This window comes from Saccoglossus kowalevskii, chromosome 14 (genome assembly GCF_978046115.1).
Source record: "Saccoglossus kowalevskii chromosome 14, keSacKowa6.1, whole genome shotgun sequence".
NCBI classification, from domain to species: Eukaryota; Metazoa; Hemichordata; class Enteropneusta; family Harrimaniidae; genus Saccoglossus; species Saccoglossus kowalevskii.
Window position 1 is genome coordinate 32,303,456 of NC_140654.1, and position 72,089 is coordinate 32,375,544.

The 72,089-nt window shown below is 35.9% G+C and overlaps 2 protein-coding genes across 2 annotated transcripts; both read right to left on the reverse strand.

Annotated features, from left to right (window-relative positions):
• Positions 1 to 15,687: 15,687 nt before the first annotated feature.
• tbr1 (T-brain homeobox protein) lies at positions 15,688 to 23,459 on the reverse strand. The gene is made up of 6 exons (NM_001164990.1): positions 22,781 to 23,459; positions 18,697 to 18,851; positions 18,410 to 18,525; positions 18,078 to 18,224; positions 17,379 to 17,440; positions 15,688 to 16,821 (listed from the first exon to the last, which is right to left on the reverse strand). The coding sequence occupies exons 1-6, from the start codon at positions 23,359 to 23,361 to the stop codon at positions 16,023 to 16,025; spliced, it is 1,860 nt and encodes a 619-aa protein (NP_001158462.1). The 5' UTR covers positions 23,362 to 23,459; the 3' UTR covers positions 15,688 to 16,022.
• A 5,099-nt stretch (positions 23,460 to 28,558) lies between these two features.
• Positions 28,559 to 49,884, reverse strand: LOC100375921 (V-type proton ATPase subunit H-like). Its single transcript, XM_002736340.4, has 11 exons — positions 49,655 to 49,884; positions 44,671 to 44,863; positions 43,508 to 43,621; positions 41,303 to 41,505; positions 40,398 to 40,505; positions 40,045 to 40,129; positions 39,056 to 39,234; positions 37,722 to 37,847; positions 34,105 to 34,206; positions 30,461 to 30,574; positions 28,559 to 29,804 (listed from the first exon to the last, which is right to left on the reverse strand). Exons 1-11 carry the CDS (start codon positions 49,804 to 49,806, stop codon positions 29,768 to 29,770), a joined length of 1,413 nt encoding a protein of 470 aa, XP_002736386.1. The 5' UTR covers positions 49,807 to 49,884; the 3' UTR covers positions 28,559 to 29,767.
• Positions 49,885 to 72,089: the final 22,205 nt, after the last annotated feature.

Here is a 72,089-nt window from a genome sequence, read left to right on the forward strand (position 1 = left end):
CCAATTTACACTCGAACCACATAAACACACTTCCAAATACACCCAATTTACACTCGAACCACATAAACACACTTCCAAATACATCCAATTTACACTCGAACCACATAAACACACTCCCAAATACACCCAATTTACACTCGAACCACATAAACACACTTCCAAATACACTCAATTTACACTCGAACCACATAAACACACTTCCAAATACACCCAATTTACACTCGAACCACATAAACACACTTCCAAATACACTCAATTTACACTCAAACCACATAAACACACTTCCAAATACACCCAATTTACACTCGAACCACATAAACACACTTCCAAATACACTCAATTTACACTCAAACCACATAAACACACTTCCAAATAAACTCAATTTACACTCGAACCACATAAACACACTTCCAAATACACCCAATTTACACTCGAACCACATAAACACACTTCCAAATACACCCAATTTACACCCAAACCACATAAACACACTTCCAAATACACCCAATTTACACCCAAACCACATAAACACACTTCCAAATACATCCAATTTACATTTGAACCACATAAACACACTTCCAAATACACCCAATTTACATTTGAACCACATAAACACACTTCCAAATACACCCAATTTACATTTGGACCACATAAACACACTTCCAAATACACCCAATTTACATTTGAACCACATAAACACACTTCCAAATACATCCAATTTACACTCGAACCACATAAACACACTTCCAAATACATCCAATTTACACTCGAACCACATAAACACACTTCCAAATACACCCAATTTACACTCGAACCACATAAACACACTTCCAAATACACCCAATTTACATTTGAACCACATAAACACACTTCCAAATACACTCAATTTACACTCGAACCACATAAACACACTTCCAAATACACCCAATTTACACTCGAACCACATAAACACACTTCCAAATACACCCAATTTACATTTGAACCACATAAACACACTTCCAAATACACCCAATTTACATTTGAACCACATAAACACACTTCCAAATACATCCAATTTACACTCGAACCACATAAACACACTTCCAAATACACCCAATTTACACTCGAACCACATAAACACACTTCCAAATACACCCAATTTACACTCGAACCACATAAACACACTTCCAAATACACCCAATTTACATTTGAACCACATAAACACACTTCCAAATACACCCAATTTACATTTGAACCACATAAACACACTTCCAAATACATCCAATTTACACTCGAACCACATAAACACACTTCCAAATACACCCAATTTACACTCGAACCACATAAACACACTTCCAAATACACCCAATTTACACTCGAACCACATAAACACACTTCCAAATACACCCAATTTACACTCGAACCACATAAACACACTTCCAAATACACCCAATTTACATTTGAACCACATAAACACACTTCCAAATACACCCAATTTACATTTGAACCACATAAACACACTTCCAAATACACCCAATTTACACTCGAACCACATAAACACACTTCCAAATACATCCAATTTACATTTGAACCACATAAACACACTTCCAAATACACCCAATTTACACCCAAACCACATAAACACACTTCCAAATACACCCAATTTACACTCGAACCACATAAACACACTTCCAAATACACCCAATTTACACTCGAACCACATAAACACACTTCCAAATACACCCAATTTACATTTGAACCACATAAACACACTTCCAAATACACCCAATTTACACTCGAACCACATAAACACACTTCCAAATACATCCAATTTACATTTGAACCACATAAACACACTTCCAAATACATCCAATTTACACTCGAACCACATAAACACACTTCCAAATACACCCAATTTACACTCGAACCACATAAACACACTTCCAAATACACCCAATTTACATTTGAACCACATAAACACACTTCCAAATACACCCAATTTACATTTGAACCACATAAACACACTTCCAAATACACCCAATTTACATTCGAACCACATAAACACACTTCCAAATACACCCAATTTACATTTGAACCACATAAACACACTTCCAAATACACCCAATTTACACTCGAACCACATAAACACACTTCCAAATACACCCAATTTACATTTGAACCACATAAACACACTTCCAAATACACCCAATTTACACTCGAACCACATAAACACACTTCCAAATACATCCAATTTACACTCGAACCACATAAACACACTTCCAAATACACCCAATTTACATTTGAACCACATAAACACACTTCCAAATACACCCAATTTACACTCGAACCACATAAACACACTTCCAAATACACCCAATTTACATTTGAACCACATAAACACACTTCCAAATACACCCAATTTACACTCGAACCACATAAACACACTTCCAAATACACCCAATTTACACCCAAACCACATAAACACACTTCCAAATACACCCAATTTACACTCGAACCACATAAACACACTTCCAAATACATCCAATTTACACTCGAACCACATAAACACACTCCCAAATACATCCAATTTACACTCGAACCACATAAACACACTTCCAAATACATCCAATTTACACTCGAACCACATAAACACACTTCCAAATACACCCAATTTACACTCGAACCACATAAACACACTTCCAAATACACCCAATTTACACTCGAACCACATAAACACACTTCCAAATACATCCAATTTACACTCGAACCACATAAACACACTCCCAAATACACCCAATTTACACTCGAACCACATAAACACACTTCCAAATACACTCAATTTACACTCGAACCACATAAACACACTTCCAAATACACCCAATTTACACTCGAACCACATAAACACACTTCCAAATACACTCAATTTACACTCAAACCACATAAACACACTTCCAAATACACCCAATTTACACTCGAACCACATAAACACACTTCCAAATACACTCAATTTACACTCAAACCACATAAACACACTTCCAAATACACTCAATTTACACTCGAACCACATAAACACACTTCCAAATACACCCAATTTACACTCGAACCACATAAACACACTTCCAAATACACCCAATTTACACCCAAACCACATAAACACACTTCCAAATACACCCAATTTACACCCAAACCACATAAACACACTTCCAAATACATCCAATTTACATTTGAACCACATAAACACACTTCCAAATACACCCAATTTACATTTGAACCACATAAACACACTTCCAAATACACCCAATTTACATTTGAACCACATAAACACACTTCCAAATACACCCAATTTACATTTGAACCACATAAACACACTTCCAAATACATCCAATTTACACTCGAACCACATAAACACACTTCCAAATACATCCAATTTACACTCGAACCACATAAACACACTTCCAAATACACCCAATTTACACTCGAACCACATAAACACACTTCCAAATACACCCAATTTACATTTGAACCACATAAACACACTTCCAAATACACTCAATTTACACTCGAACCACATAAACACACTTCCAAATACACCCAATTTACACTCGAACCACATAAACACACTTCCAAATACACCCAATTTACATTTGAACCACATAAACACACTTCCAAATACACCCAATTTACATTTGAACCACATAAACACACTTCCAAATACATCCAATTTACACTCGAACCACATAAACACACTTCCAAATACACCCAATTTACACTCGAACCACATAAACACACTTCCAAATACACCCAATTTACACTCGAACCACATAAACACACTTCCAAATACACCCAATTTACATTTGAACCACATAAACACACTTCCAAATACACCCAATTTACATTTGAACCACATAAACACACTTCCAAATACATCCAATTTACACTCGAACCACATAAACACACTTCCAAATACACCCAATTTACACTCGAACCACATAAACACACTTCCAAATACACCCAATTTACACTCGAACCACATAAACACACTTCCAAATACACCCAATTTACACTCGAACCACATAAACACACTTCCAAATACACCCAATTTACATTTGAACCACATAAACACACTTCCAAATACACCCAATTTACATTTGAACCACATAAACACACTTCCAAATACACCCAATTTACATTCGAACCACATAAACACACTTCCAAATACATCCAATTTACATTTGAACCACATAAACACACTTCCAAATACACCCAATTTACACCCAAACCACATAAACACACTTCCAAATACACCCAATTTACACTCGAACCACATAAACACACTTCCAAATACACCCAATTTACACTCGAACCACATAAACACACTTCCAAATACACCCAATTTACATTTGAACCACATAAACACACTTCCAAATACACCCAATTTACACTCGAACCACATAAACACACTTCCAAATACATCCAATTTACATTTGAACCACATAAACACACTTCCAAATACATCCAATTTACACTCGAACCACATAAACACACTTCCAAATACACCCAATTTACACTCGAACCACATAAACACACTTCCAAATACACCCAATTTACATTTGAACCACATAAACACACTTCCAAATACACCCAATTTACATTTGAACCACATAAACACACTTCCAAATACACCCAATTTACATTCGAACCACATAAACACACTTCCAAATACACCCAATTTACATTTGAACCACATAAACACACTTCCAAATACACCCAATTTACACTCGAACCACATAAACACACTTCCAAATACACCCAATTTACATTTGAACCACATAAACACACTTCCAAATACATCCAATTTACACTCGAACCACATAAACACACTTCCAAATACACCCAATTTACATTTGAACCACATAAACACACTTCCAAATACACCCAATTTACACTCGAACCACATAAACACACTTCCAAATACACCCAATTTACATTTGAACCACATAAACACACTTCCAAATACACCCAATTTACATTTGAACCACATAAACACACTTCCAAATACACCCAATTTACATTTGAACCACATAAACACACTTCCAAATACACCCAATTTACATTTGAACCACATAAACACACTTCCAAATACACCCAATTTACACTCGAACCACATAAACACACTTCCAAATACACCCAATTTACACTCGAACCACATAAACACACTTCCAAATACACCCAATTTACATTTGAACCACATAAACACACTTCCAAATACACCCAATTTACACTCGAACCACATAAACACACTTCCAAATACATCCAATTTACACTCGAACCACATAAACACACTTCCAAATACACCCAATTTACACTCGAACCACATAAACACACTTCCAAATACACCCAATTTACATTTGAACCACATAAACACACTTCCAAATACACCCAATTTACACTCGAACCACATAAACACACTTCCAAATACACCCAATTTACACTCGAACCACATAAACACACTTCCAAATACACCCAATTTACACTCGAACCACATAAACACACTTCCAAATACACCCAATTTACATTTGAACCACATAAACACACTTCCAAATACACCCAATTTACATTTGAACCACATAAACACACTTCCAAATACACCCAATTTACATTTGAACCACATAAACACACTTCCAAATACACCCAATTTACACTCGAACCACATAAACACACTTCCAAATACACCCAATTTACACCCAAACCACATAAACACACTTCCAAATACATCCAATTTACACTCGAACCACATAAACACACTTCCAAATACACCCAATTTACACTCGAACCACATAAACACACTTCCAAATACATCCAATTTACATTTGAACCACATAAACACACTTCCAAATACACCCAATTTACATTTGAACCACATAAACACACTTCCAAATACACCCAATTTACATTTGAACCACATAAACACACTTCCAAATACACCCAATTTACACTCGAACCACATAAACACACTTCCAAATACACCCAATTTACACTCGAACCACATAAACACACTTCCAAATACACCCAATTTACACTCGAACCACATAAACACACTTCCAAATACACCCAATTTACACTCGAACCACATAAACACACTTCCAAATACACCCAATTTACACTCGAACCACATAAACACACTTCCAAATACACTCAATTTACACTCGAACCACATAAACACACTTCCAAATACATCCAATTTACATTTGAACCACATAAACACACTTCCAAATACACCCAATTTACATTTGAACCACATAAACACACTTCCAAATACACCCAATTTACACTCGAACCACATAAACACACTTCCAAATACACCCAATTTACACCCAAACCACATAAACACACTTCCAAATACACCCAATTTACATTTGAACCACATAAACACACTTCCAAATACACCCAATTTACATTTGAACCACATAAACACACTTCCAAATACACCCAATTTACACTCGAACCACATAAACACACTTCCAAATACACCCAATTTACACTCGAACCACATAAACACACTTCCAAATACACCCAATTTACACTCGAACCACATAAACACACTTCCAAATACACCCAATTTACACTCGAACCACATAAACACACTTCCAAATACACCCAATTTACACTCGAACCACATAAACACACTTCCAAATACACCCAATTTACACTCGAACCACATAAACACACTTCCAAATACACCCAATTTACACTTGAACCACATAAACACACTTCCAAATACACCCAATTTACACTCGAACCACATAAACACACTTCCAAATACACCCAATTTACACTCGAACCACATAAACACACTTCCAAATACACCCAATTTACACTCGAACCACATAAACACACTTCCAAATACACCCAATTTACACTCGAACCACATAAACACACTTCCAAATACACCCAATTTACATTTGAACCACATAAACACACTTCCAAATACACCCAATTTACATTTGAACCACATAAACACACTTCCAAATACACCCAATTTACACTCGAACCACATAAACACACTTCCAAATACATCCAATTTACACTCGAACCACATAAACACACTTCCAAATACACCCAATTTACACTCGAACCACATAAACACACTTCCAAATACACCCAATTTACACTCGAACCACATAAACACACTTCCAAATACACCCAATTTACACTCGAACCACATAAACACACTTCCAAATACACCCAATTTACACTCGAACCACATAAACACACTTCCAAATACACCCAATTTACACTCGAACCACATAAACACACTTCCAAATACATCCAATTTACACTCGAACCACATAAACACACTTCCAAATACACCCAATTTACACTCGAACCACATAAACACACTTCCAAATACACCCAATTTACACTCGAACCACATAAACACACTTCCAAATACACCCAATTTACATTTGAACCACATAAACACACTTCCAAATACATCCAATTTACACTCGAACCACATAAACACACTTCCAAATACACCCAATTTACACCCAAACCACATAAACACACTTCCAAATACACCCAATTTACACTCGAACCACATAAACACACTTCCAAATACACCCAATTTACACTCGAACCACATAAACACACTTCCAAATACACCCAATTTACACTCGAACCACATAAACACACTTCCAAATACATCCAATTTACACTCGAACCACATAAACACACTTCCAAATACACCCAATTTACACCCAAACCACATAAACACACTTCCAAATACACCCAATTTACACTCGAACCACATAAACACACTTCCAAATACACCCAATTTACACTCGAACCACATAAACACACTTCCAAATACACCCAATTTACATTTGAACCACATAAACACACTTCCAAATACATCCAATTTACACTCGAACCACATAAACACACTTCCAAATACATCCAATTTACACTCGAACCACATAAACACACTTCCAAATACACCCAATTTACACCCAAACCACATAAACACACTTCCAAATACACCCAATTTACACTCGAACCACATAAACACACTTCCAAATACACCCAATTTACACTCGAACCACATAAACACACTTCCAAATACACCCAATTTACACTCGAACCACATAAACACACTTCCAAATACACCCAATTTACACCCAAACCACATAAACACACTTCCAAATACACCCAATTTACATTTGAACCACATAAACACACTTCCAAATACACCCAATTTACACTCGAACCACATAAACACACTTCCAAATACACCCAATTTACACTCGAACCACATAAACACACTTCCAAATACATCCAATTTACACTCGAACCACATAAACACACTTCCAAATACACCCAATTTACATTTGAACCACATAAACACACTTCCAAATACACCCAATTTACACTCGAACCACATAAACACACTTCCAAATACACCCAATTTACACTCGAACCACATAAACACACTTCCAAATACACCCAATTTACACTCGAACCACATAAACACACTTCCAAATACACCCAATTTACACTCGAACCACATAAACACACTTCCAAATACACCCAATTTACACTCGAACCACATAAACACACTTCCAAATACACCCAATTTACATTTGAACCACATAAACACACTTCCAAATACATCCAATTTACACTCGAACCACATAAACACACTTCCAAATACACCCAATTTACACCCAAACCACATAAACACACTTCCAAATACACCCAATTTACACTCGAACCACATAAACACACTTCCAAATACACCCAATTTACACTCGAACCACATAAACACACTTCCAAATACACCCAATTTACACTCGAACCACATAAACACACTTCCAAATACATCCAATTTACACTCGAACCACATAAACACACTTCCAAATACACCCAATTTACACCCAAACCACATAAACACACTTCCAAATACACCCAATTTACATTTGAACCACATAAACACACTTCCAAATACACCCAATTTACACTCGAACCACATAAACACACTTCCAAATACACCCAATTTACACTCGAACCACATAAACACACTTCCAAATACACCCAATTTACACTCGAACCACATAAACACACTTCCAAATACATCCAATTTACACTCGAACCACATAAACACACTTCCAAATACACCCAATTTACATTTGAACCACATAAACACACTTCCAAATACATCCAATTTACACTCGAACCACATAAACACACTTCCAAATACACCCAATTTACACTCGAACCACATAAACACACTTCCAAATACACCCAATTTACACTCGAACCACATAAACACACTTCCAAATACATCCAATTTACACTCGAACCACATAAACACACTCCCAAATACACCCAATTTACACTCGAACCACATAAACACACTTCCAAATACACTCAATTTACACTCGAACCACATAAACACACTTCCAAATACATCCAATTTACACTCGAACCACATAAACACACTTCCAAATACACCCAATTTACATTTGAACCACATAAACACACTTCCAAATACATCCAATTTACACTCGAACCACATAAACACACTTCCAAATACACCCAATTTACACTCGAACCACATAAACACACTTCCAAATACACCCAATTTACACTCGAACCACATAAACACACTTCCAAATACATCCAATTTACACTCGAACCACATAAACACACTCCCAAATACACCCAATTTACACTCGAACCACATAAACACACTTCCAAATACACTCAATTTACACTCGAACCACATAAACACACTTCCAAATACACCCAATTTACACTCGAACCACATAAACACACTTCCAAATACACCCAATTTACACTCGAACCACATAAACACACTTCCAAATACACCCAATTTACACTCGAACCACATAAACACACTTCCAAATACACTCAATTTACACTCGAACCACATAAACACACTTCCAAATACACTCAATTTACACTCGAACCACATAAACACACTTCCAAATACACTCAATTTACACTCGAACCACATAAACACACTTCCAATTTACACCCAAACCACATAAACACACTTCCAAATACACCCAATTTACACTCGAACCACATAAACACACTTCCAAATACACCCAATTTACACTCGAACCACATAAACACACTTCCAATTTACACCCAAACCACATAAACACACTTCCAAATACACCCAATTTACACTCGAACCACATAAACACACTTCCAAATACACCCAATTTACACTCGAACCACATAAACACACTTCCAAATACACCCAATTTACACTCGAACCACATAAACACACTTCCAAATACACTCAATTTACACTCGAACCACATAAACACACTTCCAAATACACCCAATTTACACTCGAACCACATAAACACACTTCCAAATACACTCAATTTACACTCGAACCACATAAACACACTTCCAGGTTATTAATCATATACAGCCAAACATTTCTTACAAATGGGACAAACACTCCAGTTATCACTATTATGAGGCTTTACAGAGTAAACAAATTGCTGTGTTGATTGAAAGGTTTTGTGGAGAGCATTTTGATTGCTCAAAACATTGACTCAGCAAGCTCAATGCTATCAGACATCTACATTAAAGCAGCTGGTAAAAGTCTTCGAAAACATGTAATTAAAAGTAAAAAGAAAAACACCAAAAAAGCCAAACCAAAGTGGAATACTAGAGAAGTTAATGCCTTAAAAAAAGAGGTATACAAAATGTCGATAAACATGAGTACTAACCCTTATAACAAACAACTTAGACAAGAAACTTATAATATGAAGAAAAAATATAGAAATTTGGTAAAAAAGAAGAGAAGGGAATATAAGAGTGACATCTTAAATAAACTTCAAAAACTGGGTGAATCAAACCCCAACAAATATTGGGAGTTAATTAGAGAACTAAAAAATGATAACAAAGACAATAGCTATGAAAATATTGATTGTAATAAACTATTCAACCATTTCAAAGACCTTAATAATGATACAGACAGTCAAGATATTAATACAAACATCAAACATGAGTCTAATATCTTAAATAAATTATCAACAGATTCAAAAGAACTAAATGAACCAATCTCACAACTTGAAATCCAAATAGCTATTAATAACCTTAAAAATGGGAAATCCCCAGGAAAAGATAACATCTCAAATGAGATGATTAAAGCTGGCAGGCACACTCTTATTATACCAGTTCAAAAACTTTTTAATATGATTCTTACAAGTGGATTTTTCCCCACTAACTGGAATACAGGAATAATAACCCCAGTCTTTAAAAAGGGTGATAAATCTGACCCGAGTAACTATAGGGGCATTACACTGTTAAACACCTTGAGCAAATTGTTCACAGCAGTTTTAAAACAAAGACTTATTAAATATATTGATGTAAATAACTTAATTGTTAAGGAACAGATTGGATTCATCCCCAAGTTCAGAACAAGTGATCACATATTTGTTCTGAAACAAATTCTTGCAAAATACCTGGAAAAAGGGAAAAAAGTCTTTGCATGCTTCATTGACTTTAAAAAAGCCTTTGATTCAGTTTGGCATCAAGGCTTGTTTCACAAACTTGCACAAAATGGTATCACAGGAAAATTCTTTACTATCATCAGGTCAATGTATTCAGAATCTCTAAGTTGTGTCAAAACCAAAAATGGCCTCACCAGTGAAGTCCCAGTAAAAAGAGGCATCAGACAGGGCGATGGACTAAGCCCTCTTCTGTTCAACATTTATGTGAATGATATAAAAAATGAAATTGAGCAGTCCAATAATGACCCCCCCCCCCCTCTCTAACAGTCAGTCAGCTATCCTGTATGTTATATGCAGATGACCTGCTTTTGTTGTCTGTTTCTGAATCCGGGCTGCAAAACGCTTTAAACTCATTAGGAACCTACTGCAAAAAATGGAAATTAGAAATTAATACTACAAAATCCAAAATCATGGTATTTAATAAAATGGGTAAACACATCAAAAAACACAAATTTTGCATTGACAAACAAAAACTAGAAAATGTCCCTACATACTCATACCTAGGCATCAAACCGAGTGCTTCAGGTAAATTTTATAAAGCACAGGAAGATCTCGCAAACAGAGCTATGAAAGCATGTTTCAAGTTAAAGCAACAATTATTTTCCGAAACAAACATCCCAATTAAAATATATCTCAAAATGTTTGACTCTGTAATTAAACCAGTGTTGCTGTACTGCTGTGAAATATGGTCAAATGAAAATATTAATATGAAAAATCTGTCCAACTTTAATTTACCTATGGAAAAATTACACAGTAAATTTTGCAAATTTCTGTTAAAAGTTAACTGCAAAGCATCAAATATAGCTTACCTTCTGGAATTAGGAAGATATCCTCTTGCCTTCTCAAGCATTGTACAGACAATAAAATATTGGCTCAGAATTTCTGACAAACCATGTAACACTTTAATCTATGAGGCCTTCAGACTAGGTGAAGATATGGACTCAAATGGGATAAAAAATTGGGTGTCCCACGCTAAAAACATATTTAATATTACAAACATGGACCATATGTTGGATACTGTGACAGCTGATAAAAAACAGACAATCATTACATCCCTTGAGAGCAATCTAAAATCAATGTTCAAAAATCATTTTAAAGAGACACTATATAATGATAACAAAGGTAAAAATCGCAAAAATAAATTAAGAACTTATAGAATGATAAAACATAATTTCGATTTTGAAAAATATCTGGAAGATGTAAAAAACCCATCGCACAGATCTGCTCTAACTAAGCTAAGGATCAATGCGCACACATTGCAGATTGAGGCAGGAAGATACATCAACCAAACAGTAGAAGAGAGAAAATGCCACTGCTGTCAGGAAAAACAAATAGAAGATGAAAGCCATTTTCTATTAAAATGTTCTCTTTATGCTGATTTAAGAAACAAGTTTCTCCATACCACAAAGGTCATTACAACAATTGACAAATCTGATATTGAAAACACTGTAGACATTCTAAAAACAAAAGATAAACAATCACTAATTCATTTGGCAAAATATATCTTTGAGTGCTTCAATTTAAGAAATGACACTCATAAACAAAAAATACCAGCTGCTTTATAATTAATATAACTTATGAAAATACCTTTTCTGTTTTTTGTTTTTTTCTAACCATTTCTTGTTCTCCGTTTTTATTTTATTTTATTTTATTATGTTTTCACTATGTCTTCATTTGTATTTTTCGTCTTGCCATTCTATATGTATTTGAAACTTTATTGTATTTTACAAATCCAGATCCAGAACAGGATATGATTTCAATAAAGGCATTACTTCCAAATACACCCAATTTACACTCGAACCACATAAACACACTTCCAAATACACCCAATTTACACTCGAACCACATAAACACACTTCCAAATACACCCAATTTACACTCGAACCACATAAACACACTTCCAAATACACCCAATTTACACTCGAACCACATAAACACACTTCCAAATACACCCAATTTACACTCGAACCACATAAACACACTTCCAAATACACCCAATTTACACCCAAACCACATAAACACACTCCCAAATACATGTAATTGGGAAATGGCCGAATAAGTGTACGACACTTGTGTATGAGTAGCGCCACCTAGTGTCCAGAGTCACAAATATGCTCCCATAAAGTGTGTTCAAGACTATCACAACTCTGTAATAGAATTTTGTTTGTTTTTTTAAAGGAAACGGGATTATGTAAAAATTAATCTTGACGATGCTCAGAAATTTGCTCAGACGAATGTAAAATAAAACTTTTCATATTTAAATTATCCCTGACACTAGAAGGCGCTACTCAAATACAACCAGTATATCGCCCTCTGTCAACGATGGACATTCGATTAAATATTAGTTTTGCGACTGGCCTACGCGAGTCCACGGGGAGGGGGGGGGGGGGGCATGTGTTCGTATCCAGTCGTATTTCACATATGCTTAAACCGATTAAGTTCAAGACTTATGTACAGGCATTTGTTCCTTGGTCATATTCAAGATAACAGCCATGTTTATGCAAACAAATCCATTAAAATCACGCATGTTCACCATTCCGGAGCCTTATCTCATTCATGTGTGGGTTGATTTGGTTTAAACATACTTTAAACACCATTTGTAATGCACGTCATCATACATTTTGGATCGAATTCAAAATTGCCGACCGGTGGCAATTTGTTCAAAGAGTGCAGTACCCGATTCATATATTGACATATTATAGACATCTTTAATATCTTCAACGAAGGTTATTTCGGCAATGTTTATCGTTGGAAGGCGTGAATAGTTCTGGTATCGAGATTTAGTTTAAAACAATTTGATTTGAAATGTAAACGCAGCGTGCATTTGGGGCCGGCTCAGTGGACAGGGGACTCTGATAATAAATATTACTACCCGAATATGGTCGTTAGGAGGGGAAAATGATCTCCCTGCGCGAGGGCACTAACTCCCATATTCGGGCTATAATATTTGTATTACATGCCTTTAATAATATAAAAAATATAGGGTTTATATCTTAATGTTTAAAGGTAATTCTTATTGGTAAAAAGGTACTTTTTTTCATAAGCAGTAAGTTTTTCATGCAATCGCGTTAATCGATCAGTTTGGCACTGCGGATGGATACGTTTACGCATCCTGTTAACCGACTCCCTTGGCAACCTGCAGACGATATTGGCTGCAGCAGACGAAATGGATATTATGCAGTGGTTGCGGTCGATAGGACAGGGCCAACTGTATGAACTTCTTGGACCAGCACCAGAAAATGAAGTACCAGACGCAAAGTACCAATAAAACCACCGAACGTGATGTCCGTCGCTGTACCGATCGGCGCCTCGAAGACATACCACCGGTCGAGTTTATTGAGCTTCTGGGCAAATCAGCATAAAGGACGGAGACGAATACGAGCCAGCTTCCCTCGCCAACGTGAATTGTAGTTTGGAGCCCCATCTTTGCAATAAGAAGTACTCCACAGGTCTAAATGATAGAGTAGTTCCGGGAATTTTTTTGATCATTGGACCTCTCTGTTGCTATTGACAACGGTCAGTACATGGCTCACTGGACCGCAAAAATCCTGATGTTCTTATTCTAAAGCGAGTTTGATTGGCGGGCGAATGAAGGCATGTAATAACGCACTGTATATAACTGTATTTTTTGAATAAGTTTCATGATAACAGGCAACTTAGATTTAATGGTCTCGAGACAATACCAATGGTAACTTTTAGCATAGCGAGCATTAAATAACTTTCAAGGTAACAATAAATTGTTTATCTTTTTAATGAATTCTCGCTCACCGTGATATTTTTTTATGCAACATACTACGACAAGGGTCTGTATTTGGAAACTATTTGCACATTCGTGAACATCTCGAACTTTACTTCGCAAAGAAGTCCGAGTCAGACGTGGACGCTACTTTTATGAATAAAAACAGTTGTGCATTTCACTGAACAGTCTACCCTTGATAAATATTGCCTGAATTGCTACAAAGTTGTCAGAGAATCAGTTTTAACCAGGCCCCAGGAACCTGCATGTTCAGCCTAAACTCCTCAAACCACTAAAATAATGTTCTTTCAATGGTCCGAGACTGCAGCAAAAAGGAATCGGGATGTATAGCGCCCTCGAGGTTAAAACGTTATGCGAGTCGTATATAAAATCAACTATTGGTCAAAGATCTTAAAACAAAAATATGTTTATTTAATTGAAAACACAATACAATTTTATACATTATAAAACATTTGCAATCCAAAACACACATTTATATATTCGTGTCACAAAAAACAACAACACACTATGATTGGTATAGCCAGCACTTAAAAGGTTTCTACTTACTATTAAGAATAATATTTCTTTTAATCACGACATTAAATTTGCACTTTTTGTATTAAATATACGTCTTACCCGCATTCGATACTGTCATTTCTAAATAAAGCCCTAGACCCGCCCTTATGTAAATACAACTTGGCATTAAATAATAAATAAATGGACAACTTTTCTGTGACACTATTGCTTCAGTATCCACCGTTATAATTTGATATTTGAGGATAATTCCCATAATGCACTTCTGCACCGGGAATGCTGGGATATTCGGCAAAATGAGGATAACCATCCGCACCGTAATAGGTATGTGGGTAGCTGTAAAAGTTGCCATGTGTACGCGCACTGGGATACTGGTCTAAATTAGGTTTCTTCTCTTTCATAGGTTCGCTTGTTTCTTTTTCATCTCGTGGTGAATTCTCTAATATTGGCGACGAATTTGCAGAATTAATTGGTGAAATTTTTTGTCGTTTATTCTGTGGCTCAAAAACTTCCGAATCGCTGGACACGTTAGAGGGGGGCGTGTTGACCCATGCGTCGTGTTCAGTAGTGTTTGGCGATGAACCAGCTGAATAGTGATTGGCTGAGGAGGTTGTGTACGTTGGAACAGTTGAAGCGGTGCATGCATAAGGTTGAGTTGTGGCCAATAGAAGTTGGTTTCCACCGATCCTACCACGAGGTGGCGCTCCTGCTGCATACCCCAGTCTCATTTGTTGCTGTATTTGACTCATGTCGTAATTATGAGGAGTAATGGTGTTTGGAGGAAAGTTCTCAAACTTAATTGGATCCAATTCTCCAGTTATCTTGTCTTTGGAATCATCGTTGTCGAATTGTTGCTGGATTTGTTCTTTAGCAGTTGCTTGGTCGTTGTGTATCGAGTTGAATGAAGACCCTATCGGGAGAGCCGGGCCGACTGGGTACGGACCAGTGGGATTGCTTCGTGACCCTAAAGCTGTCGGCGAGGGCGTAAAGCGCTCCATGCTCCTGTTGAAACTAGAAAGAACAAGTTTTCGAGTCAGTAACTTTACACACACCAGACACGTGTTATACATATATGATCGCTGCATCACAAGAAAGGGTATGCTTTTACTAGACTTCGTGAAATTGTACCCCCCCCCCACTCGACCCTCTTAAACAATATGGGCCATTTGCGATAAAGTCACCAATAACTGCCAAATATGGATAACAAGGGCGAGACTAAAGGCAAACGTGGGCTCTATATCTCGAGTAGAAATATATATCAAAGAAAAATATGATGGTTGTTACAGAGTACACACATCGCAAGTTGTATGTCATCGATAGTGAAATCGACTCAATATTTCTAGAAGCGGCGATAATATAAATTTCATAATATCAAGTGGGCTGATTTAACTTTCACAGAAAACAAACGCATTCTCGTCATTAATGAAAGGTCACGTGATAGAATAGAGTATCTGTATAGTGATGTGTAATAATAATATCTCGCCAAACGTGAAATCCAAATATACATGTACAACTAACTCCAATTATTACCCCCAATTATTTAACAGGAGAAACATGTCTAAACTCACCAATCATAGTTGTCCCGGAATCCTTTAGCAAATGGGTTATGGTCGATCTTCAATTGTGTTATCTAAAAGAAATAAACATTCGTGTGAATCTAATAACGACCGAAAAGGCGTGAACTCGTATGCAATGTTAGCGCGTGATATTCTGCATTTTCGGGTAGACTGGGTTTCTTTGTAAAATGTGTCACAAGCCGGTGTTTTTCTACAACATTGGACGTGTGTTAAAGATGCAATGGACGAAACTATTTTTAGATTGTTTTTCGATACTCCAAATCGGGCTGCGATTTATCATAAATTTGGAATAGTATTCGTCAGATGAATTAATCACTTGTACGCACGCGCAGTAATTGTTATTATACCGAAACGTGTACATGTGCGCAATGAGAATTACATTGTTTCAGTGAACGATTATTCAGGTGTATTACGAGTACAGCATATTAAGGTCACAATAAGTCGTAGTTCAATGCATTCACCAAACAATATTAAAAATTACATTTTCTCGTCCATGGTGCATAATTAACACAAAGAGGCATTGGGCACAGTAATGCATCAAACAAAAAGAAATATGATTTTTTTTTAAGTTTCACATTTTTGTTTCATCAATCATTTCAAGTATGAAACATTAAAATAAATTATTTTGAATGAATGTAAACTGGGATTTCGATCATCTGTGCATTTAATGATCTATACACGTATACTTACGTCTGTGTTCTGGTAGGCAGTGACGGCGAAGAACTGAGTTTCAGGAAAGCTGTGTGTTTGTAAAGTTCTCTGGTCTGGAGGTCTGTTAGGGCTCACTTCGATCACGTGGATTCTGGGTTGGTATTTGTGCATTGAGTTCAACACAATCTAAAGACAAGACCAAAAAAACTATTGAATTTTTGCCAATCAAATGTATTCATTTGTTTTTTTAGTAGTAAGTCTGAGGATATTAACTTAATTAATGTTCGAGAAATAACCCAAATAAAACTGGAAGCAAAACAGTTCTTGCATATTAATGAAATAGTAATTCATTCATGTAGTGTTCAACTTACATGACCATGTTCTTTTCCTTTGTTGTTGGTTAGTTTCAATTTACCAAATACCACTTCTTGTTTCATCCAGTGGGAACCAGTATTAGGAGAGTCAGGGTGGATGTAAATATTGGAACCTGTGAGTGAGGAACACCAATACTATATTTAACGCCATGTTTTTCACAGGCTATTCAAATAACCAATCATCGACTGCGCACGATATTAAGCGTAAACTAGCGGTCGACCAGAGGAAAAATAAATACAATTGTTGAGTATCACGAATTTAGAATAAATTCTATGTAACCTACCAGGATGTACGTGTTCGGCTTGACCACAAGGCACCCATTTACCACTCTGAAATTTCCAGTGGTTTGGATCGGATAGAACCATGTCTACAAACACATTGTAATGAGCTGTTTGGTCCAGTCCAGTGAAACGAAAACTCAAAGTTGGAAACATGCGCCTGAAAATTTCAAAGAATAAAAACAAATGAAAATAAAGTAGCCGTGTAACAAGTCCGATTACAGAATCGTTCGTCCTCTCCCCATGAATACGTGAAGAAGCGTTTAACGTGAAAGCCCATACAGCTGACTGTCAGCAATATCAGAGTACATGTTCTGAGTGTGGTGTATGTAAATCATTGCCGCCCTGGTTACATTATCATACAAACAAGCATTTCGACACCTTTTCGGAAAACTGAGAAGTGCAAGAAATAAATCATGTGAGCATATACTAGTACGAAATTAGGGGTAATTATTCTCTCTATCTAATATATGTTTAGCTGGAAACTTGTGTACAAAATGTATTAGTTTGAAATATGCAATATTCAGCAAGATGGAACAATATACACGATAAATTGTTGTATTGCCATTTCAAATACAGTTCTCCCGAACGAGGGTGTAATGATGTAGATATAGATCAGCATTACAAAAAAAATATGCATTAATTAATAGCTATGACCTCAACTGTGGTAATTGATTCGGTAAGAAATCGATGATTTGTTTTAGCGATTACAAATGCGAACAACTTTACAATGTCTCGCATAACGCACCGTGATAAGTTACTTTTTGATACTTGAGTACAATACGGCACTTTATTGAGTTTAAACAACGTCCATACACGTGTATGTACTTAACGTATTACAAAAGTCACATTAGCAACCACCATGCGATGAACACTTGGCGCTAATGAATTGACCCATTAGACAATCACTCGCAGTAAGGTATAGTCGTGGACGCTATAGTTTCCAATGAAATTCATGAAACAAGATTTAAAGTTGGACAGTTTATACGCGCACGGGCTTTCAATACTATATATCCCATTAACACCCATTTTAATATATATATATATATAAGGTTGATGATATCGTAATACATGTATTGCAATCAAGTGCAATGATAATAAAGGTGAGAAACTGGCAGACTTGAAATCTGGATTACGAATGCTCTCCGGGGTTAAGGCAGACAATGAACGGCTACATTAACGATGAAGTAATTAGTCTACAAGTGGACCGATATCCGTTTCTACTATATTGGATTACTTCTCTGCTGGCGACAACGAGTCAAGTGGACGGATTACAATGGGCGCACGGAAATGTACTGATTCAGTACCTAAACATATTTTATCAATAAAATACAAGCTATTTTAATGAGGGTGATCAAAGACATTGTGCAATCAGTTTATATCATCATTACGTTTAATGTGAGGGATATTTAATTGGGGCTTTTGTTGTCACCCAAGAGAATTGTGAAATTCAAGTTTTTTTATTGAACGTTTAGACAAAGGCGCAGTTGGGAAGCAAAGTTGGTGGCAATGTTTCCTACTTAGAAAAGTGAATGGAAACAAGAGTGTTGCATACGTTTACGCAAGTCTATTTATGGATGGTAACATTGATTGTGGGTTACTGTAGAAACAAACGTCCCTACAATAAAATACTGGCAACGACGTTGCGAAGATGGAGACAATAGAATAGTAATACTTTTTAATCATCTGGACGCAATCAAAAAAGGCAAACTCTATATTAATTTGAAACTTTTTAAAATGCTCTTATATTTCAGTAATTGTAGATTGCGTACACAGAGTTCCAGATACTAATGCATTCGAATATTATTAACGAAAAGATGAGTTATTTTATTGGCTGATATTTACATTGTACTCGCATTCATAGTAGTGTAAGAAACAATTACAATTTACACAGACAAACCCTGGCGTTGTATCACTGTGTTCTGAATCATAATCCCAACCGAGTCCGGGAAATAACATTTCTTATTAATTACCATAAACTTGTCATTTGCGAGTCAATGAACGAAAAAGTCACGATATGTTACCATGACGACGTGTTAGTATGTATAGGTGATTAGTGTGAATTTAATATTGTAACCTTTCAACACAAGTCGAGTGCTCCTTCACAAATGCGTCAAATCATTAGCACAATATTGTCATAGTAGATGTCACGTGATATACGTGGCTACTCGTACATATATATATATATATATCAATTGTACCTCTGAATGTTGTCAAATCTGTACTAACTCACGCCCTCCCTCCCTCCCTCCCTCCCTCTGTCTGTCTTTCCTTCTCTCACGCAAACGACTTATTTGCGCATCTCGGCACTATTTGAACACATTTCAAAATCACAAAACTGGTATACCGTAAACTACTTTATTTTCAATGAAATTTATTGTACACACTGATCGCCACCCCATTCCAGTCGGACAATTTGACATTACCATCTTGCAGCTTCTGTATGATTCAAATTAGACCACCTTGTATTTGGAGGAAAAGCACCATGACGTGATGTAAATGCAGTGTCCAGTCATTGTCACTCAACGATGCGGGGAAGCGGTCAGGGTAATTGTTATATTGTTTAACTTTACAGCGATTGAACTCGTCAAAGTGTATAGAGTGTGTTAATTGCATTTACATGTAGCGAAGAGCTGAAGAGAGAAAGTTTGAGTTTCTTCTCATTGATTTAAAATAATTAAGCCAAAAAAATTCAAAAAAAAAAATTCAATTGACACTATAGAAATTCATACAAGCTCCCAAAGAAAGTACATTTTGTGAGGAGGGTAAAAAAGAATATTCGGTCCTATCTTAAAAATCTTCCCATGAAGAGCCTGAGTTACTTTAGTGAATATATTACATAATATGTGATGTGTAAAACATGGCATAGCAAAATGTAAATTGGGTGGGAAATATTTTGAGAGTGAAAATATTTTTATGTGTACCATCATCTTTAAAAATAACGGACATTTTCAAAACACTGGATGGTACACTATTATACCAACTATTTCACACTAATAGGCACAGCGGTTGAACCCCCATTCAATTGATGAGATGTGGGTACGATGAGGAGTGGGGGAGCTATCGCGAGACTGGTGCAGGTAGTAACAGATTCTGAGAATATGTAAATGTAATTGATTCAGTTGGACGATGATTGAGAAAACTACAAAAACTTGTAAATTAATTTGAGATGAAAAACTAGGGTAAAAGCGATCGCACATTATATAGCATTTGTGGGAAATCATACGATTTTAATTTTGACACCTTAACTTTGTTTGCGAATCAACATGCTATGCTTCTGGCAACATTTTCAGTCAATTTCTGGAAATCTAAACATGAAAAATAAAGATGCCGACTTTTTAAAGTTTTATGGTTTCAATGCCATATTTGGGGGGGGGATATTCGACAAAAAATAGTGCTTCTTATTTGATAAAAATACAGAGAATTTGAAATAGGCAATTCAGCAAAAACTTTTAATGGACGAAAATAGTTCATTGCTTGTTGTGATTTATAAAAAAATGTCTACCAGAGTAATACATACTGTCATACAGACAGACAAAGTGAGTGAAACATATGGTGCCACTAACTAGATGTAACTCGTAGCGATAGGTTATTGCACTATGTCGTTGAAGTCGAGAGGAAGTGGGAGGGGAAACTTTGCCAGCTGTGACAAAGATACACAAATAAGTGGTCGGGAAAGCCCTCTATTGTAGAATATAATTAACAGCATTAATGATGGGTAAACTAGTTTCCAGTTCGGTGATGGTAAATTGTGCGATAATAATGCAATTGAAGTGAATTTTCATAGTTCGTCGCTAGTACTAGTGAGAGAAATTCATAGCTACGCAACATTGCAACAACTCGCGCCAATGAACGAGGCTTTCTGGAAGCGACGCAGGTGTTAATTGTAAAACAAAGAATTTTAGAAAAAGCCCAGTTTAAAAAAAAAATCAAGCTAGCAGACTAGAGAACGTGTCGCATTAAAATGATTAAACAAATGCATATTTGTTTTTCAAAATAGTTTTAGGATAAATGATGTACACGTATTCAAACTACATTTTCACTTTTTTTCAACTGCTGATCGTGAAATAGATAACGAGATACACATACCGTCCTTGCTTCGTTATAATCATTTCCGTGTTGTGTTGGTGGAATTTCAACCAGAGATCTCTGTTACAAAGATACACGCATGCCTTGTTGTACGAGTTTGCCATTGAGTTTGAAGTCGAGGATTGATAACACTGGCTACTGCCGTAACTTCGCTCAAAATTAGCTAGCTGGTTTGAGTAACTTGTAGGTGAAGACGATGGTAGGTTAGCTAAGCCAATGTTCGCTGGTCCTCCTTTTCCTAATATGTAATTACCTGCATTTGGCGCCATTAGAGTAGATGCTACTGGCGGCGATCTCGAAGACTGGGAATGTCTCGAAGTGATGCTGATTTCAGTTTCTTCATCATCGTCGTTACGTATCGTAGTTGTAGCTGTACTGGAGTCTGTCCGGTTACTGTTATCGTTGCTAGCGTCGTTTCTATACGCGGGCAACAAGTTGTTTATGGAAAACCCGGCATCTGTGGGTTCTTCTCCGCTGACGTGAAGTACATTCATTCTGTTTTGTCTGTTGGATGCATGTGGCTGATTGCCCATAGATGCTGCAAATTGGTGATGTTGCGACACTTCATAATGTGCCATCATTCTGTACGGTTAAGCCACTGCGTTTACGAGACTTTCACAAGATCACCCAGGTCTACGGTGAAAGAAGGGAGGGAGGGAGACGTGCAATTCAATCGATTAGCTCAGGACAGTGGACGGACCCCATGTGTTGCAATTACTGAATTGCCATTCAAATTCAAGAATGCATCGCTGCGCCTCATTTGCATTTTCAAAACCCGATTGGTCAAAAGAACAATAGAAACACCAACGTTACCTGTATGCCTTTAACTGACGACCTGTCAATCACACGACAACAAAGCCATGACTTGCTTTCTACGTAGTCGAAAATTAGCAATACACACAATCAATGGATTTATTGTGACACTGTGACAAATGAAAGACCCACGATAGAAATAAACAAAACTCTAATGATTCAAATACAGGTAAATTAGCGATTTCCATCAAAAGACACACTATACAAACAATTTATGCCTATGTCAGTAGAAAACATGTTGGCCCGTCTGTCGTTGGAACGAGCTGCACAAATCCCCGGTAACACTGACAGTGGCAACACTTTAGGAATTATACATCTATCACTATCAGCGATACATGCGACGCGATCACGTCTGAATAGTGTCTAAATACACCCAATATTGCTTATTGGCGGTAGCGTGTGTCCCATTATTCACGACGCATGTGTATTAATAATACAAATTAGAACGATATGATTTGCCAATAATTGCATCATGTCTCAATTAATACGATTGTGTTGACTAATTGGCTATATGCAATTATCAGAATCAACGCGAATGCGACTTTGTATCTACCAAGACTCGCCCAGTTCAGAGAGTATGTAGTATAAAAATGGAATACAATTGAGGAATAAATTTCCGATTACAAGGTTAGGGACTTGACGTAATTAGTAGTTATAATTCAAATAAACATGTTTGCAAAACAAATATAGTACAAGACTGGTTCTCAGATGAACCCGAGACTTTGATTTTATAAAGGCCATTGTTTAGATTAAAACTATAACTTTATCTTTTATCTTATTGCTATATATGTATTTAGCTAACAATGTAATGATATAAATTATAATATTACAGTTACACGCATAAAAATATAGAATAAAATCCTATTATGTTATTAGTCTTCACAATTAGTATTATAAGATAATATGAACAGAATTAGGGGAGCATCGACAGACTCGGAGTGGGATAGGGTTTGCGACATCAGCAAGCAACATCAATGTCAAAGATCTTTAAAATAACTAATAAATTCAAAATATTGAGTTGACGTAAAATGTATGTTATTTAGACCAAATCGACGAAAATACGGCAGTTATCGTGCAATATCACCCCATGGGAGGGAAAGTATGAAGAAAATTGAAAATAAAAATATTCGTCGAAACAACCTTTGAAATTTTACTACACGCTACAAATCCAACTTTGAAATATTCAATTTTTTAATGTCAACATATTCTGGGTTCAAGGACGGTCTAGATTATACCGTACACGAAGTAATAGCCCATCGTTTACGATGTTTACGGTAAATTAGTACCATATGATTTATTTTGGAATTGTTCGAACACATTTCTGCTATAATTACAGAATGTAACGGCCGTGTAAGTTGTATGTGACCACACCCCTCGTGTGACGGAGACATCACGTATCTGTCCCTTGATTTCAATGACTGATAATGAGATGATGACATCGGTATAAAAATTATATGTGTATGTATATACAATGTGAAAGAGCTCGGGAAAGCACGCTGTAATACTAGGTATCACGATGACACAGATCCCAGATTAAAATGCCGTGGCAAATATTCAGTAAGACCAACCCAATAATGTGTTCTCTTCTATTTAAATCTCGCATTGAACGAGACCAGTGTAATTGCGATCGATGCTGAAATCATATGACAGATGTGATGATTAGAAGAAGTGGTATTCATTACATATTTACTAGCATCATTTCCACTGACGCATCAATGACGTCAAGCACTGAATTTGTGTACTTCAGAGTTTTTATCTTACGTTAAATCACGATGCATCATAAGTAAGTTTCTATTATTATAGTTGGTTAATTTACAAAATTATAATTATGTAAACGGACTTATTTATTTATCTCGGGGGGGGGGGTACCTATTTTGAAAAATGATAGAATGTACCACTAGCGTCTTCATACCTCTTCAAGACGGCCAACATTTAGAATATGTTTTTTTTTATATTGGTGACGAATTACTTGCAGTGAACCATACTTTATCAGAAATAACAATTTTTATCTTTATGTTCATAATTTCAGTAACTGATGCTGAGATTGTAGTCCCCATTTCAGACATTTTAGCCCCAAAATAGTCACCGCTTATGTATCTGTACATCTTAGACAGTGCTCTCTTCCCGATAGTACGGATGCACAGGAAATGTTCGCGAACGGTGTGCTTAACTGCTGTATTATTATCAAGATATCAATAATTTTATTAAAGGGCAGTGGTCGTTGCGCAGCGCGTGTTTGAGCTTCGTGTAAACGAACAATGTACTTTAAGCCAAGAGCATCAGGCGAAATTGTTGGATCAGTTTGAGAAAGTTACGTAATATATAACAGCGCCACCACCGACAAAGAGTCACCTCACAATCGCGTGCGCGCTGTGTTTCGCTAAAGGGGAGGTAGGCAAAGGAGCTTGGATTAGTACGATACTGGAAATAATACATGAATATTTTCCTTCTTGGTTAAAATAAGTTATTAGTAACATTGAAGTCATAAATAAAAAACAGTACTGTAGAAATACGCCTGTCTATTTTATAGTCCTTTATATCGGAACACAGACGCGCACGCAATCGTGAAGTGGAAGCGCGCGTAAACGTTGTTCGTCGGTGGCGACGACGTTAAATACTGACAACTTACAGCTTTTTCTATCTATTCTATACGTGTCAAATTGGTGAAGATATAGAATACAGATATAATGGCGCATTATTCAGTTTGTGTGTGTGTATTTATTACGCATATTATTATTTTACTAATAGCTAGTTACCCGTGGAAACCATGGCCTTTAACTAGTACATTCACATTAGTACGAATTATTTATAATTTATAAATATAATATTTATAATTAAAAAATCATGTTAACTCATGATTTCTATATAATTGATTTGAAATATTATTTATTAATAATGAGAAATCTCAGAATTGTTTACATATAATAATTATATGCTTAAATCCATAAAAAACGCTATATATATAAATAAATAAATGCATTATTTACGACATTCGTAGAGAACGGTCGAACACCTAATAACCAAATTCTCCTTATTTTAGAAAAATGAAATTTATGTTTTTTTGAGCAGGTTTAGAATAATCTTTATGAGATTTTGAAGTAAACCAAATTTGCCATGAACATAATTAAAATCTTGTTCCTTTCTTTGCGATTAGGTGCCGTACGCGAGCGCCGGTTCGAGTCACGCACGCAGTACGTACTAGTATTTACTATAATTAGACGTAGTATTTACCTTGCCGTTTATTCGGTGTTATTTGCTTACTTGGCGGGATAAACATGGTTCGAAATCGGAGTTACCCGGTAGTTGGTTGCTAACAACGTATCATTACCTACAGTATCGCAACGACATATCGTTTTTTTTTTATCGCCGTTAAGATTATTTCGCCCGTAATCGTACTAAGTTTAAATATAAATCATAAAAAGTGGCCGTATAGTAGCCATTATTGGAATCTCTGGATTTTACACCCATTATTGAGCAGCCCATATTAGTTGATTCTATTTTTAAATAATTTAACATGATGTGTTTTATAAACGGCAAACTTGCACTATAATGTGAAGAAGAGCACGCTACTACAATGGCAAGAGTATTGGATGAACAATTGCTGGTCTAATGAAGTTTTCTCTCATTATGAAGCCTAGCTATACAAATGTTGCTTAAATTAATTAACATATTATTGGTATTATGAAGAGTGGACAAAGCGTTACACATTCGAAAGAGCAAAGCGCAGTTTGGGAAAAAAACATGTCACCACAGCAAAGTGTGTAATACTGTAGTACTTTATTTCCAGTGTTACTAATAACTTATTTTAAACAAGAAGGAAATATTCATGTATTATTTGTCATCCTCTGTATTATACTAACTCAAGCAATTACGCCTACCATCCTTGTTTTACCCATGTCGATCAGGCGAGACAATCATCGCCCACATAATAACACTCATGAAACTATTGAATATATCCATTTATGGGATAGTTTTGGCCTAAAGTTTAGAAGTCAAATTTGATGATACTTGATCAATACTATATAACCATGCCGGGCCGTGTTGACAGGGCGTTACGTTGTTTGCGATCTATCTTAATATTGATTAAACTATTATGCCAAATGTTATGTTAAACTTTAGCAAACAAATATACATACTTATGAATATTTATTAAGTTGAATATATCCAATGAAATTAGAACTGCACCATACATCATTTCCCAGTAAGCAAATACTACAACATATCACCGTAGGGGGCGCCATATACGCATGATTGATAAACATCGTGAGTAGAGCCAGGAGATATGACATTTTTGGACATTTTTAAGTATTTGCAATATTTTGGGTGTAAAACAGTAAATTTAACATTTTCTTGGTCTGAAATGATTAAAAAATATTCAGGACATTTTGAAAAACATACTAGCAAATTACTGATGTCAGTGATCATCTGAATCACTGGGGAAAATGTAGATTGGCAATTCTGTTTGTGACATAAGTAACAGAACAACTATTTGATTTCTGTTGAACAATCTCAAAATCTAGGCCTGTTAATAAAGTATTACTTTGAAAAATAACTTTCCAGACAAATTTTTATATACCCGGTAGATCACATTAAGTTTGGAGATTGTGCAAATAAAGTAAACTATTATGAAAATTGTGATTCAGCAAGACAGTCACTCTGCTGTTTTTTTTTAACTCTCATGACCTGGGCTGGGCTGGGCTGGTAACTTGCATTTTGAATACACAAAGTTATGTATTATTAGGTAACAACTGGGCCAGAAGATTTAAAGCGAGAGGGTTGTCACCTGCGTATGTGCAGCAATTGAGTCCCAAGCCACTATAACAACACACGCTAAAAAACCAAAGGCTCATGGGTAGATGCTTGTTTGTAAACAATGACATGCTATGGCTATCTGATGCATGCGCAGGTGACAACTGCCCAGACTCTACTGAATGTTATTATAAGGAATTACTTGCGCGTATACTATTACATTCATGTTTTATGATTTATTTACATTCATGTTACAGAAAATGATATTTCACAAGTATAATATTTCTTAATAGTAACTTACAACACATATCCAGGGTACAACAGATTACAGAAATGTCTCTGTAAACAACATAATGTGTTTGCTCTATCAGAAGTGCACCTCTAATAAAAGCACACATCATAATATTATTATCCTACGACTTATTTTTTTAACAATAAACTTAACTTAACTGTCATTTATTTAAGTGTATGCGCTACTAAGAAAGCGAATACAGAATTTATATATCACAACTTGCTACCTACCAAGTAAAAATACATAAAATCTAATTTTTGGACTGGCAAATAAAAGAAAAGAAAAGTTTACTATAACAATTCTCATCACATGTATGTATAACCCTTCATGTCAACAATACAAAATTAGATTGAGGTATAGGTAACATTCAGATATGAACGTAAATTATAATAAGAATTTTACCACAGCAGAACTGTTCACAAACAATAGTACATAGTTAATGGTATTGTACCTTATTCAGAAACTGTGACATCAAATTAAACTGGAGAGCTGGCTTAGCATACACAAGGAATGGAACTCTCATCAACTATGGTTATAACTGCACATGGCAAGTCCAACCTAAGAAGAATGTTAGCTGCTTCTTGGCCGGTAACATCTGAATAACAATTCATTTCAAATCAAGTGACTTTTCACAAAATACACCAGAATCTCTATTTCTCCAAATTGTATTCAAAATTTGTTGGCAATGGAGATTTCACTGAACAATGCACACAAAAAAATGTTGAAAATATTTCTGCTGTGAGAAAATGATACGAGTCTTGGACATCGTTTTCCACCATATTGTATTTGAACAAACATCATAATGGCATGTATGGGTAAAAACATCATGCAAGGACATGTGCAGTTATAACAGCCGTTTCAAAAGTCAAAAAAATTTTGGATAACATGTTTTTTCATTTAGATGTAGTTGTATACATACATACATGTATATGCGGAATTAACTTAAATTGCTCAAAAATTAAACTATTTACAAGGTGTGATCAGAATTCTTATTTAAACTTGAAGTATAAGACTGTCAACAAGAGACAGTATCACAGATCACACTCACATTGGAAAATTCAAAAAATTCAAAATGACGTTTGAATTTTTCTTCTCACTAAACAGAGTAGCACTTGACAGGATTGGCTGTAATACTAGGACTGTGCCTCAAGTTGTTTTCCTAAATATTCCCTACAAAATAAAATAAAAATAGCTATATATTATGTTCATATCAACACATATTAATATTTACTTTTCACTGCTAAAAATATTATGGCATTCAAGAGAATAACATTTCACAAATGTTTTAGACAGTTTGTGACACACAACCCAAAAGTAATTTTCTCTGCTACAAATTTCCACAATATTCACTGACTCATTTGAATTTTCGATTTTGTAAAAATGTGATTTTCACAAAATTAAAGTGGGTGTACAGAAGCTGGCCATATGTGAAACCAGTGACATTGTCACTGCTACAAAACTTTGTGATCTTCTAAGCCTGGTGAAATTGAATAAAAATTGGCTTTCATGAAAATAATAGTTGTCAGTAATTTATGGATAATGCATTGAATAATGGCTGCAAATCTCTCTCTCTCCTAATCTATTAAACAACACTGAATACCAGAAATATAAATAAATTGTAGTTACCAAACCAATTCAGTAAAAGCAAAATTACTAATTACTACCCAGTAATGGTAGTTGTTATACAAAAAAACAAAACACAAATGCTCAAATATATTGATTCTCCTGACAATTCATTCAGAGAATGCAGCAATGATAGTCAATGTACAAACTGACCAATCAACTGACAGTTAACGACAATGTCTGGTTGGGATGCTTTGACTTACCAATTATGTACCATAAGTTTCTGTACAGCTAATAATGCTTCATAACGAACATTGGGGTCATCATGGGTCATGTATGTCATTACTAATTCTTTACCTCCTAGCTGCTCAATATTACTGAATACAAAAACATAACAATAATATTTGAAAGAAAAGATATACCATACATGTATGTATAATTATTGATATCAATTATTTATTTATTTTAAAATCGCATATTTAAAATTTGTATTTGATATATCAGGTAATTGTATTAATTGTAAATTACATTAAAGCTGCAATTTGGTCTGAGTTGATGTACATTGCCAAATATTAAATGTGACTACAACCACTATCTACATTGCAAGCTAAAAACAGGCAACTCTCACTCAGACTGGGTTGCAAACTAAACACACTGGCCACTCTTACTCAGACTGGGTTGCCAACTAAACACTGTCCACTAGCACTCAGACTGGGATTGAAGCTAAACACTAACCTCTCTCACTCGGACTGGGTTTCAGACTAAATACTGGCCACCCTCACTAAGACTGGGTTGCAAACTAAACACTGGCCACTCTTACTCAGACTTGGTTGCAAACTAAACACTGGCCACTCTCATTCAGACTTGGTTGCAAACTAAACACTGTCCACTAGCACTCAGACTGGGTTGTAAGCTAAACACACTGGTCACTCTCACTCGGACTGGGTTGCAAACTAAACACTGGCCAGTCTCATTCAGACTGGGTTGCAAACTAAACACTGGCCACTCTCATTCAGACTGGGTTGCAAACTAAACACTGGCCACTCTCACTCAGACTGGGTTGCAAACTAAACACTGTTCACTAGCACTCAGACTGGGTTGAAACTAAACACTGTCCACTAGCACTCAGACTGGGTTGCAAACTAAACACTGGCCACTCTCATTCAGACTGGGTTGCAAACTAAACACTGGCCACTCTCACTCAGACTGGGTTGCAAACTAAACACTGTCCACTAGCATTCAGACTGGATTGCAAGCTAAACACTGTCCACTAGCACTCAGACTGGGTTGCAAACTAAACACTGTCCACCAGCACTCAGCCTGGGTTGCAAACTAAACACTGTCCACTAGCACTCAGACTGGGTTGCAAACTAAACACTGTCCACTAGCACTCAGACTGGGTTGCAAACTAAACACTGGCCACTCTCACTCAGACTGGGTTGCAAACTAAACACTGGCCACTCTCATTCAGACTGGGTGTCAAACTAAACACTGGCCACTCTCATTCAGACTGGGTTGCAAACTAAACACTGGCCACTCTCACTCAGGCTGGGTTGCAAACTAAACACTGGCCACTCTCATTCAGACTGGGTTGCAAACTAAACACTGGCCACTCTCATTCAGACTGGGTTGCAAACTAAACACTGGCCACTCTCACTCAGGCTGGGTTGCAAACTAAACACTGGCCACTCTCATTCAGACTGGGTTGCAAAACTAAACACTGGCCACTCTCACTCAGACTGGGTTGCAAACTAAACACTGTCCACTAGCACTCAGACTGGGTTGAAACTAAACACTGTCCACTAGCACTCAGACTGGGTTGCAAACTAAACACTGGCCACTCTCACTCAGACTGGGTTGCAAACTAAACACTGGCCACTCTCATTCAGACTGGGTTGCAAACTAAACACTGGCCACTCTCACTCAGACTGGGTTGCAAACTAAACACTGTCCACTAGCACTCAGACTGGGTTGAAACTAAACACTGTCCACTAGCACTCAGACTGGGTTGCAAACTAAACACTGGCCACTCTCATTCAGACTGGGTTGCAAACTAAACACTGGCCACTCTCACTCAGACTGGGTTGCAAACTAAACACTGTCCACTCGCATTCAGACTGGGTTGCAAGCTAAACACACTGGCCATTCTTGCTCAGCCTGGGTTGCAAACTAAACACTGGCCACTCTCACTCAGACTGGGTTGCAAACTAAACACTGGCCACTCTCACTCAGGCTGGGTTGCCAACTAAACACTGTCCACTAGCACTCAGACTAGGTTGCAAACTAAACACTGTCCACTAGCACTCAGACTGGGTTGCAAACTAAACACTGTCCACTAGCACTCAGACTGGGTTGCAAACTAAACACTGTCCACTAGCACTCAGACTGGGTTGCAAACTAAACACTGTCCACTAGCACTCAGACTGGGTTGCAAACTAAACACTGTCCACTAGCACTCAGACTGGGTTGCAAACTAAACACTGTCCACTAGCACTCAGACTGGGTTGCAAACTAAACACTGTCCACTAGCACTCAGACTGGGTTGCAAACTAAACACTGTCCACTAGCACTCAGACTGGGTTGCAAACTAAACACTGTCCACTAGCACTCAGACTGGGTTGGAAACTAAACACTGTCCACTAGCACTCAGGCTGGGTTGCCAACTAAACACTGTCCACTAGCACTCAGACTGGGTTGCAAACAAAACACTGTCCACTAGCACTCAGACTGGGTTGCAAACTAAACACTGTCCACTAGCACTCAGACTGGGTTGCAACCTAAACACTGTCCACTAGCACTCAGACTGGGTTGCAAACTAAACACTGTCCACTAGCACTCAGACTGGGTTGCAAACTAAACACTGTCCACTAGCACTCAGACTGGGTTGCAAACTAAACACTGGCCACTCTCACTCAGACCGGGTTGCAGGCTAAACACTGGCCACTCTCATTCAGGCTGGGTTGCAAACTAAACATTGGCCACTCTCATTCAGACTGGGTTGCAAACTAAACACTGGCCACTCTCATTCAGGCTGGGTTGCCAACTAAACACTGTCCACTAGCACTCAGACTGGGTTGCAAACTAAACACTGTCCACTAGCACTCAGACCGGGTTGCAAACTAAACACTGTCCACTAGCACTCAGACTGGGTTGCAAACTAAACACTGTCCACTAGCACTCAGACTGGGTTGCAAACTAAACACTGTCCACTAGCACTCAGACTGGGTTGGAAACTAAACACTGGCCACTCTCATTCAGACTGGGTTGCAAACTAAACACTGGCCACTCTCACTCAGGCTGGGTTGCAAACTAAACACTGGCCACTCTCATTCAGACTGGGTTGCAAACTAAACACTGGCCACTCTCATTCAGACTGGGTTGCAAACTAAACACTGGCCACTCTCACTCAGGCTGGGTTGCAAACTAAACACTGGCCACTCTCATTCAGACTGGGTTGCAAACTAAACACTGGCCACTCTCACTCAGGCTGGGTTGCAAACTAAACACTGGCCACTCTCATTCAGACTGGGTTGCAAACTAAACACTGGCCACTCTCATTCAGACTGGGTTGCAAACTAAACACTGGCCACTCTCACTCAGGCTGGGTTGCAAACTAAACACTGGCCACTCTCATTCAGACTGGGTTGCAAACTAAACACTGGCCACTCTCATTCAGACTAGGTTGCAAACTAAACACTGGCCACTCTCATTCAGACAGGGTTGCAAACTAAACACTGTCCACTAGCACTCAGACTGGGTTGCAAGCTAAACACTGGCCACTCTCACTCAGACTGGGTTGCAAACTGAACACTAGCCACTCGCAAGCACACATTTTAGAAATCACTAATTAGAGTCACACTAAATATTACTCTACTATAATCAATAGAATTTGCATATGTATACTCACTGTTTCCCCCTTGGATAATGTCTGACATATTCACCAATGTCATGGGCAGCTACAGCTAAAACTAATGGATCTTTTGATGACTCTAATAATCTTATTAATATCCTGAAATGAAATATACAATATTATTGTGAATACTGGTAAAGCCAATTGTTGCAAAATTGTGTATGCAACTTTGTAGTAGCTTTTTTATGGCCAAACTAGTATGTTGTTCCTGTCATATTGTTCAGAACACCAAACAGCCAAATTGCCAGCTCAGCAGCTGACTGGTTTTTTATGTGTTCCTTCAGATCATTACATAATTAGAACAAGTTAAATCAGCATTATGTAATGCACTAAACATACTAGTGACCATGTCCTGATATGTGAGACTGCATCAATACATATATTTTGTTTCATTTGCTATTTTTATATATATGATTGGATGTAATACAATGAAAGACATCTCATATTTATATTCATGTGGCAAAGTTCATTACTATTAGTTTGACGTTTCCTGTTAAGTTTGGTTTGACCCAACTTGTTGCAATTGCATAATGATCACAACACCAGCATAGCAAACTAGTCAGCAGCTTAGCTGTTTCGAAAAATTTGCTAGTGACGGTAATGTAACGGAATTAAAAATATAATTCCAATTAGCGTACAAACTATGTCGCTAAGTTTTACGTAACATGACTAAATATCCATTAACCACAGCCCTCAATATGAATTCAACAGGATATCATGCTATGGTGTTCCATTGGCCCTGAATCTGCATAACAGGTTTACATATATGAATTCAACAGGATATCATGCTATGGTGTTCCATTGGCCCTGAATCTGCATAACAGGTTTACATTAAATCATGCTATGGTGTTCCATTGGCCCTGAATCTGCATAACAGGTTTACATTAAATTCAATATGAAGTAAAATGAAAGTGTAATACTATAAGTCAATCAAAACTAGGATACTTTAAATAAGACAGTAAACTCTATGAGAATCCACAACAAATCAAAACTAGGATACTTTAAATAAGACAGTCAACTCTATGAGAATCCACAACAAATCAAAACTAGGATACTTTAAATAAGACAGTCAACTCTATGAGAATCCACAACAAATTAAAACTAGGATACTTTAAATAAGACAGTAAACTCTATGAGAATCCACAACAAATCAAAACTAGGATACTTTAAATAAGACAGTCAACTCTATGAGAATCCACAACAAATCAAAACTAGGACACTTTAAATAAGACAGTAAACTCTATGAGAATCCACAACAAATCAAAACTAGGATACTTTAAATAAGACAGTCAACTCTATGAGAATCCACAACAAATCAAAACTAGGATACTTTAAATAAGACAGTAAACTCTATGAGAATCCACAACAAATCAAAACTAGGATACTTTAAATAAGACAGTAAACTCTATGAGAATCCACAACAAATCAAAACTAGGATACTTTAAATAAGACAGTAAACTCTATGAGAATCAACAACAAATCAAAACTAGGATACTTTAAATAAGACAGTCAACTCTATGAGAATCCACAACAAATCAGAACTAGGATACTTTAAATAAGACAGTAAACTCTATGAGAATCCACAACAAATCAAAACTAGGATACTTTAAATAAGACAGTAAACTCTATGAGAATCCACAACAAATCAAAACTAGGATACTTTAAATAAGACAGTCAACTCTATGAGAATCCACAACAAATCAAAACTAGGATACTTTAAATAAGACAGTCAACTCTATGAGAATCCACAACAAATCAAAACTAAGATACTTTAAATAAGACAGTCAACTCTATGAGAATCCACAACAAATCAAAACTAAGATACTTTAAATAAGACAGTCAACTCTATGAGAATCCACAACAAATCAAAACTAAGATACTTTAAATAAGACAGTAAACTCTATGAGAATCAACAACAAATCAAAACTAGGATACTTTAAATAAGACAGTCAACTCTATGAGAATCCACAACAAATCAAAACTAAGACACTTTAAATAAGACAGTAAACTCTATGAGAATCCACAACAAATCAGTTTGCTTGAAAAGGTATTTGATGTGACTCACAAAGTACTGTAATTTTAGTGAATAATCCTTGCATGTACCGGATTCTGTCGTAAATTCACCCTGGATTGTTAAACGGCAGTTGGGGTCTTTAAAAAAATATTTCGGCAGTTTTTTATGGTGTTATTTTAATCTTTTCTGATGCCTAAAAGTTTCGCCATAGTCACTGACGGCTATACAAGAGTATTGATGTTTATTGATACTAGCATGAATGGGTAAGCTTCGTTTTGACAATGAGCTGTTATTGCTGTAAACAATGTTAAATTATTCTTCAAATGCTCAGTTTATCTTTTGAAAACAACTAATTTTTTGTTATTTAAAAACAAATCATGCTGCCTTCCCATCAAAATCCAAGCCAAAAGATCGTACAACAACATCGGCAAATCTCTTCTGTGTTCAATAACATTAACATATTTAAATGTACTATGGAAATTTGAACATGTTAGCATCATTCATCGTTTTCATTGGTTAATTAGCGATTTGACCTGTCCGGTCAAAGAACACTGTTTCAAACATAACGAATATTCATTTCTACAGCATCGAGCATTGAAAATGCGACCAGAATCATTCGCTTACGATGAAATAAGAAGAATTTTATTTGCATTTCGTAACAATTGCACGTTATTATAATCATTACTAGGTAATAATCAACAATTGGGAAATGAAGCATGACCGCATTGTGCTACCGTGATCATTTGCTACTAAGCAATGAAGTTGTGTTCGTTTCTATTTGAAACTTCTTTTAAAATATACTTTCACTACTAATAAAATGAAAAAAATATAATTGTATTTTTTGTTGAGAAAGATAAGCTGGGTGACATTGTAATGAAATTTTAGGCGGTCTACTTTTTAATCCAGCAAGTAAAAATGTATAAGATTGTAGATTAGCTTCTGCAATAGTTTCTTCATTTTGGGTTGTCCAACTGCCGGCGTTGAAAGTTGGCATAGGTGGATTTTTCAATGAAAAAGTCCCCAGAAAATGGTTGATTACCATTTTTTGAAGTTTTGAACCCCAAATAAAGGCCCACCAGCGGTGAAATCGTCAAGGGCAATTTTTCGGGTGGACGAATTTACGACAGAATCCGGTACATGCCATATTTGCTTCATTAGTAGCATATACATTTACATAAATATTAAACAGAGGTGTGACAATGAACAAAATGTATGAGATTTTAATGATACAGTATATAACAAATGTGCTACTAATATATGATTTCAATAGAGATGCAATTCTAATAGAGATATGATTTCAATAGAGATGCAATTCTAATAGAGATATGATTTCAATAGAGATGCAATTCTAATAGAGATATGATTTCAATAGAGATGCAATTCTAATAGAGATATGATTTCAATAGAGATGCAATTTTAATAGAGATATGATTTCAATAGAGATGCAATTCTAATAGAGATATGATTTCAATAGAGATGCAATTCTAATAGAGATATGATTTCAATAGAGATGCAATTCTACATGCACAGAATTTAAAACCTTGTTACTATTGGAGGTTGATTGAAATATTGAAACAATTATTTTATAGATGATTCTTACTTTAATAGTTCATAGTTTCTTTCATTCAAACGTGACACATTCTCTCTCCAGAATTTCTCACTTTTATGGACAGGGCTCCATTCTAGTCTACCAGACTTCACTTCAGATGAATATTCATCAAAGGAACTAAAACAGAAAGCAATGTAAATTATGCAATTTGAAAAAAATGACTTGTCCAGCTATCAGTCATCCACAAAAAAAATACTGTTTTGTAAGGTTTCATAATTATTTCTCTACATAATGTGCAATACAGATAGCATTGTTTGTTTGTATATACAAAGTTCAAACACACTCAAATATGACACAAAATAAAATACACATGTGACACAAACAATTCATGCCAGTGACATCAAATTTGAAATTCAAACAATGCAGTACTTGTCCAAGACCGTCAACATTGTCATGTAGTTTTTCTATAAGATAATTAGGAAATAATCACCCCCAGAGGTGAGTATACCACAAGATTTTCACCAGGTTCATATTCACACAAGCGGTATCAAAATCAAGTGGTATATTGGTACTCATCTCTGGGAAGTGGTTATTCTCATCATATTATACAAATTTCATTTTAAAAATAATTTTGTGATACAGAAATAACAAGAACCATGTACAAATGTGATTACAGCACTAAAACGTGCAACTGTGGTAAAATAAAAATGAGCCCTGGAACTAGCAAACAGCAATTAGAGATAAATCGAACAGTAGAGCAAATTAACAGTCATATTTAGCATTGTTATTATTAAATACTTTTTGTGTTTGAAGCATCATTCACTGATATAGGTAAAGTTGTCTCAATCAAAATAATTTCAAAAATATACAGATGTTGGTAAGTGTTGTATGCGTGATTTCATTTTGAGGATAGATGAAAACTACGGGTTCACTAGTGAGCCACGACAGATGGCAATAATTTTTCTGGCATCATTCTTTAAAAATAATGTTTTTTTCATGCTTCTCACTTGAACCTAAAATATCTTTGGGTGGCAATGATCTTCATTCCACATTATATCTGCAGTACAAAATCTTATTTTTGTTGATTTCTGGTGACAGAAATATTTAACCCTACCCTTAACCCTGTACTGAGTATCAGCGACTGACCGAAAAATATGAAATATCGGGTCATGTTTTTTTTCCCCATATACAAGTACCTCGGCTATTTACGATACACTAAGTTTTCACGAGTTAAAAAAAAAAAATCCGACCAATTTTTTAATTTTCCGACTTGAGGGCAACATAATTTTTTTTTTTTTTGGCCTTATTCAAGTGCGGGGCTTTCTTCTAAACATGCTATTGACCAATTAGAAAATCATATTCTGGCAATAATAAGCTGTATTTACCTAAGACCATCAACACTATCATGTAGTTTTTCAATTAGATAATCAATATCTTCTCCAATATCAGTGTCTTCAAATTTTTGTCCTTCCAAAACTTGCAGCTGTTTTAATGCTTTACATTGGATCATGGACAATGCATTTTCTCGTGTCACATCGATATCTTCTGGCTTTTGAATCAGATTCTGTGATAGAAAAAATCAGTTTATTCTCATTTACTGGATACTTCTGGTTGTGAAATACAGTGAATGGCAGAAATCTGTTCCTTAGTTTATACATATTTATAAAACTTTGTAAATACAGATGCCCATCAGTCATTAAAATACATGTAACTGTGATTGTGATGTAGCGCAGTGTCTATGACGCCCAACTTTTTAAAATTAATTAAAAGTGTTTACTGATTCAATGATGTTGAAGTAATTCATAAATATAAATTAAAACTCATGATGATTTGTCAACAGCCATTTTGATTTATAAAAATTGATATTTACAAAATTTTTAAAACATCCCAATGTTGATGCCATCCACAGTACCGGTAGTTAAGGAATAAATTTATTTGATTTTGATATGTTGGCAAACACAGTGACAATAGCAGCCGCACACAATGTAAATAATGTCATTCTGAAACATGATTGCATGCATGTAAACCAGAAATCATAGAGGGCAAATACCTCTAATGTAATGGTTCAAATACAGTATTTGCTGTATTATAACAGTAGATGCATTTTACATAAATGACAGAGATGTGTCCATATTAAAAAAAGTCATATTTGAATGATCCAGCATCCATTGCAAACAACTGTTTGGTAGCTGTGCTTTTATTAGAGAATACAAATTTAACAGAGCAAATACATGTATGGTCTAAAATATTTCTTTCACAATTTCAAATTATTTTCAGGAATTTTTTCCTGCCACCAGTGATAATGAATTTATTCAAATGGCTATACAGACATGTATCGTTACATTTTAAAAAAAACACAAGATTTTACACATACCCTAAATGTAGCAAGAATGATTCTTGTCACCTTCTCTTTAGCAGATTCACCCAATATATCACCTAACACTGGAATTACATTATATCTAGAAATTGAAATTAAGAATATTAAAATGGCGGCAGTCGTCGTGCCACATCCTGTTCAATATGGGACTCACAGTAATGTACACAATGCGTGTAAAATACATTGTTTACATGAAATTTGAACACGTTAATCAATGAGTAATTTATGGTAATACATCACATGACAGCAGTAGCCAATAGCTTTATATCAGAATCATTCACATCTAATAAATTCATGGAGGATATAGTATTTCTCAGACGTTGTAAAACAGAATATCCCATAATACTTACCGATTCATCTGTGTTGCCAAGGAAGGGTTGTATGATACCATCCAGATACAGAATATTAACTGATACTGAATTTGAAATCCACAACGACCGCCCAGAACTGTCAATAACCTGACAAAAAATAGCATGTCATTGTAGTCAGTATTCCATCCATACGCGTATTCATCATTTCTGGACAAGCCTTGTTTCCTCATGATTCTTCTCAGGAGCAAATGTCTGGGCATTTGTTATTGTGAACTTTATTTTTAATTACAAAAATACACACATGTCAAAAAGTGTGAGTAGCTTAGTCACTGGTAGCATAGTGGTTGTCGAGTCGGATTCATGATTGGTAGCCCAAAGTTCAAATCCTACCTTAGGCTGAACATCCCTGGGTGAGTGTGCCACAGACTCAATGGGAAGGCTAATCCACTGGCCGAGATTCATTCACTAACAAATGCGTTTTGGGGGAAACCTTGGTTAAGGTCCGCAGGTGCTTGTGTTTGACTGAGCCTGGTTGAGTAGCTTAGTCCTTGGACTGCAAAGGTCACCACACTCAATGCGTTTGAGAGAGGTTCACTGTTACTGTGTTTATACTTAGTCAGCTGTCTCTCAAATGGCATTACATGAATGCCATTTTTACAATAGTACCATACTGGACTGTGTTAGCGCCCAGGGTTCTCAACTCATGCTTACCCATGCACCCCCTCAGAAAATCGCTTACCCATGCACCCTCCTCAGAAAATCGCTTACCCATGCACCCCCCTCAGAAAATCGCATACCCATGCACCCCCCTCAGAAAATTGCTTACCCATACACCCCCCTCAGAAAATCGCTTACCCATGCACCCCCCTCAGAAAAGAGAGCAAATGACAATTTTAGTTCACAAATATTACTTGAATGAATGCAATCTTTACAATAATACTTACGTTCCTAGGCCACCAGCTTCCATAAATGACTCTCTATATGCATTGTATCTCAGTAACATTTGTAGACATCCGGCCACTGCTTGTAGATACTCATTACCAGGGGCTGTTAACTGATTTTTTATCCATGTGTAGTAGTATGTCAAATCACTGCCAGACATTGTCTCTCGGCCCCAGCACGCTAGTTTAGCAATGACTCTACCAGCCTAGATTTGAAAAACCAAATGACTATGAACAAAATGAATTTAGTCACATCTGACAACAAAATACTCCCTCACATCATGAACTCAGTCACTTCTGACAGCAAAATGTTCAATAACATCAAAAAAGAATTGTATTGAAATCTCATTTACTCAACAAACTAATAGCATTTACAGACTGCAATGCCATATACATGTACCGGATTCTGCCGTAAATTTGCCCTGAGGCCTATTGAAGAGTATTGATGTTCATTGCGACTAGCGTGAATGGATAAGCTTCATTTCGACAATGAGCTGTTATCGCTGTAAACGATGTTAAATTATTCTTCAAATGCTCAGTTTATCTTTTGAAAACAACTTTTTTTGTTATTTAAAAACAAATTATGTTGCTTTCCCATCAAAATCCAAGCCAAAAGATCGTACAACACCATCGGCAAATCTCTTCTGTGGTCAATAACATTAACATATTTAAATGTACTATGGTACTTTAACACGTTTGCATCATCCATCATTTTCATTGGTTAATTAGCGATTTGACCTGTCAGGTCAAAGAACACCGTCCCACGTCAAAACATGGCGAATATTCATTTCTACAGCATCAAGTGTTAAAAATGCGATCGGAATCATTTGCTTATGATGAAATTTATTTGCATTTCATAACAATTCAACAAATTTTTTTTTTTGTTATTATAATCATTACTAGGTAGTAATCAACAATTGTGAAACACAGCATGATCGGATTGCGCTACCGTGATCATTTGCTACTAAGCAATGCAGTTGGGTTCAATTTTATTTTAAACTTCTTTTAGAATATACTTTCGGTACTAATAAAATGAAACAAAATAATTGTATTTGGCGCATGAGGTTCGTTAATGTGATTTTTTTTTGGAGAAAGATGCTTTTTAATCCAGCAAGAACAAGCCATGCATGGCACAGTCCCAGTTAGTTATTAAATTTAAGATATATAGTTATGTTTATAGTAATATAGCTGGAATATAAACATGTCAGGAATATGATTTTTTAACATTAAAATGATTGACATTTGTATCTGATCGTCAAACAAGTACTTGACCATATTGAGAGATATTGCTCTGGAACAGCATTCAAAATCAGCCATTTTGAATACATGTATATATATAACGATGTATAATGAATATATAAAATTTAAATATAACAAGTCAAAGCATTTAAGAGATATGACTCTAGAAGCCCAATCATTAAAACAAAATGGCCGTCAGTCAGCCATTTTGAATCCAATCTGAAAAATAAAATGACGAGCATCAGGAACCCATAATGTCTAATGTATGTACCAAGTTTGAACGAAATCCACCCATAAATGCTTGATATTTAATGATTTTTTAGCACAAAAATTACCAACATTTGGAATAGGAACGTCAAACCAATATATCTGTTTATCTATGACATGATGTATAATGAATATTTAAAATTTGAAAATAATATCAGTCAAAACAAGTCGGAGATATGGGTCTAGAAGCCCATTCATTAAAACAAAATGGCATTTGAATCTTATCTGAAAAACAAAATTATTTGCATCAAGGTCCCATAATGTCTAATGTATATACCAAGTTTGAACAAAACCCATCTGTAAACAGCCGAGAATTGGTTGATTTTTAGGATTTTTTAGCACAAAAATGACCGCCATTCGGCCATCTTGAATCAGATCGTGAAACAAATTGACGTGCATATGTATAATATCATATATGATGTATGTGTGAAGTTTGATTGTGATTAGTCCAGGCATTTCTAAGATACAGGTCCGGACGCACGCACAGACGCACACACGGACACACGGACACACGGAGGTCAAAACATAAGTCCCCGTTTTCGGACTGCGTCGGAACGGGGACTAAAAAAATGTATAAAATTTTAAATTAGCTTCTGCAATAGTTTCTTTTGTTTTGGGTGGTCCAACTGCCTGTGTTGAAAGTCAGCGTAGGTGGATTTTTCAATAAAAAAAATATATGCCCTCTAGTGGCAGTTACATTACCTGATTGATGACAAATTTGTCTTCCCTATTTAGCATATTCAGGAACTGAGCCCAAGGCGTTGTTTTGCATTTTTTACCATGGTCAAAAAATATAGATACTCTTTCATGATTCTCCTTAGGAATGAAATAACAAGACATTAGTATAGTGGAGTAACAACTATGTGTATTAAATCAATGTTAAGACCCAGAGAGAGAAATAAGGAAAATATTTTCATCAATGTTTTTTTACAATTTTAAAATTGTTAATAAAACTGTGTTGTAATTTTGCTATGAACATCGGATATATCTTATTTTTTCTAAAATTTTGACAAAATAACCTTTAAAACAAGGATGATTTGTAACTGACATGAAAAATGCCCGGAATATTTGAATAATATTTCTTTAGACTTCAGGTTGGAAAATTTGTAAATAACACACACATTACAAAATGTGTAAAATCAATAAAATGAATATATGATTTAAAATTTGCATATAAATACATTGTGGCAATTTACTATCTGAATAAAGATAGAGACAAACAAGATAAAATTCAAAAGTTAAATAATATTCTCAGTAGCAGCCATAATAGCAAAATTGGAAGTGCATTGTAACAATGGGTAGTCTAATAGTTAATGAATACAAACAAACAAACATAGCAGCATTACAGTTGCCTGGAAATGTTGATAATACATACATGTACATCACTAATTGGTAACCATATCAAACTATAAACATTGCAGCTAAAAATAAACTACACAAATAAAGCTTGCAATCCAGAAATACAGATGTAAATTTGATACATCATTCAGAGTATCCGGAATAGCTGTATGCTATTATCGTCCATTTCAATCAACAAATGTTTTGTATGCAATGAACATGTTTTTTTGCTTTAAAGTTATTTCCATGTCTCCGAATTAGAATTCAAATGAAGTTGGTATTACATAACAGGAATAAACCACCACTGAAGTTTCCGCAGTCAAGAGTTATTGCAAAAATTAAATACATGATTGTGCATATTTGTTGTGAATTATAAAATATTTTATGGTATATCAGGCTGCAGTGGTGCTTTATTCCTATATTATAAATTGCTAATATTGGAAAATAGTAACCCTAGGACAAGAGATAATAGACTGTACCCCATAGGCTACTGTAAATTATTTAATGATCTGATGGTCACATAATACCTGTAACATGTCATCCACCAAAGTAAGAATGTATTGCACTGTTTGGTCTTTTGATATATGCCCCATTAAACTCAGAAATATCTTTGCTGCTTGGGGTCCATATCGTTTCAAAACCTGGTCTCTTTGTTCACTGCTTGTTGCATTGTCAAATTCACGGATAAAGGTGAACTCTTCCTTGGAAATCATCTGACCTCTGTCAAGACGCAGAAAATATTAATTTAAATTGAAAATTTAATATCTTTTATCACCATGGTAACATGCAATGCACTATCTCTTCATAGAAATGTTGCAAAAATGAATATTTTTTACATGTAAGAGTGATACTGAGGGCTAGAGACTGAGCACTAGGAAAATGTAGCCTTTCATTTGTGCATATTATTTTGTAATACCAGTATCTAATTACCCCAATTAATTTCCCTGCATAATATCTTATAAATGACAGTTATGTAAATTATTCATAATCTGAGGCCAAATCAGAAACTTTGGCATAACAATAATTCAGAAGCATGTTTCTTATTAACCTTTTTTTCAAATTGATATACAAGGGTGGCTTTTCAGTTTTATTTTATTCTAAAATCTTTGGTAAATTTGTAAGTTTTTGTTTATATTTTCAAACATTCTGTTGAAAAACAATGTAATGTGCACGTTTTTGACTGATATGGTGACTACAATGATGAATATTTTATTTCTGGTTATTATCCAATCACAATCACATATGGGATTACAAAATCTGTTTTCAAACCATATATTGTTTACCAACTTCACTCTACATACAATGTACCTGCATCTTTTAAAAATAGAATCTCTGTGCATTGTGACAATAGATATAAACTATTCAACCATATTACTAATGATATGCTACGGGGTAGTTGTCACCTGCACATGCATCAGATGGTCATTATTTACAAACAAAATTCTACCCATGAGCCTTTGCGTTTTTAACGTGTATTGTTATCAACACTTGGGACTCAATTCCCACTTGTGCAGGTGATGACCCCTCCACTTTAAGTTCTGCATATTCATAAACCTTATCCATTAAATGCATATTTGCTCACATAAATGTTTTTTTGAAGCAATTGAAGGGCTGTGATTGGGCATCGATGAGCATTTGTGGTATGGGTCCCACACTATGCATAGCAATACATGTGGGACAAGTGTGTTATTGATTTGCATAATTACACACAGCCACAATGACCACTGCCCTTTAACGCAACAGACAAAAATGTGAGGTCAGTGCAGTTTCAGCCAAGCAAAAACAAAACAAACTCACCAGTAATAAACATGAAGCATTTGTTGAAACTGAACACCAAGTGATAATTTTATTGATGTTTTGGAACAATTAAGCAACATTCTGGTATATGATGGCTTGAAAAAACATTATCCAATATTGTTTTTTTTTAGCAGTGGGAATGGTGTACCACAAATCAGAGCAGATACTTTAACACATTCTATATGCTGCTACACTGAACACCAAGTATGTCACAAAATTGTTCCAAAATAAATGTATCATTCCAGTGTGAAACATTCAATACATTCTACTTATACATGTATATGCCCTTAGCATGCAACCACCCATCACCATTAGTTTTATTATTAGACTTATTTGATAAGGAATGATAAGCGATATAAATTATTTAGTCTGACATTGTTACAATAATTAGATTTATAGAGTGTGCAAGTCCTGGTAATTTGTTTTCTGACCCTTAAAGTGTACATATCGTAGTTACATTGTACATGTGGTGCAATAAAAGTATAGATTTTACAGATACTGAGTGGCTGTACAGAGGTGTGTACCAGCTGATGAATTGATGACACTACTGTCAACATTAAGTACCTGTAATTTGGTTGATAGCCTCTACTGAGGCCGAACCATCTGAACAATGTTTTAAAAAATTTCTGGCGATGCTTGAATGTTGTTGAGCCAAAATAAGAAATATAATAAACAGACCAGACTTTTGATAAAATGCATAGTAAGTTATGATGATGGAAATATAAATTGGTTGCTAAAAATGTATGTCATATTCATCAGTATTTATCTTTTTATCAATTTGAGACTTGCCAGTCCAACAGTTCTAGACTCACTAATGTTATTTTTCCATCAAAGTGGTGATGGTTTATTTTGGAACAAATTGACTAAAAAAACTTATTCTTCAAATTTAGTATAGTCACATTTTTCTACTTTATTCTAATAATTATTGCAACCCGGCCACATACTATTTTGTATTTTGCTGAAAGCCGCCACCGACAGTGAAAGTGAATGGTACGTGACCTCTCAAGCCCCCTATGCTAATTATACATATAAAACCATGTTATGAATCAAACTACTGTTATTTACTACTATAACTATTAATTCAGTCTCACCATCTAGGAATTGACCAACTAATAAAATTACACTAAAAAAGACATGATAATACTATATGTCAAAGTCCAACATTATGAGTTTTAGTATCCAGAAAACAGAAATATGTGCACAGATCTAACAGCATCCCTTTGACAAAAGGTTTCTGTCAGCAAATATAGTTTTTTTCTATTTAAAGTGCCTGTGAAATGCCCACCCTCACGTTTCCCATTTTAGACCTGTGTCCCACTGAAATGGGCAGTTATTGATTTTTTTGCTGAAAATGATTACTCGTATCCAAGTAAATTTGGGATATTTCTCGTGTTGTAGCCACGCCCACCTATCCTGAAACGGTCGACTGTTTCCGGATTTCCGACTCTCGCCGAAAGTGCGCCGCCAAATGCCAAAATGTGAGAGGAAGTCATACCCCTGAGCCGAAATAACACTGGTCATTCAGTATACTTTTAAACAATATACATTTTTCGGTCGGCATTTTTTTCCCTTTTTTTTGTTGCAGTGAAACGTATAGTCATAGTGTAAGTATTCACACGTTTCTAATCGATCCGAAAGTGCGACATCAGTGGACGAAAGCCACTTAACCTCAGCTTCTTTTTTTTGAAAAACTTTCCTCGTCCATGAAAAAAACAACTAGATTTAAAGAGAAACGCCGATAACATAAACCTGGCGCAACACTTTTAAAAGAAATAGATTCCGGACCATGATCACCGAGGCGGATTTCAGAAGAGAGAGAGAGAGATGACAAGTGTTTTAAATGAGTTGACTTTTTTTGCGATCCTGATTATCGTTTTATAGAGACCATTAATAATAATTTTGACAGTGACACGAAAATGAAGTGTCGGACAAACAGGAAATTACACAGCCTTTACACACTGCAAATTGTTTTCATTTTCGAAGGCTAAAAGTTTCTGAATTGTTTGGTGATTGGTGTTGAATGTCGAATTCACACCTCTCTTCTTTTTTACCTCCATGCTTGCAGCTTGATCTGCGTAATAATTTATGAAATAAGAATCCGGGCTTGGTCAATGTGTTTCCACTAAATAAAGTTTTAATATGATGTTATAATTATGACAATCACTCCATGGATCACGCTAACTCGAATCAACTCTGAATTTATCTGTATGTGTGTCGATCTCCATTATTTTTGTTATCCAATTAAACACCGCTTTTAACGCACTTGCCCTCATCGTGACCCGACGCGTTCACCTATTTCAACAAAATTTATTTCCACGCGGTTGTCATTTATTTAGTAACTGTGATTTGTCATTTTTTAATTATTTTATAGTGATCACTATAGTCTAACGTTTAGAATGTCAAAATATGTTCTCTTTTATTTTAATTTTGAAAGTTTTACTCAGACGATCGATGAAATAAAACAGTGTAGTGACGTGCCTAGTAACCTATTTTGTCCAGCGACAGTGTACAAACGTGTGCCGGTGACGATCACGGTGACCAGCTACACCAGAACGGACATATTTATTTCGCATCTAACTCAACCCCATGCAACACAAATTGATACTATGTGTTCATTATGGTCCATTCCTCCTCGACGAACAAGTACATAAGTGAAAATTTAGTCAAAGACGAGAAAACTGCACAAGAAATTTGCCTTATTTACACGTATCAGCAATGCAAGCTGCCATGCGACTTCCCCTTCTGACGTCACAAGGGGAATTTCTGTATGCAAATAAGAAGCTAATGAGGAGCCTCGTTTTAAAATACACAAAAATAAAGTTGCCGTAGATTGAGTTGAAAACACATTTTTTCACTCAAAAAAATAATTAATGCTTAGAAACATAAAAATTAATAATATTTATGTATCAATGGATAATTTTAGGCGTGAAAATAGCAGCCATTTCACAGGCACTTTAAGCATCAAAAATCTCCTTTGAGTACAACCATTTGAGTTCTTTCAATTTAATATTTGGAGGCTGAAACATGGAGTAAAACCATTTGAGTTCTTTCAATTTAATATTTGGAGGCTGAAACATTTTATTTGTACTTTACACCCTAGTCAGAGTACCGGGGTAGTAGCACTTGTACAACAGGTGTTCTATTTTTAGAATTACATTGATTCAAAGTATATCATCATGTCAATAAATTCCCATATCACCGTTCTATACATAACCATATAGAAATACACCCAGATTGAAAAATGTTAGCAAAAGTTGGCAAGGAGAAAGAGAGAATTCCACCAAAGAAGAAACCTGTAATGTGATTAGAATTGTGTTATCCCGGTCTTACCACCAATAGTACAATATAAGAACCACAACATGCAGGCATTATTAAAGAAAATGTGAAATTAATAAATTGGGGAAAATGTTGAAGATACCTGCTGAGTGCCCTGGAAGAACAAAATAAAAAAATAATAATAATTATCAAAAAATTCTCATGAAATAAAATCTAAATTGTCTCAAAGATGAACGTTAATTTACTAACGATACAACATTGCGACTGGACAAATCTATTCTTGACAAGCGTGCTATCAAGTTGCTGGTACGACTACGAAATGTTTATCTACGAACACTAGCATGAAAAGGAACTTGCTATCGAATTAACAAATTATTCGATTAGTAATTAATGCCAGCATATATAAAAACAGTAATCAAATATTAGATTATTACTTACTGCAGATACGACTGCCAATTTACCCTGTGAGATCGCACATCGTTGGCTTGAGCTGCAAGTAAACTTGTAGCAATTTGCAAATGTCTGCCAGAAATTTCTTCTCCAGTATCTATACTACCTTGGATAGCATGTTCTAGCCTTTGGTACGACATCGCCAATCAATAATTCGTGGGATATTGAAAAAGAACCAGCGAATACAGCTGTAAATCCAAATGAATTATTTTCAATATGGCGGCGACTAAAAATCATGTGACATACAGGGACATACCATTCTGTAATAGGGGATGCGGGTAAGTGGAACACAAAATGCATTTTTTTTTTCCTGAACCAGCCACATTTTATTGAGAATTCTGTTGATATACTAGTATTTATCAAAGGATTATCAAGATATGCTGGGATATGCGATTAAGATATAATGCCACTCAAAAGTGAAAATAATTTCATGCTCTTAATTTGTTCATGTGTGAGTATATATAGTACAAAAATGGAGATAGTGAAATAAAAATATGGTGGGAGTCGTTGTACTCAGTTCGGAGAAAATTGATCTACAAAATGAAGTGAACATGGTATGTTATGCCAGTTTCAGGGCATTTTTTATGATTGTTTACTATGACAATGATAGACAAATATAGAGAGAACAACTATAGTGTCCTACAATGTCTTAAAAAGTACTTGTTGACTGGATGTTTAGAATTATTACAAAAATACATTATTTTAATGTTTTTTATGACGGATCCTGTTTTTATTATAGACTATGGTATTTGCAAATAAATTGCCATGTTATGCCAATTGTGTCACTATGGGCCGCACATCGTGACGTCGTTTGTTTACATGTGTGCTAACCAGCTTGTCAATGTGGGATAGCAGATGTCCGTTGCTCACTGAACTGATCAACACTAATCGCGATATGCTGCTACAAAGATGCCTATAAGTTGTTATAACCATGGAGGCCATGTTCTAAGACACACACATGAATATTAAAAATAACATCAGCGAACAATGCCTTTATTTGCTTCTCTGGTGCGTCAAACCACAGCCCCTTTGTTGAGGGTCATAAAGGGTCTATGGTCAAATAAATAAATAATGGTCAAACGTAAATAAGTACGACGGCCAATATACGCTAAAAATGTCGTAAATGTCCAATGTATATTCTTCATGATCCAGATACATTTATACAACTTATACTCTGCGCATTTAGAGCCATGAAGGACGGTCATGACGAGAGAATAACTTTTCACGATTGGCACTAGACTTGCATCTACAAAAACGCAGTAACCCGACTTTAGCGGTAACTTGGCTTTCGCCATTTACACTCCCACAACATTTAATTTTATTAAAGAAAACAACAACAGATAATCAAGAGACTATATGCAATTCTAGATTGGCGCCAATTACTGTGTTCCGTAATATTACATTATATTGTCGTGTGAAAAATTAATTTGAGTGTTATTAAACCTTCACGTCAGAGGTACCAAGTTCGGGGAATTCTCCACCTTTCTATCGAACAAAGACACACAGAGAATCGAATCGTTTCTACCTCTCATCTCAGCGCCACGTCGGAACACTCTCAAGACCATGTGAACACTGCCCCAGGACTGCTTGCCCCCGGGGTGAGCTTGCCACAACTAACTGAGATCAGCTTTATTCACTTCTTAACTGTTAGCCAATTACAAGCGAGTTTAAGAGCTCGAGGCGTGGCCTCCACACATATAGCCAACCACGCAAAATAATCAACACGCCATAATGTCTGATTAATTGCCTCCGATGTCGGGAATAACTCTCATACTTATATGCGTCTCGTTGACTTAACCAACTTCTATAGTCGACCATTATATCAGCCAGTCCCATTTACTAATTCCCCAACATACGAATGAACCTGATCATGACAAGTTACGAGCAGGTGCGGATTATCCAGGGGTCACCATTATAAGTCGCTATGACTACAAAAAGCGGCCGCACCGAAATACATGAAAATATATATCATGACAGTTATATAGTAGCTTTATCTGTAGTTGTCTTGGGGATATCGCAGATTTTGAGTCTGACCCAGAAGTGACGTAAATTAACGAATCCGAATACACGATTAGTGAATTCAAGAAGCTAGCTTCCTCAAATACTTTCAACTAAAACTTGTTTCTCTGAATGTGTTTGAGGTTTATTTTACGTAAGACTGTATCTGCGTCTACAGTGAACTAATGCACCAAACATCGTTTTAAGTATGTAGTATGGAAAACACACAACAATAAAACAAAATGTTATCATTATCACGATTTGAACAATTTCAACTGAAAAGTTATGTATCATAATAAATGTCAATCTGATTAAAATCTGATGTACATTGCATATTTTAATTTCCGACGTTGTTCTGCTACTGACAACGCGCAGACAAGCAGCACCGACGTGAAATCGCGCCCTCTATAGCTTGTAAAAAGATTCGTCTGTTTACGACACGACGCTTGCGTCTACTGTTACATTGTTACGTCACTTGATAACGCGATGATTCGAATGTTTGGAGCACATCGCGAGTCATTTTACATTTTGTACGTGTCACGAAAATAATATTTTCTGTTCACGGTTTGTAATTCTTTGTTATACTAGTAATTGACTTAATCACTTGAAGATGGACCACTGCACCGAGTCTATGGTCGTTGATACAAGTGACGCTGGAGAAGAAGGTAGTTAATATTGAATTGTAGTATTATGAATATCGTAAAGCTAGACTGTTTTGTATCACAGTCGATCGGAAACGTTGTGCTTGATGTACAATAATGTTAATCCAGTACAGCGTTTTCCACCGAGAGTAATATAAACTAGGGTAAGACATCGAATACTTAACCTAGTACCAACTTTTAATAAAACTTGTTTTAATTTACAGAATATCGTTCATCCCGAAAACAGACAAGAAGAGTTTGGAGAAGCGGTTTACGAGTCTATGATGGCAACTCGAAGAGCAGTGAAAGTGAAACGGATAGTAGTGATGATTATTATTCTGACAGAAGTGACAGTGAAACGGATAGTAGTGATGATTATTATTCTGAAAGCAGTGATAGTGAATGCATGGAAATAATTGATCATCTGGAATATGATGAATCTATCTTTGAAGAATTTTATTATGAGGATGAACCTCTTTGTAAAAACTACCACGGCTCTCAAGTGAAAACTGTGATCGATGAGAACAGCCTGTACTTGGACACTTTGTTTCAGGAAAATGAGTCAACAACAACCGTTATTGTTGAAGACTGTGGCTTAAATTATGATTACATGGACATGTGCCTAGACTTTCTGTTTGAGGAGGGAGAATACGATGATTCAGCATCATCAACAATATCAACAACAACTGTTTTCGTGGAGGACTGTCACATAAACAATAATTACAAAAACATGGACATGTGCCTAGACTTTCTGTTTGAGGAGAGTGAAGACGATGGTTCACTATCAACAACTACATCTGTCATCGCTGACTTACAGTATAATTACATGGACATGTGCTTGGACATTTTATTTAAGGAGGATGACGACTATGAGTCAGTATCAACAACAACAACCGTCATCGTTGAAGACTGTGGCTTAAAATATGATTATATGGACATGTGCCTAGATTCTATGTTTGAGCAGGGTGAAGACGATGGTTCACTATCAACAACTACATCTGTCATCGCTGACGAATGTGACTTACAGTATAATTACATGGACATGTGCTTGGACATTTTATTTAAGGAGGATGACGACTATGAGTCAGTATCAACAACAACAACCGTCATCGCTGAAGAATGTGGCTTAAAATATGATTATATGGACATGTGCCTAGACTCTATGTTTGAGGAGGGTGAAGACGATGGTTCACTATCAACAACTACAACTGTCATCGCTAACGAATGTGACTTACAGTATAATTACATGGACATGTGCCTAGACTCTATGTTTGAGGAGGGTGACGACGATGGTTCACTATCAACAACTACAACTGTCATCGCTAACGAATGTGACTTACAGTATAATTACATGGACATGTGCCTAGACTCTATGTTTGAGGAGGGTGAAGACGATGGTTCACTATTAACAACTACAACTGTCATCGCTGACGAATGTGACTTACAGTATAATTACATGGACATGTGCCTAGACTCTATGTTTGAGGAGGGTGACGACGATGGTTCACTATTAACAACTACAACTGTCATCGCTGACGAATGTGACTTACAGTATAATTACATGGACATGTGCCTAGATTCTATGTTTGAGGAGGGTGACGACGATGGTTCACTATTAACAACTACAACTGTCATCGCTGACGAATGTGACTTACAGTATAATTACATGGACATGTGCCTAGATTCTATGTTTGAGGAGGGTGACGACGATGGTTCACTATTAACAACTACAACTGTCATCGCTGACGAATGTGACTTACAGTATAATTACATGGACATGTGCCTAGACTCTATGTTTGAGGAGGGTGAAGACGATGGTTCACTATTAACAACTACAACTGTCATCGCTGACGAATGTGACTTACAGTATAATTACATGGACATGTGCCTAGATTCTATGTTTGAGGAGGGTGAAGACGATGGTTCACTATTAACAACTACATCTGTCATCGCTGACGAATGTGACTTACAGTATAATTACATGGACATGTGCCTAGACTCTATGTTTGAGGAGGGTGAAGACGATGGTTCACTATTAACAACTACATCTGTCATCGCTGACGAATGTGACTTACAGTATAATTACATGGACATGTGCCTAGACTCTATGTTTGAGGAGGGTGAAGACGATGGTTCACTATTAACAACTACAACTGTCATCGCTGACGAATGTGACTTACAGTATAATTACATGGACATGTGCCTAGACTCTATGTTTGAGGAGGGTGAAGACGATGGTTCACTATTAACAACTACATCTGTCATCGCTGACGAATGTGACTTACAGTATAATTACATGGACATGTGCCTAGATTCTATGTTTGAGGAGGGTGAAGACGATGGTTCACTATTAACAACTACATCTGTCATCGCTGACGAATGTGACTTACAGTATAATTACATGGACATGAGCCTAGACTCTATGTTTGAGGAGGGTGAAGACGATGGTTCACTATTAACAACTACAACTGTCATCGCTGACGAATGTGACTTACAATATAATTACATGGACATTTTATTTAAGGAGGATGATGACCATGATTCAGTTTCAACAACAAGAACAACAACAACAACTGTCATCGTTGAAGACCGTGACTTAAAATATGAATACATGGACATGTGCTTGGACACTTTATTTAAGAAGTATGAAGACGACGAGTTAGAATCAACATCCGTCATCAACGAGAACCCCGCTACAGACACACAAGGTAACGATTTTGAATATTAGTATTGTGAATATTAATATTATACTTATATGGCATAAGATTGTACACTTAGTCTGTTTTTTTGTTTGTATGTCGAAAAGTTGAAATGTCATCATTTAAAGCGGGGGGAGTCGTCACCTGCGCATGCGTCAGATGGCCATAACGTGTCATTGTTTACAAACAAGCGTTTCCCCATGAGCCTTTGCGTTTTAGCATGTGTTGTTATCGTCGCTTGGGACTCAATTCCCGCGTGTGCGCAGGTGACGACCCTCCCGTTTTAATATAAAATAACTTTGTATTTCTTATTCCCATTCAATCAGCAGAGAGAATAGGATTATTGAGACGTGTTAGGAATGTTTTTACGAAGATGTTCAGGCGACTAAGTAAGTGTTATTTAATTATATTCATCGCACGTGACTTATAAAATATCTTAATTCGTGTAGTTAGTAATGTAAATAATAAATTAGTTAATTAGTATTAAAATTAGGAAGTTATCTACTAGTAATATACAAATTAAGTAGTTAGTTTAGTATAAATTGGTATACTCATTTTTAATATATAGTTAGATTAGATAGTTAATTAGAATAAAAACAGTAGGTACTTGCTGTAATAACAAATAGGTGGACAGTTTAAAAGAAATTATGTAGTTAGTTAGTATACATATTATATAACTAGTTTAATATAAATTAAATAGACAGTTTAATAGAAATTAATTAAATTTTATTTTGTCCTTCTTCTTTCAGATTGTATCCGTGCCTCAGAAACATCGAATTAAGGGCTATACATCGCGATGTATATGTACCTACGTTAATAATGACAATACCCCCAGAACTATGGCAACACACTTATACTACATGAGTGTATGAATCGATACCAAATTTACAGCGCCGTGTACTCTCCATTCTACTGCCAGACTCCAACAATTATTGTTTGAATAATAAATAGCCGGTACTAGTGTGATCATGTGACTTTATGATTCAAGGCTGTTATAACTGTTATACTTTGCAATGACGACTTTGTTTTATTTTCTCTTCGTCTGTACGCAGTTTTCCGGGCGCTCGCACGTATACATTTTCTGTTGACCACACAGACGTTTGTCGAGTGTAATTATCGGGTTTATTAAAATGAGTATATTGACTTTAAATTTGTTGTTATGACTGTTTTTTGTGCTGAAGTGGAAGCTAAGAATACTTAAAGTGTTTTAGTGGTTGAATGTGAGATGAAGGGATTAACATTAACTGGGAGATATCACAACTCAAATCAAACCAGAACTTCTACCTCGCCTACCACAGAATAGGCAATGTCTCCTCTTACCATTTAACGATTTTAAAACAAGTATTACAACTTGACAAAATCTATAAAATGAGTTTTGGTGTCGCATTCGTATTTAAACCTACTAGACCGATTAATGCCTAAAAGAAAGAAAAAACGTGACAAATTTTATGAAATGTTTGACTATCATCTTTTACTATTTCCAATCAAATAATTGGAATACGACAGGTATCTCTAAAACACCAACTAAAAGAAGTGTACTATTCATGGTTACATAGAGTATGCATTCCAAACCTATAAAAAAGGTTTAAACTAACATCGTATTCAGCATTTTGTTGGATCACAATGCATGAACGCCTTCTCATGCAACCGGCCGCAGAAAAATAACAGTTAGGTAATTCGGGAAAACGACTTTTTCGAAGACGTAGTAATCAATATAGCTTTTTTGATTTTGTCGGTAAAATATATAAAATAGTTTGAAACCGAAGTCCGTTCTTTGTTTGTTTGAGCTGAACGATGTTCGGGTCATATTATTCACTGAGATATTTATTGGTGATAGGATGATTTTTTTATACTCGAACGAACGTCGGGAGACGAATAGTGTGCGATACTTTGTCGGAGATTGCATCAAAGCAAATAATTTTGATGCGTTCGCAGCAGAAATGCAATTATCAGTATATTACCAGATGACTACTGTCACATATTCATGAAACTTGCTTGTATCTGGGGAAAGAGTGGAGGGGTTCCGGATATTGGGATGATGACAGAGGGTGTCGTGTCAGACAAAACAAAATAGTGAAAGTCGCATAGTAATGACGTATTGTATTTCACAATAAAAGGTAAACATAGAATGGTGAAGTAGCAGCAATCAACGTAATACAAGTTGGCCTATAAATTAATAGCCTTGGTAGGATTCACGTGAACTTGACAAAATAATTCGCGCTAAGCGCTCATTGGTCAAAAGTTGAACATGGCAGAAATGGCTTGAATGGCTACAGTTGTGTTTGTTTGCTATTGAAATGTGTGCAAATGTAACGACCAATTTAGAATATAGTAAACAAACGAGTGTTTAAACGATAATATTCAAACTCATGAATCGAAACGATCACGATACTAAGTCATCCAACACGTATTCCAGGCTGAGCGACTTTCCCGGGTTGGCAGGCGTTACTGTGGACAGAAGCAATAACTTGACGTCACGCCTTCGAGGTTGCAAGAGACAACGTGAAAGTTTTGAGAAAATTACGCAAACTCTCTTGAAATGAAGTGATATATTTACACATTCGTCAACCGATGTTTGTATTCAGACTCAAAGGGTCAAACGTGGTGAACTGAAGTCACCGGCTCGGTCGGCCACGAACTTCCAACAACGGCGAAGCATTGAATCACATTCACCCAACCAATGTTAACTTCTTTTCGCTCATTGTGTGGCATTTTCAGGCAAAACATAATGTTTATATGTTTATGTATTTACATCTCTCTGATGTCAAAATGTACATGCAGTTCCCATCATAAGGATCGAGTCAGTCTATTGTAATTATTGCAATAACTAATTGTTTAATTTAAGACACTTCAGCAAGTCATTGGCAAACGTACTTATTATTTGGGTTTACATACTTTCAGTTCTGCTCAGCTAAAAACAAACACACACACACATAACACAATAGTTGGGCACAGTGGGCAGCACAAGCCCTCTTTTAATGAAATTACATGTGCTGATAAGAAAAATTGCCCTATGGCTTAAAGAAGTACATGTAAAACATTTAAGAAGGTACAACGTCTGTGGTGCCATTTGTTAACAAATATCAAGGTATTTTACCAAGAGAAAAAGTAACATCTCCAATGGGAGGGTGGGTGGGTTGAAACTGAAAACTCTAGAAACTTAAAGATGGCGGTCAGCCCATGTGATCAACAATCTTAATGTATTGCTTCTCAACGTTGAGGGCGCTGTAACGATAGAGCCGGCTAGCGCACTAAAGATTTTTAATACAAGTATTAAAAAGACATCAGTTCTGCTTAGCTAGAAACAAACACACACATACACAATAGTTGGGCACAGTGGGCAGCACAAACCCTCTTTTAATGAAATTACATGTGCTGATAAGAAAAATTGCCCAAAAAACCCAAGCACATGTGTATGTGAGCATAAAAAATTGTAAGTTATGTATAACAAAACAATTGTAATTAGATATAAAATGAATAAACTTGAACATGTATAAGTAATGTGCCTGTGAGAAATAGGCAGTAACAGTTAACTATTAAAATCACACTATTACCAGACTTAGCGAGGTAGTTAGATATCATCCTGCTAGTTAGCAGTGAAAGATATTGTTGGGGTGTACGAATGTACCGTTTATAACAGTCACTGGACCAACGTCCCATCATCTTAATTTCCCAGTCAGCTAGTCGGCTGCAGCAGCACTAGTGGCACCCACACTGCGAAAACTATGTCCACTAAATTCATCTGGGTTAAGTCCAATAAGGCGGAGGTCATGTTTTAATTGAGTTAATAAATAATCGCGTGTAATTAGTTCAGACCTTGACAGTGTGAAAATTGGTGAATCAGGTTTGGCACCCTCGTTAATGCGCAGAATCAGGTTTGGCACCCTCGTTAATGCGCAGAATCAGGTTTGGCACCCTCGTTAATGCGCAAAGCATGAAAATCTAACAGTAACCTGACCGCACAAATTTGGTGCATCGAACAGCAAATAACAACGTCAACACCTTTACGAAATTGGTTCGTTTTTGATTGCCAGACCCTGTTCCCTGAAAGGATACATCTGTCATGGTAAGATGGCGTGTAGGGTCGAAGGGTGGATTCTTAACCACGAGCTCCCCCAACCGAAAAAGACCAAAAAATGCAGTAATCATAATTGTCCATACTGCACAATCTGTGCGACTTTGAAGCTGAAAAGTGTTTAGTAAATTATTGAGTATGTCAAATGTTTGAGGTGCCTTTAACTTTGTGTATGGCCCGCAAAGCAAGCTGGATATGTGGGGTGTCCTGAATTGGGTCCCAAGCACCATTTGTAATATGCCAAGAGCGTACTGAATACAGGTAGGTGATAATAGTACTATGTGCCAAGTTTTTTGACTCATGAAGGTAAGTAATGAACATAAGAAGCAATTCCTCGCTTGCTGGCAGAGCAGGCTTTTGGATAGAATCACAAAATTTAAAATATGCTAATTGACCCGACTGGTATGTTGTACGAGTGTTACTTGAATATGCACTTCCAACCAGATTACAAGCACGTGTCCACCAGTGAGCAGTAGCTAGCTTATTTGGTCAAATATGTGTGAAAGTTCATCTGCAGCTTAGTTATTTGCACCAGCAATGTGTTTTGCCTGCAGTTAAAAGTACAGCCTGACAAGTTGGCATAGGTGGCGCCCTGGACTGCTGCGATGGTGGGGATTGCAACAGTCCATGGCGCCACCTACGCCAACTTGTCAGACTATTCAAAGTTATGCTTAGCACAGATGAAGAATAACTGACATAACAGGGAAGCACACAATATGTTGCGAGAACTCCCCTTTTTGAACATGTACACAACTGACATATTGTCACAATGAAAGAGTATACGTAATGTTTTGAAGTGGCTACCCCAACATTCAGCGGCTCTCACAATAGCATATAGTTCCCGCCAGTTAATTGAATATATGCGTGGAGTGTAATCTGCAATTTCGTCACTGAACTTTCCCTGTAGTGTTTTTGTTCCAAATATAGCACGAAACCTAAGTCTGAAGCATCAGTATACAGGTGGATGTGGACATTTGTCGTCCAATGCAGATCATAGAACATACCAACTCCGTTCCATGTGGGTAAATAATCCACCCACCACTGAATGTCAAGTTTGAAGTTCTTAGTGAGCCTTATCTTATGGTGCAAGTTCTTAAGCTTACAGAAAGTATCAATTAATCGTCTTGGGAATATGCGACCTGGGCGACAAACCCTTGTAATAAAACTCAGTTTGCCAATTAATGAAAGAATTTCACGTTTTGTGGCATATTGCCGATTGTGCCAATGATGCAGTTCTGTCAAGGTATCTTGTAGTCTCTCATTTGATATGCAGGCTCTAAATAGGTCGTGGGCTCACACACTTTACTGTCAAGTATGTTACCAAGAAACTCTAAATAGGTCGTGGGCTCACACACTTTACTGGTATTTACTGGAAATCCTAGCTGCTTACAGCAATCAAGCATGGCAATTAGGTTATCTGAGCACTGTTCGGCCCCTGGGTTTCCAATAGTAATGTAATCATCAAGATAGTCTTTGACTGTTGCATTGCATCAGCGAAGATGTTAAAGAGAGCTGGACGACTGCATAGTCCGAAAGGAAGAACTTTGCTGTAGAAGTAATGAAGTATGGTTATGTCCAGTCATATTTAGTTCCCATGAGCAACCAAGAAGTTCCCAGTCTGCCGGTCGGACTGTGATTTGATAAAAGGCTTCTTCGGATCAACCTTTGCTAGCAGAGACCCCTTACCAAGTTGAAGTTTGTGTTTTATTACAGTGTCTATTGATATGTAATTACAGGTGTAATTACATATGCGCCGCTCTTTCGTCGAACAGCAGTGTCTGCACTTCAGCTTTGTACGTTGGTCTCCAGCACCTCCAGAAAATCTTCTGGTTCCAGACCTTGTTCTTTTGGTACCTGTATCCACCTTTCCGCCCTTAACCATGACTGGAGAAACGCCATAATGGTCCTTAACACTGCCTTAAAAACAGGCCTCCTTCTGTTGGTTTTACAAGTGCATTTCGTATGCAGAAACAATCAAAGAGATGTGGAGAACTGTCTTTTTGATCATTGTCAGATGACAGGAGTCGCAAACACATTTTCCAAGTAAACAGATGGTTCGGGAATTCGAGACGATGCAAACTGAAAGCGCACGCGCACGTAACTGGTGTTATACGCTGACTATGCTCTGCGTTTTATACTTTGACTCTTATTTTTACAGGCGTGAGCCTAATAGACGGCATGTAGATATGGTGCGACAGTTTGACATGATTCCTCAGCATCCCTCATATTTCCTCAAATATAACCAGTGCCGCTTCCTCAATAGCAATTTCCCTCATACCCCCTGTCGCATTCGTTAGTGAATGAATCTCGGCCAGTGGAATTGGCCTTCCCATTGAGTCTGTGGCACACTCACCCAGGGTAGGGGTCGACCTTTTTGATGTTCAGCCTGAGGTAGGATTTGAACTTGGGTCTACCGATCATGAGTCTGATACGACAACCACTATGCTACCAGTGGCCGGTAAACTGTAACCGGTGACTGTAAAAGACTTGGTGGTGCAAGCAAGTTGAAAACATTGGCTGTTTTCTTCAAGTTGATTTATTCAGGCTCATTATTTTTTACTGTTTTCTTGAATCGCATCGTCGTTTTCGTGTGTGGAGTACTCAAGATCTCGAGATTTTTGTATCAGCTGTGAGAAAAATCTGAAAATCTATGCATCAAGGCCAACCAGTAAAAAAAATCGATTTTCGATTACTATTTGTTGTAAACAAAATCCCGTGAATTTTCAATCACACGTTATTATTAACGCCCCACCAGGACAAATTCCAGGAGGGGGCTTGTAGTTTCGCCTTCGTCAGTCCGTCCGTAGTGATTTCTCGGAGATGGCTGGACCGATTATTTTGAAACTTGGCACAAAGACATAGTGGTCAACCATACATGCGCACGTCAATTTATTTTCTGATTCGATAAAATATGGCCGACTGGTGGCCATTTTTAATGCCAACATTTAGTCAAATTCGGTCCTTGTGTGTCCATCGTCATTTCTCGGAGATGGCTTGACCGATTTTGTTGAAACTTGTTACAAAGACAAAGGGCCCACCCATACAGATGCACTATGTTTTACTTTATTGAAATTATAAATATGGCCGACTGGCAGCCATTTTTATTGCTAATGATGGCTTTTGTCTGTCCATTGATATTTCTCAGAGATGCCTTGACTGATTTCAATGATACTAGGTACAAAGACAGAGTGAGAAGGTATACATATTCACATGATTTATTTCCTGATTTGATTAAATAAGGCTGCCCTGCGGCCATGTCAAAATCCTGTAAAATCCAGTTCTTTGGCTGGGTCCATCATCATTTCTCAGAGATGCCTGGACTGATTTTGCTGAGACTTGGGCCAAAGACAGAGTGACGACTGGTACAGATGCACACTAATTTTTTTTTTAAGGAATCAATTAATGAGCTCATTTACATATTTAATTATTAATTTGAATTCTTGTGAACTAATTGCATGGCCATGAGGGCACTAGTATACGTCTATTTCCCCGAGGGGTTGTGGGGGTACCAACAATACCTGATATTTCATGAGGCCCCAGGCCGAGGGAAATAACAGGTATTGTTGGTACCCCACAACCCCGAGGTGAAAATATACGTATACTAGGCCATGCAATATGTGTTTTATAACACATTCTTGACGTCTGCTAGCGGTGTCCCGATTTCTTCACGCTTCTAGAAAACATGATTGCGTCTTTCGTCTTCGGTGCATTTTTATTTTCTACTAGTGTGTCAAGTACTTCCTCTGAACTGAAGCTAAATCGTCCAGTCTTTCGAGGTGGTTCATCGATATCAGCGACCGAACTACCAGACGACATATTGGAAATCACACGATCAGGTGACGAGTGACGTAGTCCCCAGGCATTAGTTGATGTACTAGTCTTCCTAGGGAACTAGTAATTTCCCTGGCGCTACTATGGTAATTTTGCCGATAACATGTGATTCTGTTTTGACCAATTACAGTACAGTATTAACGAGTGATGTGTTATAATGGCTGATAATGCACGGCTAAACCCAGTGGCCCTGGAACCTGAATTGACTAGAGGTTTAATACGGAAATACATAAAACCGGTATTATTTGACTTTTAGGGAAATATAGTGGTTGAATTTTGGAAGAATAATGAAAAAAATACTGAGTTAAAAACATGTGAAAAGTTATATAATCATAATATTGCTTTTTGTTAATGGTGGGATCCAAGTTGTGAGCGTCAGTCGTTGAGTGATTGTCGTTCACCACACAAACCTAAACCACCGTCCCTTAATACCGTGAGGTGCCGACACGAACGCCAGAACGCTATGTTCTCAGTGTTGTGACTCTAAGATGGATTGCGAACCTCCAACAAATAAAACATGATCTTTAAGTACTAGTTGAGATTGAGGGATTAAAGGACAATAAAAAGGCAAAAATGTATGCCATCAAATAACAACCGGTGTCTCGTAGCGGCGTTTGCTGACAAAATTGAAGTGAAATTGCGCCCGGATAATTGCCATCTGTTTCAAAGAACACGGGACGATTCGACGACGATATATGGTATTGTAATTCTCCACTATGGGTAAATAAATTACAGGAGATGATGAAGGTAATTTTGAAAGCTGCAGATTTGTGCCGACAGAGTGTACACCAGCCACTGCATTAGAGCAAAGACTATATAGTCTATAGTCTTTGATTAGAGCGACGGCGTGCAAAGCCTTTCTTTTGGCCGGAATTAAGACAAGGCATATCATGTATGCCTCACAAAAAGTTTAACGATGCAAGAATCCGACATTTCACAAGTTACAAGTAATAATAATTTAATAATTTTATTAACACTTACACATTCCCCGGAGGGATTGGCAATGGTTACAAAAGTTTAAGAAAGAATAAAAGGTTACAAAGGTTACAAAAAAGTGAATAGATAAAATAAAACAAACTAAGCTAATACATTACAGAGAATAGCAAGTATAAAATTATGATACTACGATAGATAGAAAACAAAATGCAAAACTTAAATTGTGAAAGGAGGTTGTCACTGGGGTTGCTGTCTTATTTCAAAACACTTCTTTAGATACCTTGCTACAGGGAGTGTTAGGCCACTGTTGTTTAGCAAGGTTATGAATTGTGTCTTTAGTGGCAAATTTTTAAAGTTTTGGATTTTGGTTTTTGTCATTTCGAATAGGACATTTCTTTCAGGTGTATATATCTTTTACATGACATCATGAGGTGATACTCATCCTCTACTTCATTTTGATCACAAAGGTTGCATAATCTATTAGCAAGGGGTATTCCTTTGTGTCTGCCAGTCTGAGGTGCAATTTAGTTAAATTTTCGTGCATCTCAATGTTTTTTAGGGTAACAAGATAGATTTCAAAAGCAAAAATGTTTTTTCATTCTCTGTATGTTCTTAATTTATTTTTTTCATTTTGTTTTGATCGATTGTCATTATGTAATTCACTTTTCCAAGTTGATATGAATGATGTTTGTATATTTTTGTTAATTTGTCCTAATTGCCTTGCTGTTAGAATTTCATCGCTGTCGACCAGGTTAGACTGGTATTCAAAAGGGAATCTATATTGGTGTACCATTTACTATTAGTTTCTTCATTATCTTGGAAAGCTAGTTTTAGTAATGGATTTGACGAGTTCTTTATACAATTACAATATTTTATCATTTGTTTTTCGATAAAGGTCTCCAATGGGTAACGTCGAAGTTCACCGTATAAACCCATTGTTGTAGTGTTTTTGGATGTACCCAAAAGAAAACGAAGATAATTTATATGTACGTCTTCAATTGGTGATTGTAGTGTAATTTTATCTTCCAATACATCACTACCATATGTGAGAATTGATCTGATTAGTTTATCAAACAGAGAGAGTGACAGTGGTATACTTAGATTTTTGCCTGTTTTTCCCTTTAAAGAAAATAAGGCCTTTAAGGCTTTTCTTTTTATGCTTTTTAGGCCTTCCTTGAATTTCCCATTAGCGCTTACTATTAATCCTAGGTGATTGGTTTATTTTACAGTAATTAACTCACAACCTTCAAAGAAGAAAATATCATTCTCTAGAAGTCTGTTTGATCTGTTAAAAATCATAGTTTTTGTTTTTTCCTTGTTAACAGTTAGATGCCATTTTTTAGTGTATATCGATAAATTATCAAGGCAAGTTTGTAATCCTGTTTTCGATTCAGAAAGTATTACAAGATCGTCAGCATACATTATACAGTTAATAGGTGTATTTTGTAATTTGTAGTATGATGAGTCACAAAACCATTTATTTCACAACTGTACTTTCAATAGGCAAATTACAATCCAAAGTGTACAAAAATCGGAATGAAAACATGGAAAGTCCGTTGTTTTAATGATCCAAACTGTACACAACCCTGTATTTCAAATAGCGTTGACGCAGTCAGTAAAAGGTCAGAAAGGTCATCCTTTGTTATGCTAATTTTTGTGTTTACGCTGCTCTATTCACCGTGGATACGTTTCTTTTTCATGCGGAATAAAAAATAGTTTGTATTCAATTTGAACTGTGTTGCGCATATAACATACTAATCTCAGTTATAAATATTCATGTTCAAGAGCCATACTGATCTTTTAGTAGATGAAAGTAAACTCTTTTTTTTTACTAGTGTTATCGAATTGTCAATATACTGGTATAATATAATAGCAACAACCCCCCCCGCTCTTGAAAATATAACTTTTTACCAAAAATTACAAAAATATTCACCAAAATTAAAGAATAGAAGGTATCATCATGAAATAAACACATCTAAGAGAGGTCTATCCAAGGTACATATACACCAAGTACCAAAGCATACAGGCTTGTAGTTTTCAAGAAGTTGAAAAAGTAAAACGTTGACATGGACAGCGGTCTACGTAGGCCGACGGACAATCACTCGTATGATAAGCTCCGCTCGACAAAGTCGACAGTGAGAGCGGAGCTAAAAATAGTAACCTAAATTAATCAGGTTTTTCATAATTGTTAAAACAAAACAGTGCACTGACAGTGGCCTTTATTTACAATCTCGAATTCCTGCGCCACACCCATGATAGATCAAATTTCTCATGATGCAATGGTACCAGAAGAAGGCTGCCTTAGTGCAGACTGTATGCATATTAAGAAACACATGAAACTAATAACAAGTATTTAATATCCATGGATTTCAACCCTGAAGTAATCAGATCTGTGGATTATTTAAAATCCCATATGTACCTAGATCAGTGGTACTGAAGATATGTTAATTTATGCAAATTAGGTAATTAGTAAGCACAAAACTAAATCCTAAACTGTAGATGTATATGGATTGTCCTTAAGCATTTACATGTATATGTATCAAGTTTTACTGAAATCTGTTTAATAGTTCTTGAGAAAAAGTAAAAATGCTTAAAATTAGTAATTAGTATGCACATGATTTCAATCACAACTAATCAGTATTGTGCATTATCACAGAGCATCTATGCAGCAAACAAATTTAATTTGGGTAATTAATATTATCCAAGAGCATCTATCTACCAAGTTTCATTAAAATTTGTTTGATAATACATGAGAAACAAATGAAAATGCTCAGCATTGGTTGATTAATACGCAAATTAGATAATTAATATGCACCAACCAAAAACTTTTCATTTCTGAGCATTAATCCAGAGCATCTATGTATCAAGTTTCAATAAGATCTGCTCAATCGTACATGAGAAACAAGTAAAAATGCTTGAAAATTAGTTAATTAATATGCAAATTAAGTAATTATTATGCACGGATTTCAACCAAAAATTAATCAGGTCTGAGCATTATCACAGAGCATCTATGTACCAAGTTTCAATAAAATATGACGATTGTTTCTTGAGATATCAGTGGGACAGGCACACAGACACACACAGGATATACCTATGTGATGTATGATTTATGATTTGGTTGTTTGCTTCTCTTTGTTTGCCGCTCCAAAGGCTAATAAAAAAATATTATTATTAATATTATTACACACACAGATGCACTAACCACAAAGACTCCCACGAGAGTCAAAAAACAAAATGGCTGTCAGTCGGTCATCTTTGATTCAATCATGAAACAAAATGTCATGGACATAGGTATATCCTAACATGTATAATGAATCTACCAAATTTGAACAAAAACCAGATGGCCATTTTGAATCGAATCTCTAAACCAGGGTTCTGAAATTAACTCCAGACAGACAAACGGAGGCCAAATTACAAGTCCCAATATCCAAATTTTGTTTGAATAGGAACTATTGAAGCACACATACACAGTATTTACATATTTTACAAAAAGGTTTGTGTTATAATTATCTATAAATAAAGGTAATATTGCACATGGGATTTTAGTTAACTAATTTTAATTGGCATTAAAACATGATAACTACTGAAATGATATTTCACTAATATGTGTAGTTTTTTGTACAGCGAGCTAGTAAGCTTTTGTATGATTCATTTGCATCCATAATACTGATTACTTTTTAAATACATCCTTTTGTTGCCATGCTAATTGTTTGGTCTTATGGTAACTGTGCAGTACCCATAACAGGCAACTGAGGTGTATCCATTATAGGTAACTGTGGTGTATCCAATACAGGCAACTGTGGTGTATCCATTGTAGGTAACTGTGGTGTATCCAATACAGGCAACTGTGGTGTATCCATTGTAGGTAACTGTGGTGTATCCAATACAGGCAACTGTGGTGTATCCAATACAGGCATCTGTGGTGTATCCACTACAGGTCACTGTGTTATATTCATTACAGGTAATTGTGATATATCCGTTACAGGTAATTGTGAAATATCCGTTACAGGTAATTGTGATATATTTGTTACATGTGCTTGAAGTAATGATCCAGGTATATCAATTGAATCATTCAGTTTTCTTTTCTTTGTGGTAATCTCTTCATCATTTTCTAATCTTCGTTTATTTCCTAGAATTGTTTTAATGCTGCTGGCATCATGTTGCATAATGGTATTATTATAGTCACATGTGTTTTTCATTGTACACTCTTGGTCTATTCCAGTATTAGCAATGTTTAGTGCAAGATCACTTTCCATGACATTAGAACTTTCAGTATAATTTACACCAGTCTCTATTGTTTCACTGTTTTCAATTTCTGGAAAAGCTGTACCGTAAATATAATGTTGTTGTATTTTCTTTGCTTTTCTGACAATCTTTAGATATTGTTTAACCGTAATTTCCTTTTTGGGTTTTACTTTTAATTCTTCCTCTTCATCTTTTTTCCATAATTTTGGAGGTTTTCCATTTCTTATTCTTTCTTTGTTCTCTTCAGCCCTTCTTATTTTCAGTTCTATTTCTTTCTCCCTCAAACGCTGTTTGTCTCTTCTTTCTTTCCTGTTTTTCTTCAGTTTAAGCTAAAACAACAGAAAAAAAAGTATGTAGAAAATATTGAGCAGCAATTATTATTGTTATCTAATTGGCAATTACTGCTTGGTTCAGGTCACTTAAAATATTAATAAGTCACAATCCAAGACATTATCATGAAAATAGTGCTTAAATACTTACAAATACTTCATTTCGATTTCTGTAAGTTTGATCAGGATAGAATTCTGTTAACATAGGTTTCCATCGGTAATAATATTCTACACATTGGTTAGCTGATTTACTACTGACCTGTAATAATAAAAATAATACAATATTAATCATTTGACAAATATCAGAAACTAGAGTACCGTATATTTATATATATACTGTGAAGTGGAAGAACAGGTAAAATACATATATTGTAAAATTCAATTTGAAATAATATCTTACCCATTTAGAAACTTTATGGAAGTTTGTTTTGTATTTAAGTATAGCCTCTTCAAGTAATTTAACTTCCCATTCATTCCAAGGCTCATCAATTACTGAAAACAATGTACCGGGGTATATGGAAATTAATATGATAGCCTATATAAGCATTTTTAGTCATTTTTAAGTAAAATTTCAAAATCAATATATAATATATTAAATGAATGGAAAAAATAACAAAAACTGACCTTGAATCTGTTCTTTGTCAATGTCAATATCATTTAAACAATCTTCTTTTTTAGGTATTATGCATCCACTGAATATTCTTGTTAGGTTTGTATGCACTGAAACAATCACAGGTTGCTTATACATACAATATTACGTAATAGATATCATGTGTAAATCAATTCACTGTAATGAGTGACCACATGAGCCATGGAAGGAAGAAGGCATGACACATAAAACAACATAAGATATGTGTTTTTCTAAACTAAAATAATCAGCAGTCTTGAAAGGAAAATACTTACATTCATCAGAATTCTTATATTTGTCTACATCATCAGGATGCCAAAGGAGTTCACTACGAATTGGACACTGTTGTCTATCTTTTATTCTTTCTTCCATTGTTACTAAAACAGAATATATCATGACATTAAATACAAATGATTTACATCTATAGCATTAAATAAATATTCATGAAGCAAACAAAAACATAAAAATTTCTTGTCCATGAAGTTTTTATTTTGGTCTTATATAGAGCTAAGGTCACTCAGGACAGTGTGTACAATTATAAGCATTATAGTTTATCTTGAGTAGAACACTGATAATTAAGAGTTAAACTCACACAAATCAGGTATAACAGCATGTCTACTGATGGTTTTGTCAAATTCTAGTTCCTTAGGAACCACTCGACCCTCATGACCCTTGACCTTTGCGGATTTGGATGTTCTGGCCAGTCTATTGATATCTTGTACTGGTACTTCACCAGCATTATTATCACTGTGACAAAAAAATGATAGCCTGTAGTTAATAAGATGATAGTATTATACAATGCTATAGATAAGATAAGATAACAGCTTTATTACAACCGTGTAGAAAATTTTACATTTCTAATTTAGTGTTTAAAATGTAATAAAGTTAATAATGAATAACTAAAAAAGTAAGTAGGCGAAAGTTGAGTAAATAAAAAATTAAATAAGTGTGACTGAGTGTATTCTTTTGTTTGTTCATTTACTGTTACTCAAGTACACATAGAGGGCTATAATAGTATCTTTATCTTTTGATTGTAAGATATGTTTAAATTGTTTTTCTTTATCCAAATTCAGGAAATTTGCATTTACACTGTTGATAGTGTGAAACATTGCGTCTCTTTGTTTTGTGTACAATTTACAATGTATTAAATGATGTTCCTCATTTTCAACTTCGTTACAATGGGAGCATAACCTGTCTTCCACTGGTGTTTTTGGTTTTGTATAACGACCTTTCTCGATGGCAAGTTTATGGCAACTTAATCTAAATTGAGCTATTGTTTTGACATGTTATGGGTTGTTCATCACTTTTATGTATTCTTCTTGTTCCAAGGAGTCTTTGAATGTCCTGTATGTGCGTAATTTGGCACTTTCCCTTTTGTTGTCTATATTCCATTTGTTAATGTAATATTGTCTAATTGAATTATTTAGTTTTTGTTTTGTGAAATCTGTGACATTGTTTTTGTTGTAAAGTTTCAAGTTTCGTTCTAAGGTAGTCAACCATGCTCCTGTGTAAGTATTGTTTTCCATGTCTTTTATAGCATAAAAAGCTAAATTGTCATTGTCTATCGCTTTGAGGTGTTTGTAATAGTTAATTGCTGAGCAGTATATTCTGCTATAGTGTATAAAACCATGCTATGAATAGAATTGTTGTATACTCCCTACATGTGCCATGCAATAATGCTGTCTTGCAACAAGTGTACTATTATTTTATTATCTTTTTTGTTTGTTGTTGCTAACTCAACACAACTTCCTACATAAATACATTTGTAATTGCTTATTGTTATATAAATCATGCTAAAACAAATAACTCTATACTAACACTTGTATTATATCTGCATCTAATTTATTACTCTGACTGCTCTGTGATAGTGACACACCAGATGTTCTTGGACAACATGCACACCCTTCTGTGTGATGCTTTTTTGTCCAAGAGGATCTGACAGGTCTGAAACTATACTTTTGTTGATGTGGGGTTGATGACTGTAATGAACCTAACAAACAGAAATAAAACAAATAAACCAAACAAATTTAAACAAATTATAAAGAACAAAGAAAAAAACAAAATAATAGATCACAAAAATAAGAAAAATAAATAATGGGTGTAATGGCTTTGACGTCTAGAGTGAGCAGTTTGTCAACATACCTTTCTGTGATGTACCTACACATCTTCCAATGGTAGACGTTGTTGATTCATCCTTTATTTGAGGGGTCTGTTCCTCTGATTGCACTTTATTCCCACTGTTCTTTTTATGTTCTAGAAAAAAATGAAAAATATTATGTGGAATAATAATCATTGATAACAGTTGCAAATACACCTGAAACTAAATGATAAAAACAAGCATTTCATCTTACCTTTTTTTGAAGACTTTGATGCACTGCCTTCTTTTTGAATGTCTTCACACTTTCGTTTCGTTGGAGTCTCTTTCTCTTTCAGCTTCTTCATTATAGTAGGGTTGTTGGCACTAACATGAACACGTTGGTGCCCACAGCGAGCCCTCATTGATTTAAACATCTTTTTACAGAAGTCACAAATAAATTGATCCACCTGCAAAACATTTTCTTTCATTGATGGTCCAGCTTCCACTAGTAAATGTGATTTGGAATCAATTGTCTTTTGATTATCACTCCCACTATAATGTTCTGTCACAATTGTTTGTGATTGTATCTCACTAATAGAGTCCACTGGTGATACAGCAATTGTCTGCTCATTAACCACAGGCATAACAGATTTCAGTGGGAGTGTTACATCAATACCTCCAGAATGTATCGCCAGTGCATTTTGAGTCTGCATTTTTTTCACATGATTCACTTGTTGCATGGATGATGATATAACATTGTCTTTTGAAGATTTTATTCTTCTGTATGATTCAGCTTTAAATGTAGCATCATTTTCAAGCAATGATAGTTTTTCAGAAATTGGTTTTCCTTGATTCCACTGCACTTCATGACTTTCAGTCTGAATAAAGTCTTTCTTGACTGGCATACTTGTCTTAGCATTAGTTACTTTATGTCGTGGCAGTGTTACTGCAACAGTACTACTGG

Coding starts and splice junctions, on each gene's coding strand:
- LOC100375921 (XM_002736340.4), bottom strand. CDS start 49,806: ATGTCGTACCAAAGGCTAGAACATGCTATCCAAGGTAGTATAGATACT. Junction 40,506..41,302: donor GAAGCTGGTGGCCTAGGAAC/GTAAGTATTATT, acceptor ATTTTTTGTCAG/GTTATTGACAGTTCTGGGCG. Junction 37,848..39,055: donor GATAGTGTTGATGGTCTTAG/GTAAATACAGCT, acceptor TTTCTGTTTTAG/TTCCTTTGATGAATATTCAT.
- tbr1 (NM_001164990.1), bottom strand. CDS start 23,361: ATGATGGCACATTATGAAGTGTCGCAACATCACCAATTTGCAGCATCT. Junction 18,526..18,696: donor AGCCGAACACGTACATCCTG/GTAGGTTACATA, acceptor CCTCACTCACAG/GTTCCAATATTTACATCCAC. Junction 18,225..18,409: donor AAGGAAAAGAACATGGTCAT/GTAAGTTGAACA, acceptor TCTTGTCTTTAG/ATTGTGTTGAACTCAATGCA.